Source organism: Oncorhynchus tshawytscha, linkage group LG13 (assembly GCF_018296145.1).
Source record: "Oncorhynchus tshawytscha isolate Ot180627B linkage group LG13, Otsh_v2.0, whole genome shotgun sequence".
NCBI classification, from domain to species: domain Eukaryota; kingdom Metazoa; phylum Chordata; class Actinopteri; order Salmoniformes; family Salmonidae; genus Oncorhynchus; species Oncorhynchus tshawytscha.
Window position 1 is genome coordinate 28132779 of NC_056441.1, and position 71383 is coordinate 28204161.

Below are 71383 nucleotides of genomic sequence, written 5' to 3' on the forward strand. Positions count from 1 at the left end.
AGCTATCTAACACTCTGTAGCTATCTAACACTCTCTAGCTATCTAACACTAACACTCTGTAGCTATCTAACACTCTCTAGCTATCTAACACTCTCTAGCTATCTAACACTCTCTAGCTATCTAACACTCTGTAGCTATCTAACACTCTCTAACACTCTGTAGCTATCTAACACTCTGTAGCTATCTAACACTCTGTAGCTATCTAACACTCTGTAGCTCTAACACTCTGTAGCTATCAACACTCTGTCTAACACTCTCTAGCTATCTAACACTCTCTAGCTATCTAACACTCTGTAGCTATCTAACACTCTCTAGCTATCTCTAAACACTCTCTAGCTATCTAACACTCTGTAGCTATCTAACACTCTGTAGCTATCTAACACTCTGTAGCTATCTAACACTACTCTAGCTATCTAACACTCTGTAGCTATCTAACACTCTCTAGCTATCTAACACTCTGTAGCTATCTAACACTCTGTAGCTATCTAACACTCTGTAGCTATCTAACACTCTGTAGCTATCTAACACTCTGTAGCTATCTAACACTCTGTAGCTATCTAACACTCTGTAGCCGTCTAACACTCTGTAGCTATTCAACTCTCTGTAGCTATCTAACACTCTGTAGCTATATAACACTGTAGCTATCTAGCACTCTGTAGCCATCTAACACTCTGTAGCTATCTAACACTCTCTAGCTATCTAACACTCTGTAGCTATCTAACACTCTCTCTAGCTATCTAACACTCTCTAGCTATCTAACACTCTCTAGCTATCTAACACTCTCTAGCTATCTAACACTCTGTAGCTATCTAACACTCTGTAGCTATCTAACACTCTGTAGCTATCTTAACACTCTCTAGCTATCTGACTCTCTAGCTATCTAACACTCTGTAGCTATCTAACACTCTCTGTAGCTATCTAACACTCTGTAGCTATCTAACACTCTGTAGCTATCTAACACTCTGTAGCTATCTAACACTCTGTAGCTATCTAACTCTGTAGCTATCTAACACTCTGTAGCTATCTAACACTCTCTAGCCATCTAACACTCTCTAGCCATCTAACACTCTCTAGCCATCTAACATTCTCTAGCCATCTAACACTCTGTAGCTATCTAACACGCTCTGTAGCTATCTAACTCTCTGTAGCTATCTAACACTCTGTAGCTATCTAACACTCTCTGTAGCTATCTAACACTCTCTGTAGATATCTAACACTCTGTAGCTATCTAACACTCTGTAGCTATCTAACACTCTCTGTAGCTATCTAACACTCTGCTAGCTATCTAACACTCTGTAGCTATCTAACACTCTCTGTAGCTATCTAACACTCTCTGTAGCTATCTAACACTCTGTAGCTATCTAACACTCTGTAGCTATCTAACACTCTGTAGCTATCTAACACTCTGTAGCTATCTAACACTCTCTGTAGCTATCTAACACTCTCTGTAGCTATCTAACACTCTCTCTAGCTATCTAACACTCTCTCTAGCTATCTAACACTCTCTGTAGCTATCTAACACTCTCTCTAGCTATCTAACACTCTCTCTAGCTATCTAACACTCTCTCTAGCTATCTAACACTCTCTCTAGCTATCTAACACTCTCTCTAGCTATCACACTCTCTCTGCTCTTCCTTCCCTGCCGTGACAACCTTGCAGCCCAACCTATTGAACTGACACCATGGATTTTTCAGACCTCATAAGTATGTTAATCGAATCAAGTCACAAGATCCACCCAATAATAACCTGAGGAGTAAGTAATGACCAGCAGTCACCAATCTCTTCAGTCCTTCTATCTTAGTCCCAAATTGCACCCTATTCGCTTTATAGTGCACTTACTAAATTAAACCTCATGTTCTGCTCTTGTCGTGACAAAAGGAAATAGGCCCACTTCTGATGGATTTCCTTCCCAGTGGCTGTTATTAAGAATGACGACACGTCACTGATAATGGCTGCTGCATCAGATTGACAAATTTAGTCAGTGTCCAAAATGGCACCCTATTCCCTATATAGTGCACTGTCCCTCGTCAAATGTAATGCACTATATAGGGAATAGGCGTCAAAAGTAGTGTACTGTAGGGAATAGGGTGCCACTTCAGACACACCCTTGTCATGATGAGGGGAGGAGCTAGCCACTATCACGTCACAAGGCATCTTAGCCTCTCTCTCTCTGTCTCGCTCTCTCTCTCTGGCCAGCAGAACAATGCAATTAGTGGTGGAGCTTTGCTCGTAGTTAGGTCTTCCTCTGTGACACGTCCTACATCACCACGGCCACATAGGGATTGAGTCAGCTTTTCTGCAAGAGGATAATGAGGAACAATACGGTGATGGGGGCCGGTTGAGTCAGAGTAATGAGAGAGTCAAACTCTGTTCAATTCAACCACAGCAGAGTAGAGCACCTTCCTGTTTTATGAAGTTATTGTGTCTGTTTGAAATGATACCCTAATCCCTACATAGTGCACTACATTTAACCAGGGCTATGGTCAAAAGTAGTACACTATATAGAAAATAGGGCGCATTTCAGACCAAGCCATTGAGTTTTGTTCTATTCTCTCTACCAGCAGCAAACCACCGCAAAACCAAGTTGACACATAGGCTTTTATTCAAATATATATATAAAAAAAGAGAAACCTCATTCAAATATGCTATTAGAATTTCAAGTTTGGTTGAAAGGATTCTACACAATGTCCAGGCTTTATATTCAACTAAAGAAACATGCAATAAAAAATGTAAACTTCAAATGGAGACATAAATAAGAAATGTGTTCTTTGTTGCCATGTTCTCCCTCTCTAGTTTTCACACACCAGACTAAGCATTAGCCTGGTACCAATTACCAAGGTTAGGTTTCTCACTGTGACTTTAGACATCATGACAGAAACATCACATATCAAAGAGAACCTCCTTCATATGTACTCCCAACACATCCCATTTAGGTCAACTATCACTTCACAAATTGGTAAAACAACAAACAGATAACAGCAGAGGAATGAATTATAATTTAAGTGTATAACAAATACTTTAACCTGGGTGGTTTGAGCCCTGAATTTTGATTGGCTGAAAGCCATGGTATATCAGACCGTATACCACGGGTATGACAAAACATTTTGTTTTACTGCTCTATTTATGTTGGTAACAAGTTTATAATAGCAATAAGGCTCCTTGGGGGTTTGTGCTATATGGCCAATATACCACAGCTAATTTATATTTGTTGCGTTGTGCCTAAGCTGTGGTATATTGGCCATATACCACACCTCCTCTGGCCTTATTGCATAAGTATATTTCTGTTGTAAGAAGGAAGGCAACAACAGTTCCTTCACTGCACTGGTTAATAAGAGCAGAGCAGGCCTCGGCGTCTGAATTAAACTGCTGCTGCCTGCTCTGTTGCTGGCATTCCAGGCTCATCTGTATCCTATCACTGAAAAGTCCCCTGAACAGAAACAGCTTCAGCTCCACCCAGGCTTTCCTTCCTTTAGGGAACGGCTGTTATCTTCGAGGAGGGATCGCTTTTGGCTCAGCCCCATGCACCCCCAGGCCCTTCTTCAGCCCCAGCCTCAGCTCTATAGCCTCAGTCCTATAGCCCCAGCCTTATAGCCTCAGCCCTAGCCTCAGTCCTATAGCCTCAGCCCTATAGCCCCAGCCTCAGCCCTATAGCCCCAGCATCAGCCCTATAGCCCCTGCCTCAGCCCTATAGCCCCTGCCTCAGTCCTATAGCCCCAGCACTATAGTCCCAGCCCCAGCACTATAGTCCCAGCACTATAGCCTCAGCCCTACAGCCCCAGACCTATATCCCCTGCTTCAGTCCTATAGCCCCAGCCCTATAGCCCTAGCACTATAGCCCCAGCCTCAGCCCTATAGCCTCAGCCCTATAGCCCCAGTCTCAGCCCTATAGCCTCCACCCTATAGCCCCAGCACTATAGCCTCAGCCCTATAACCTCAGCCTCATAGCCCCAGCCCCAGCCCCCTCAGCCCTATAGCCCCAGCCCTAGCCCCAGCCCTATAGCCCCAGCCCTATAGCCCCAGCCCTATAGCCTCAGTCCTATAGCCCCAGCACTAAAGCCCCAGCCCTATAGCCCCAGCCCTATAGCCTCAGCCCTATAGCCCCTGTCTCAGCCCCGGCCCTATAGCCCCAGTTCCAGCCCTATAGCTCCAGCCCTGCCCTATAGCCCCTGCCTCAGCCCTATAGCCCCAGCATCAGCCCTATAGCCCCTGCCTCAGCCCTATAGACCCAGCATCAGCCCTATAGCCCCTGCCTCAGTCCTATAGCCCCAGCACTATAGCCCCAGCCTCAGCCCTATAGCCCCAGCACTATAGTCCCAGCACTATAGCCTCAGCCCTATAGCCCCAGACCTATATCCCCTGCTTCAGTCCTATAGCCCCAGCCCTATATCCCTAGCACTATAGCCCCAGCCTCAGCCCTATAGCCTCAGCCCTATAGCCCCAGCCTCAGCCCTATAGCCCCAGCCTCAGCCCTATAGCATCAGCCCTATAGCCCCAGCACTATAGCCTCAGCCCTATAACCTCAGCCTCATAGCCCCAGCCCTATAGCCCCAGTCCTATAGCCCCAGCCCTATAGCCTCAGCCCTATAGCCCCAGCCCTATAGCCTCAGTCCTATAGCCCCAGCACTATAGCCCCAGTCCTATAGCCTCAGCCCTATAGCCCCAGCCCTATAGCCTCAGCCCTCAGCCCCTGTCTCAGCCCCGGCCCTATAGCCCCAGCCCTATATCCCCTGCCTCAGCCCTATAGCCCCAGTTCCAGCCCTATAGCTCCAGCCCTGCCCTATAGCCCCTGCCTCAGCCCTATAGCCCCTGCCTCAGCCCTATAGCCCCAGCATCAGCCCTATAGCCCCTGCCTCAGCCCTATAGCCCCAGCATCAGCCCTATAGCCCCTGCCTCAGCCCTATAGCCCCAGGCTCGTCCTGGTTGTCATCATCTTGAAAATAAAACTAGAGATCTTAAAACAAAGCACATTTTCATGAGAGGGTCTGGAGATTTCCGTTGCTGTGTGACTGTGGCTGTGCAGTGTGAACAATCCTCCTTTTTCCACTCATCTCCGTGAAGAGAGAGAGAGAGAGAGTTGATTTTAGGAGAGCTAGGAGGAGAGGTTCTCCTTCCTTTGGAATGCTATGGAGACTAATCTGCTGGGATTCCATTCAGGCACCCTGGGGCAGAGGGACAGAAGACCAAAGAACTGCTCCTCAGTCCTGGGGTGAGCTGGCCCTCAAAGCTCAATGAGAGATTGTCTGTGTCCCCATGGTACCCTATTCCTTTTACAAGTGCACTACTTTTGACCAGGGCCCATACAGGAAATATGGTGCAATTTCAGACACAGCCATTTTGCCCAAGTTTCACAGGGGTTTGTGTCGCACAACCTGCATCTTGTGGGCTGATTAACTTGGCTTTACTTGAGCTTGGTAGAGATAGTATATACATTTACAAGATCTCTCCTCAAAGAACAACATTCAAGTAAAGTCATAGCAGGTGAAATGTATAAGAACAGTCTTCAGTTGTATTACTTCAGCTTCATGAATTAAGTATATTCATCCATATCTGTTCTCAGTTCCAAGAATCAAAACATACATGAATGATATTGTCCAATTGTCGTTTCACTCCTTCACGTGACACTTCACTCGAGGACAGACAGAGAAGCACCTCTTTTAAGAGGGGAAAATCTATGTAGAAGAACAGTCAGTCCGTCCCCCATCCATACACCAGTTCTCTTTCACAGCCCATGCCCCTTTATCAGTTATCCAGGGGTTATCCCTAGTCTCAGACGATGTGTGGACTGGAAGGGTGGACTGGTTGAGAAGGACTATAGATCAGACAGACGGTGCATGCTTTCGTCATGGACCCAGCTACTGGGAAAACAATAGCAATGCCCAGTTATATACTTACTGTATGTTTATATTTACAGACAATTCATATGTACAGTTTCTACATTATTCTCTATAAATGCAATAGAAAAAAAGTCCAATGTTTTCAATTATGAAAGAAGGATCATGGAAGCCCCTTGAGTGTCTTGATATCATCAAATGTCTGCCGTGGTGGAGACCTGTGAGAGCCTGGGGTCGGCGTCATGCTCGTAGCGGTAGTGGTATCCCTCCAACACCTCTGTGCACGCTTCCCGCATGTCATTGATCCTCTTCTTGATGCCCTGCCGGTTGAGGTAGAGGACCAAGAGGAAGACGAGACCCACGAAGCCCAGGACGATCCCTAGGAACACGTAGGAAGTCTGGAGGGCCAGGTCCGCCCCCTCATCCATCCTGTGGCACCCCAGCGCCACCCTGTCCCCGCCCACCCCAGCCTGTCCAGCCGCCAACCTCAGCAGAGAGATGTTCCTCATGTCTGGGGGGAAGGCACACACCAGGCTCTCTGCGTCCCCCACATGTCCCTGGGAGGAGTTGAGCCAGGCAGCGAAGGGCTCCATGCCACAGATACAGGTCCAGGGGTTCTCCCCTAGAATGAGTCTCGCCCCGGGACACAGCGAGTCCAGCTCAGCCAGGCCCTCCTCCTGGACGGTCCGCAGAGCGTTGAAGGTCAGATCCAGCTGCTCCAGAGAGTCCAGCCCAGAGAAGGTGCCATTGTAGAGGGCCACCAGGGAGTTGTTGGCCAGGATGAGCCTCCGCAGGCCCCCCAGGTAGGAGAAGGTGTGAGAGGGCAGGTAGATCAGGCTGTTCCCTGACAGGTCCAGGGTCCGGATCTCCCCCAGGGTGGACCAGCGAAGAGACATAGCCAGGTCCATGACAGAGGAGTGGTTGTAGAGAGCTCGGCTGAGGTTGAGCTCCCTGAGGGTGTGGCCCGGGACAGTGAAGGCCTCTGGGTTGATGACAGTCAGCTGGTTGGAGCTCATGTCCAGAGAGCGGAGGGAACGCAGTCCGGAAAACGTCTGAGACTCTATCTCTGTTATCCTGAAGGGAGGGAGGGACAGTGGGAGCAGAGGATGTATAGTCATTACTGTTATAGACCATGAGTAACACAATAGTAGGCACATGGTTGATTCAAGACTACCCAACACAACAGGACACTACTCATCAAATGTTTCATGCTAAGACACATTCAAAAGTGTGAGAAAATATAAATATAAAAAAATATATATAGACAAACTCTATGACTTGTTTGCTATAATAACACATTGATATTTCAAATCATGAGGGAAATATACACTTGGGAAAGTGAGTCTAATAAAAGTAGGCCAAAAGTCTTATTTGGGGGGGGCAATGTTTATCTTACCTGTTGTTACTCAGTGACAACGTGGTTAAATTGTCCAGCCCTTTGAACGATTCTGGTCCAATTCTGCTGATCTGATTTCCCGTTATAAACAGATTCCTCGTGTACCCTGGTATCCCGGACGGGACACTCCGCAAGTATTTGGAAACACACTTGACGGTGTGCGCGGCTTCTGAGCATTCGCACCGGAGAGGGCATCCGGATGCGCGCCCAGAGATTGAACAGAGCAGCGCAAACAAAACAATTAGTGGGGCCAAATCCGGCATTTTTTACAAATATGCTATGCTAGTTTTTGTACATTCAAAACAAACAAAAAAAACTACTGAGCGACACTCACGGAAATTGACTTGATTGCCATTTCAAACGAAGAACAAACTCGCCCCTATTGCCTACTTTTCTAAGCGCGATAAAAGTTATGCAATATGCTTTAGGCTACAGAGCACTGTAGCTCACCAGCTATATACACACCAGCTATATACAAATATATGTATCCTACTGCCGATGAGAGTGAAACGTGGAGAGAGTCCTGTCGTACACTGTTCAGATTGTCCTCAGCATCTCCTTGATCCGTTCTGTATTACAAGTCCACGGCTGGATGTTCAACTTTTTATCATTTCGGAAGCCCACGTGTGACTGAGAGGCAGTGTCTGATTTCTATGACAAAAAGGGATCTCGCTGTCGGGGTTGTTTGATCCCAGCGGATGCAAGCGGGGCGCAGCTCCACTCAAACAATGACATTAAAGCACCATCGCGTCGTAGGCTACAATCACCAGGGAGGGGCTTTCCAGCTTTCCACTCAGCCTGTCCAGAGCCTTTCTGCTCTCCCACTCTAACAAGAAGGGTGAAATTACTACCCGCAATTGGGGCGTTCCTGCATATGGTCACTCCCCTCCACTCAAACAGGAGTAATACAGGCCTAGTTCACTAATTTTGTCGGGAAATAAAATATTCAAAAAATATAGTTATAATATGATTGTGATTTATCAGGGGGTGCTGAAGCACCAGTATTCCACCGGTATGTTATAATATGATTGTGATTTATCAGGGGTGCCGCAGCACCAGTATTCCACCAGTATGTTATAATATGATTGTGATTTATCAGGGGTGCCGCAGCACCAGTATTCCACCAGTATGTTATAATATGATTGTGATTTATCAGGGGTGCCGCAGCACCAGTATTCCACCGGTATGTTATAATATGATTGTGATTTATCAGGGGTGCCGCAGCACCAGTATTCCACCGGTATGTTATAATATGATTGTGATTTATCAGGGGTGCCGCAGCACCAGTATGTTATAATATGATTGTGATTTATCAGGGGGTGCTGCAGAACCAGTATGTTATAATATGATTGTGATTTATCAGGGGGTGCTGCAGAACCAGTATGTTATATGATTGTGATTTATCAGGGGTGCTGCAGAACCAGTATTCCACCGGTATGTTATAATATGATTGTGATTTATCAGGGGGTGCTGCAGATCCAGTATGTTATATGATTGTGATTTATCAGGGGGTGCCGCAGCACCAGTATGTTATGATTGTGATTTATCAGGGGGTGCTGCAGAACCAGTATGTTATAATATGATTGTGATTTATCAGGGGGTGCTGCAGAACCAGTATGTTATAATATGATTGTGATTTATCAGGGGTGCTGCAGAACCAGTATGTTATAATATGATTGTGATTTATCAGGGGGTGCTGCAGATCCAGTATGTTATATGATTGTGATTTATCAGGGGTGCCGCAGAACCAGTATGTTATATGATTGTGATTTATCAGGGGGTGCTGCAGAACCAGTATGTTATATGATTGTGATTTATCAGGGGGTGCTGCAGAACCAGTATGTTATATGATTGTGATTTATCAGGGGGTGCCGCAGAACCAGTATGTTATATGATTGTGATTTATCAGGGGGTGCTGCAGAACCAGTATTCCACCGGTATGTTATAATAACTGGATGCGCAAAGTGGCCAGAATTAGTCATACACACGAAGATGGAGAACTGACACATTCCCAGATCCTTGTGTCATGACACTTGATTTGAACTATTGTGGGGCACTGAATAAGCACTCATGGGGTCCACTTCAACAACATTTAAAAGTTAAAGTTCTTAATTTAATGTAGTGAGCCAGCAGGTTGAATACATCTCAATACTCACCAAAATCATTGATATTATAACAATGTTATAACAATGAAGAACACAGGCTGTGTCTATAAAAAAATTATAATTCACAAGCGAAAAGTTAATATATCCAAATCAATAAAGACGGACGCACCTTCAAGCATTTGCAGATCAAAATGTGTGCTACAGAAAATGCGGATAGAACGGTGTCAGGTAGAAGTGTCCTCCTCTCTCACTGTGATATTAGATCAACAATGCTTTTTAGACGGAGGGGGAGCGGAGCCTCTGTCTGCCCACCCCTCCTCCCCCAATGCTCTCCACAGAAAAAGAGAGAGAAAGAGCATCGAGGGAGTTTGCAGATTGATGACAAATGGCAATTGAATCCGAGGTTGTCCTTTTCACAGCCAAGTGTTTACTCAGAAATATGATACAGTGGTTGGATCAATTAGCCTTTTCTCCTTGACACAAATGAGACTAACTATAATGTTGAGCACATCTAGTACTAAACCTATGCTGTACGAGTAGGCATAAGTAATATGATCCAATACTAGCATAATGTATGCATTATTTCTTTAGAAATTAAATCACCAACAAATAGTTACAATAATAAATGTCTTTATTGGTATCATAGTTACATGTTATTTAAATACAATCATAGTTCACTCAGTCCCTTGCAGATTATTTAATGGGAAAACTGAACTCTAATCTTCAAGGGATTAAAGTAACAAAATAAGGGTATTGGTGTTTCTAACTTTATATGATTATTGGCCCTCAGTCATAATAGCATCCCAACTGTCTTTTGTTAGCAAGACAATGTGAGAAACCACAGGTGTCCACATTCCACAACCCAGCTTCTGGTTACAACCAGGGGGAAAGAACATCTAATATGAATTCAACTACTCTGAAGAGTGTTACTGATTCTAGAACATAACAGAATGAGAAAATGAGGAGTTCCATTGCCCAAAAACATGTCTGGTTCCTCTGTTTTCCATTAGTTAAAGGTTAAATCAAAATAAAATACAAATTATAGGAAAGGAGCAAGGTTTTCAAATGGAATCAAGGCTACAATTTATATCCAATCGTGCCTCTAAATTAAAAAAAAGACTATTGCTTCAGTCAACCTCTAGTGTTATGAGAATGATCATCTATCATAGACATTGTCCAAGGATGCTACTAATAATAAAAAAGGCCACCTAGCCTGGTCCCAGACCTGTTTGTTCTGGATAGACAACTCCTATGGCCATTGGCATGCCAGCACTAGTAGATCTGGGACCAGGCTTGGACATACCATACAAAATGGAGGATGTAGTACACACAAACAGAGCCACTTTAGGCCCTTTGCACCATTTTCAAAACTACTGACTGGAATTATACACAAGTTTGAGAGTGCATCTTTAACTACAAGCCCCACTGTTTGTTCACAAGAACCAGAGCGATTCTCCTGCATCTCAGATGATGTTCATCACTCACCGACAATCCCAGTCATCTTTGACTTCGGGAAGGAGGGACAACCCTTCTGCTGTTTAGTTTTAATCTACCTTTCTATTATATGGCACCTACACTCCTAGGGAAAAAACTAAAAGGGTTATTTGGCTGTCCCCATAAGAGAAGCCTTTGAAGAACCATTTTTGGTCCCAGGTAGAACCCATTTGAGTTCCATGTAAGACCCTTTTCACAGAGGGTTCTAAGTGGAACCAAAAAGAGTTCAGCCTGGGACCAAAACGGGTTCTACTACGGGGACAGCTGAAGAACCCGTTTACCACTCTTTCCCAAAAAAAGGGTTCCAAACAGAGTTAACTACGGATCATTTAAAAAGGTCTAAAAGTCTAGTGTATTATATACAATACTTACAGTTGAAGTCGGAAGTTTACATACGCTTAGGTTGGAGTCATTAAAACTCGCTTTTCAACCACTCCACAAATTTCTTGTTAACAAACTATAGTTTTGGCAAGTCGGTTAGGACATCCACTTAGTGCATGACAAGTAATTTCTCCAACGATTGTTTACAGACAGATTATTTAACTTATAATTCACTGTATCACAAGTCCAGTGGGTCAGAAGTATACATACACTAAGTTGACTGTGCCTTTAAACAGCTTGGAAAATTCCACAAAATGTCATGGCTTTAGAAGCTTCTGATAGGCTAATTGACATAAATTGAGTCAATTGGAGGTGTACCTGTGGATGTATTTTAAGGCCTACCTTCAAACTCAGTGCCTCTTTGCTTGACATCATGGGAAAATCAAAAGAAATCAGTCAAGACCTCAGAAAATAAATTGTAGACCTCCACAATTCTGGTTCATCCTTGGGAGCAATTTCCAAACGCCTGAAGGTACCACGTTCATCTGTACATACAATAGTATGCAAGTATAAACAACATGGGACCACGCAGCCATCATACCGCTCAGGAAGGAGACGCATTCTGTCACCTACAGATGAACGTACTTTGGTGTGAAATGTGCAAATCAATCCCAGAACAACAGTAAAGGACCTTGTGAAGATGCTGGAGGAAACGGGTACAAAAGTATCTATATCCACAGTAAAACGAGTCCTATATCGACATAACCTGAAAGGCCACTCAGCAAGGAAGAAAAAGCCAGACTACGGTTTGCAACTGCATATGGGGACCATACTTTTTGGATAAATGTCCTCTGGTCTGATGAAACAAAAATAGAACTGTTTGGCCATAATGACCATCGTTATGTTTGGAGGAAAAAGGGGGAGGCTTGCAAGCCGAAGAACAACATCGCAACCGTGAAGCACGGAGGTGGCAGCATCATGTTGTGGGGGTGCTTTGCTGCAGGAGAGACTGGTGAACTTCACAAAATAGATAGCATTATGAGGAGGGAAATTATGTGGATATATTGAAGCAACATCTCAAGACATCAGTCAGGAAGTTAAAGCTTGGTTGCAAATGGGTCTTTCAAATGGACAATGACCCCAAGCATACTTCCAAAATTGTGGCAAAATGGCTTAAGGACAACAAAGTCAAGGTATTGGAGTGGCCTTCACAAAAGCCCTGACCTCAATCCTATAGAAAATGTGTGGGCAGAACTGAAAAGGCGTGTGCGAGCGAGGAGGCCACAATTCACCCAACTTATTGTGGGAAGCTTGTGGAAGGCTACCCGAAACGTTTGACCCAAGTTAAACAATTTAAAGGCAATGCTACCAAATACTAATTGAGTGTATGTAAACTTCTGACCCACTGGGAATGTGATTAAAGAAATAAAAGCTGAAATAAATCCTTCTCTCTACTATTATTCTGACATTTCACATTCTTAAAATAAAGTGGTGATCCTAACTGACCTAAGACAGGGAATTCTTACTCAGATTAAATGTCAGAAATTGTGAACAACTGAGTTTACATGTATTTGGCTAAGGTGTATGTAAACTTCCCACTTCAACTGTATATCAAACATACTGTCATTGACAATTTACATCATTTTAGAAAAACCTTTGTGGTAATAAGTAAGTGTATCCAAATGTATTGTTATAGGTAGTCATCTGCTATGTTATTCAGTTATCAGCAATTCCCCAAAAAGCCACAGGATTCAAGAAAATATTTATGTCCACAGAGACATAGAACATGCAGCCAGGACATGCACACTCACACTGACAGACACACTCACTCATGCATTCAGGCACAAACTTGCTTCATAGCAGAACAGTGATGAGTTTTGATATAATATAGTATGGTATGGTATTGCATGTAGAAAATTAAGGAAACTAATCCAGGATAGTTCATTTACAATATAAATATAAATTAAAACAGGATATTTGAGATTATACAATGTTACTTAAGACAATATCACTTGGTCTAATATTTGCGCATGAACATGAAAGGAAAAATATGAGAACGAAGCCATGTTACCTCTAGGCATAAGCACACCAAAGGAGTGTAAATACCCTAGAAAGAATTGGTATCTTGGCATAAAATCAACCAAAAACAGCTACAGAAAGTGTAAAACTGCCTTGACTGTGAATGTCATGGAAAACAAAAGAAGGATCTTTAAAAACCTACACCAATATTTACGTTGTTTGTTTTTGTTTTTTTACATACAATGTGGGGTTATTGCAGTAGTAGATCAACATCGATCACATTTGCTGGAATTTTAAAGAATGAAGTCAGACAGGAGAGAAAGTAGGAATGTGAAAAGGGCTGCATGGCGATGCATTGACATTTCACAATGTCCTTCTAATCTCATCTGAGACAGCAGGAGTGGCACTCTGGCACAGGAGGAGAGGAGACCCCAGGATATTAAGCCAAAGACTTGACTGCTTTTCACACTATCGTGCCGACCCAAACCAAGCTGTGCTGGCTCAGACCTTTTTCCTTTCAGCGCGGTTACACATTATGCTGGATGCGTAACCAAGCCAGCTCAGTACATCGGTTCAGTCCAGCTCGGTAGTGTGACAAGGGTATTGGTGTGTTCAACCTGGAGGACCCAGCAGGCTACCTGCTGCTTCTGGCAGCTCCATGGCTAAAGAGAGAAAGCTCAAGGCTCAGCGCTTTGTGGTTTCACTCCAAACAATGAGGGGATTTGAACCTGCCACCGCAGAAGGAAGCCATGGCAATGGATTTTGTGTGCCAACCATCATCTAGGATTAGCCAGTGTTTGAAAGTAGGATACTACATACAAAATCAATATAGATGGTATAGTCTAAAAATGTAGTTTGATATAAATTGAGTCATTTATGTACATACACATTATCCAGGAAGACCCATGATAGAAGACCATTGTTTTTCAGGCACCAACTATATGAATTGATTTCATTTTTTCAAGAACCCAGTCAGAGCTAGGAGTCAGAGGTACTTATTTCTTCTAGGGCACATGTTGATGTTGGAGTTTGAGTGTTCAGGATCAGAAAGCGGTGATCCCTCTCCTGTAGGGACTGGGAAGATCTCCATTTAGCACACTCACATCCTAGAACACAGAACACAAATGAACTCTGCAGCATTCCAGAACATCATGCATTCCATTCCCATCTGCAGGTGGAGTCCAGAGTTATGAGTCCAGGGTTCCACAGAGGTTACCATGGCCACTGTACGAAGTATCCAAATAATCCAACACACTTAATGAGATTATCTGAAATCTATAATCCCGTTTTGAAAAGTGACACCATTAAAATGGGTCTAAACATACAAATGTCAATGAGTTAAGAAAAATACAAATATTTAAATAAGATGCAGACAGAAGCAGTTCAACTGTGCTCATTGATATCACACAAGATGAGGCATCACTTGCTAATAGCAGCGTTTTGAGAGTTGTTATCCTGGATACAGTCCACAGTAGTAGATAGGTAGAATTCATTGAAACAACAAACCACTCTTGGTGAATCACAGGTTATTAAAATTTGCAGTAATAGGAACTGTATCAAACCATGCGTACCATGCCAACGCAATAACACATTCCTTGAAAGGCATTAAAGTGAAATATCAAGATGGAGTATTTGATTTATCTCAGAGTATGGGAAGCACTGAGTCAGTGGATCATCATCATAGTCCCATGTCATTCAAATGGATGGTGGGTGTTGGTTTCAGCATGGCAGAGAGAGAAAGGCAAGGATGCTGCTGTCCCTGTGGGAGACAAGCCTACTACCCCTGAAAGAAAGAACAACCCCTACCCCCTCCACCACTACCATCGCTACTGTAATCTACAGAGCCGGCAACATCCTCCTCCACATTCCTAGGTAATGGATGGTTATGATGGTCTATAACCATATACTAGGCCTTCATTGAAAATCAAAACATTTGAAAATTGCATAAACATTTATGGACTTGGGATGTTTGTGGAGGGCATTAAAATATTTAAAAGTAAGCTACCGTCCATCAAGAACAATTACTCTCAACCCCAAAATAAACAAACAACTAAAAGTGCCATCCAAATGTATTCCAGCTTCAGTAGGACCACGCCACCAGTGAAAGCCAGGTTGCCTGGTCCTACAAACAAACAGGCTTTGTGCTTAGTTGAGTGGAGGATGTTTTTGGCCTTCTCTTCATTGTCCTCTCATTGGTTTGTATGTTGCTGGGGTGTCACAGTTCCATGTCTTTTTCCCTCTCCACCCTCACGATCAGAGTTGAGTAGGTGTGACACCTCCCACCTCAACAGTCACTTTCAACCTGCAGAGGGTTCCCATTCCCTCCCTCCCTGTTTGCCCTCCCCCCCCCCAAATCTCCATCGCCCACCTTCTGCAGGGAGTCCATCCCACTCCCCCTCTGCTCCTTGCCGCCTGTAAGCTGTGTCCTCCCACCTGGTTGGCTGGTCACTGCAGGTTAATAGTCAGAGCCACAGTTAGGATGATACCCAGCAACATGAGGAAGGGAAGCCAGGTCTTCAGGAACCCTGCACAGCTGGGAAGGGGATACAGAGATGGAGGGAGGGCAAAGAGAGAGAGAGGGAGGGCAAAGAGAGAGAGAGAGAGAGAGAGAGCGCAGAGACAGAGCGCAGAGAGAGAGAGCGCAGAGAGAGAGAGCGCAGAGAGAGAGAGCGAGAGAGAGAGAGAGCAAAGAGAGAGAGCAAAGAGAGAGAGCGCAGAGAGAGAGAGAGCGCAGAGAGAGAGAGGGCAGAGAGAGAGAGAGAGCAGAGAGAGAGAGAGCAAAGAGAGAGAGAGGGCAGAGGGCAGAGAGAGAGAGGGCAGAGAGAGAGAGAGAGAGAGAAAGAGAGAGAGAAGGAGGGCAGAGAGAGAAAGAGAGAGAGAGAGAGAGGGAGGGCAGAGAGAGAGAGAGCAAAGAGAGAGAGAGAGAGAGGGAGGGCAAAGAGAAAGACAGAGAGAGACAGATGCATTGGCTTTCTGGAACAACAAATATAGCAGAAGACGTAAGCGATCATGAGGTCTGAGGAGTGACTGAGTGAAAATCTAATTCTTCACCTAATTTCCCCCATAGTCTTGACAGCACACGCCTGAGATTGCACGCACATACATAATTAATTACAGAGGCTCAAGTGGTTGCCATGACAACCTCTTCAGATCCAGCCAGGCCAGGGTCATGTGACGCGTCTGTCCAACCAACCCACCCACATAGCTACGCTCCAATGTCCATGCTAGGATGAGTACCAATCTGATTGCCTGCATACATGGGTTCACTCTAGGTAGTATGCTAGTGGGAAGACTCCTGCCGCTACCACCCTCACAGGAAGGGGCATGGGGACGAGCTGTCACATTCCATCAACCAAAACATACCACTGTTTCATCAGACTCAATCCTAATATCTCCATAGAATCATCAGGAGGCCCTCTGTCTGTCTGTCCCTCAGATTTATTCTCTATTTTCAGAGGAAATTCAGTGACATATCTATCAGCCCCTGGGACCAAGAGTACAGAGCATACACATAACAATATCCAGCCCTACCTCACAGTTCTGGCCCTAAAAAAGTTAAGTCACAGTGCTGTAAATCTTAACAACATCAATGCAAATGCAGTCTGGAGGAGTTTCTTTGAACCTTTTCTGAGGCAGTATCTCAGTACCTGACATGTTTTCCGTGGACTAGAGAGAGCAGACAGACAGTATCTCAGTACCTGACATGTTTTCCGTGGACTAGAGAGAGCAGACAGACAGACAGTATCTCAGTACCTGACGCGTTTTCCGTGGACTAGAGAGAGCAGACAGACAGACAGTATCTCAGTACCTGACATGTTTTCCGTGGACTAGAGAGAGCAGACAGACAGACAGTATCTCAGTACCTGACATGTTTTCCGTGGACTAGAGAGAGCAGACAGACAGTATCTCAGTACCTGACGCGTTTTCCGTGGACTAGAGAGAGCAGACAGACAGACAGTATCTCAGTACCTGACGCGTTTTCCGTGGACTAGAAAGAGCAGACCGACAGACAGTATCTGAAGTGTTTTCCGTGGACTAGAGAGAGCAGTCAGACAGACAGTATCTCAGTACCTGACGTGTTTTCCGTGGACTAGAGAGAGCAGACAGACAGACAGTATCTCAGTACCTGACGTGTTTTCCGTGGACTAGAGAGAGCAGTCAGACAGACAGTATCTCAGTACCTGACGTGTTTTCCGTGGACTAGAGAGAGCAGTCAGACAGACAGTATCTCAGTACCTGACGTGTTTTCCGTGGACTAGAGAGCAGTCAGACAGACAGTATCTCAGTACCTGACGTGTTTTCCGTGGACTAGGGAGAGCAGACAGAGGTTGATCATGTTCCACGAGGTTTTGTTCTCATAGCGCATCAGGTTCAGAGCCATGGCCACATGGGAGTGACAGTTGTCACAGCAGAGGTTGTGCTGTGGAGGGGGGGAGAGGTACAATCAACATTTGCATGGTCAATGGTACACTATATATACAAATGTATGTGGACACTAATTAGTTGATTCGGCTATTTCAGCCACACCCGCTGCTGACATGTGTATAAAATCAAGCACACAGCCATGCAATCTCCATTGACAAACATTAGCAGTAGAATGGTCTTACTGAAGAGCTCATTGACTTTCAATATGGCACCGTCATAGGATGCCACCTTTCCAACAAGTCAGTTTGTCAAATTCCTACCGTGCAAGAGCTGCACCAGTCAACTGTAAGTACTGTTATTGTGAAGTGGAAATGTCTAGGAGCAACAACGGCTCAGCTGCAAAGTGGTAGGCCACACAAGCTCACAGAACAGGACCGCCAAGTCTAAGATCACCATGAGCAATGCCAAGCGTCGGCTGGAGTGGTGTAAAGCTCACCGCCACAAAGTTTAGAGCAGTGGAAACGTGTTCTCTGGAGTGATGAATCACGCTTCACCATCTGGAAGTCCGACGGACGAATTTGGGTTTGGCAGATGCAAGGAGAAAGCTAACTGCCCGTATGCATAGTGCCAACTGTAAAGTTTGGTGGAGGAGGAATAATGGTCTGGGGCTATTTTTTATGGTTTGGGCCCCTTAGTTCCAGTGAAGGGATATTTTAACGCTACAGCATACAATGACATTCTAGACGATTCTGTGCTTCCAACTTTGTGGCAACAGTTTGGGGAAGGCACTTTCCTGTTTCAGCATGACAATCCCCCAGTGCACAAAGCAAGGCCCATACAGAAATGGTTTGTCGAGATCGGTGTGGAAGAACTTGATTGGCCTGCAGAGAACTGACCTAAACTCCATCGAACACCTTTGGGATGAATTGGAATGACCGACTGCGAGCCAGGCCTAATCGCCCAACATCAGTCCCCACAGCAATTTTTCCAACATCTAGTGGAAAGCCTTCCCAGAAGAGTGGAGGCTGATATAGCAGCAGGGTGGGGGGATGTCCAACTCCATATCAATGCCCATGATTTTGGAATGAGATGTTCAACAAGCAGGTGTCCACATACTTTTGGTCATGTAGTGTACCTAGAATCCCAACAGATCCCCCTCATTTGGAATTTGGATTCAAACCGATGACCTTCCGGTTGGAAGCTACTGCCAACAATTCCTTACCATTCTGTTTTTGTATTCCTCTGAGGCGTCTTGCACTGCTGTGTCCCAGGCGTTGGAGCCACTAGCATACACCCTGGCTACATCCAGCATCCAGTATCTTCAAATACACAGAGAATCTATCAGAACCTGGAGCTACTACTACTCTGTAGCCTGGTTGGTCCCAGATCTGTTTGTGCTGTCTTGAGTTGGGTATACAGCACAAATAGATTTGGGACCAAGCTAACTGCTCTGCACAAGTGCTTTCATTCAAGATACAGTGGGGTACGAAATGATTCACACCCTTGATAAAGATGAGCAATAACGACTGCATAAAATAATGAAAATACTCATTTACATTGAATGCACAAACATTTTTTAATTTATATTACTTTATACGAATACAATTGCCCAGAGAAAGACATTTTGTTCAACAAGTAATATATTTTTTTTCCACACACAAAAAGGCAGGGGTCAAAATTATTGACACCCCTAAAGATTCTTATGAATAAAGTAGTCAACAAATCTAGAATGAATGAAATCCTAATTGTGAATAATGATTAGTGAGTAAGTTACAGAGGGTCAAAGATGATAACCCCAAGACATGCTAACCTCTCACCATCACCAATAACATGTTTTGGGGTGGCAAGTAGCCTAGTGGTTAGAGTGTTGGACTAGTAACCAAAAGGTTGATAGATCAAATCCCTGAGCAGACAAGGTACAAATCTGTCGTTCTGCCCCTGAACAAGGCAGTTAACCCACTGTTCCTAGGACGTCATTGTAAATAAGAATTTGTTCTTAACCGACTTGCCTAGTTAAATAAAAGGTTCAAATAAAATTAAAATAAATTGGGGCCCTCTGTAACTTGCTCACTCATCATTACTTATGATTCATTCAGGATTATCTGTAATCATGGAAGCATCCACATTAATATAGAAGTGTTTAGAAACATATATTCTCATTTACAATATAAGTGACTCTAAAAAAAAAATCACACAATACATTATTTACCAGTAATTTCTACTGGGCAAGAAATAATCAGAAACACAACCAAAATGAGCTGAAAATGCAGCCAAAAAGTTTGTAGAGTCACAAGCTTGATGTATTCATTGCATTCTAGGAATATGGGACTTTTAACTACTTTTTTCTAAGAATCTTTAGGGGTGTCAATCATTTTGACACCTACCTTTGAGGAAAAAGTGTATGTTTTACTTGTTAAACAAAATGTCTTTCTCTGAGAAATTGTACTAGCATAAAAAAAGTAGAATTTCACAGAATTCTTTATTTTATACAGTCATTATTGCTCATCTTTATCAAGGGTGTCAATAATTTGGGACCCGACTGCATGTTGAGAAAAGATGCTGAGATTTTAATATCCCTCTACTGATTAGACCATGAAGAAGACAAACATTTCAGTCATCAGGATAAGACTAAACACACCCCAGAACATTTTGTTTACTTACTTTGTTGGTCTCCCAAAGGCCATGTTGTCTTCCTGCAATAAATCACAAAGAAAATAACATGCAGTATAATTGGTAATGCATTCATAATATCAAACCTAATGAATGACAATGTTAAATCACCCTGAAGCTCACTTTTTGGAGTCTCTGAATTTTCAGAAATTCAGCAGATATCAACAACAAACCATATAAGGTGTTGAAGTGCTACAGGAAGCAGATAGATAAAGACTACCCAGCAGGTGTCAGCCTGGCACTGGTGTGTGTGTGTTAAGGTGTCAGCATGCTTCAGTTTTGTTTTAGAGTTCATTTCATGCAATTCTATACATTTTGCTATAGGGTGGAGAGAATTGTTTGCAATTTGTAATATGATACCGGAGTGAAAGTTACTAACAAAATCAATGCCCCCCCCCCGCGTAACTCGACCATGATTACTGCAAGTTTAGATAGCTGGCTAGACTAACTTACCAATCTAAAAATTGCTAGCTGACATGGCTAATTGAATGACTGTCAGTGACTGACATGGCAAGAGAAAAACTGCTGATTCACAATCAAATGTCCAAATTGCACCTTGTGTATTGTACTATTCTAACCACCCAAGCCGTAGACTGTTCTCTCTGCTTCAGCAAGGCAAATACATTTAAACAGTTTTTCACAATTCCTGACATTTAATCCAAGTAAAAATTCCCTGTCTAAGGTCAGTTAGGATCACCACTTGCTTTTAAGAATGTGAAATGTCAGAATAATAGGAGAGAATAATTTATGTCAGCTTTTATTTCTTTCATCACATTCCCAGTGGGTCAGAAGTTTACATACACTCAATTAGTATTTGGTACCATTGCCTTTAAATTGATTAACTTGGGTCAAACGTTTTGGGTAGCCTTCCACAAGCTTCCCACAATAAGTAGGGTGAATTATGGCCCATCCCTCCTGACAGAGCTGGTGTAACAGAGTCAGGTTTGTAGGCCTCCTTGCTCGCACACGCTTTTTCAGTTCTGCCCACAAATTTTCTATGGGATTGAGGTCAGGGCTTTGTGATGGCCACTCCAATACCTTGACTTTGTTGTCCTTAAGCCACTTTGCCACAACTTTGGAAGTATGCTTGGGGTCATTGTCCATTTGGAAGACCCATTTGAGACCAAGCTTTAACTTCCTGACTGACGTATTGAGATGTTTCTTCAATAAATCCACATAATTTTCCTCCCTCATGATGCCATTTATTTTGTGAAGTGCACCAGTCCCTCCTGCAGCAAAGCACCCCCACAACATGATGCTGCCACCCCCGTGCTACACGGTTGGGATGGTGTTCTTCGGCTTGCAAGCCTCCCCCTTTTTCCTCCAAACATAACAATGGTCATTATGGCCAAACAGTTCTATTTTTGTTTCATTAGACCAGAGGACATTTTCTTCAAAAAGTACAATCTTTGTGCATGTGCAGTTGCAAACCGTAGTCTAGCTTTTTTTAATGGAGGTTTTGGAGCAGTGGCTTCTTCCTTGCTGAGCGGCCTTTCAAGTTATGTCGATATAGGACTCGTTTTACTGTGGCTAGAGATACTTTTGTACCAGTTTCCTCCATCATCTTCACATTGTCCTTTGCTGTTGTTCTGGGATTGATTTGAACTTTTCACACCAAAGTATGTTCATCTCTAGGAGACAGAACGCGTCTCCGTCCTGAGCGGTATGATAGCTGCGTGGTCCCATGGTGTTTATACGTGCATACTATTGTTTGTACAGATGAACGTGGTACTTTCAGGCATTTGGAAATGGCTCCCAAGGATGAACCAGACTTGTGGAGGTCTACAATTTATTTTCTGAGGTCTTGACTGATTTCTTTAGATTTTCCCATGATGTCAAGCAAAATGACACTGAGTTTGAAGGTAGGCCTTGAGATACATGTACACCTCCGATTGACTCAAATTATGTCAATTAGCCTATCAGAAGCTTCCAAAGCCATGACATCATTTTCTGGAATTTTCCAAGCTGTTAAAAGGCACAGTCAACTTAGTGTATGTAAACTTCTGACCCACTGGATACAGTGATATAATTTGTCTGGAAACAATTGTTAGAAAAATTACTTGTGTCATGCACAAAGTAGATGTCCTAACCGACTTGCCAAAACTATAGTTTGTTAACAAGAAATTTGTGGAGTGGTTGAAAAATGAGTTTTAATGTAAACTTCAACTGTAGATGCTAAAATCACCACTACAAGAAAGGCATTTCATTGTACTTGTGCATGTGACATGAAATCTTGAAACTGAAACTATTCTAACTCTCAACAGTAAATTGAGACCCCGACTGAGTTTTGTTTAGGGAAATTGATCCCCTACAAAAGGGGGGACGCGGCCGCCAGTGGCTTTCCCTGAGCTAGAACAAACATTTAGTCTCTAGTTCTTACAGACCAGGGAAATCCTACTGTAGGGTGTATAGATAGGCTTTCTTATTCAATTTAGCAATCCCAAAGAATGGAGTTTATAGTTGGGGCCAACACAGGGTGCTTGTAGCAGTGTGCTAGTAGCAGTGTACTTGTTGGGGAGGTTCAGGGAGTTAACAGACCATATTGAATTCTTTATTGATCCCTGAGGGGACATGTATTTCCCTGACAAGTTCTTCCAGGAAGGCCAATGTAATAGTGAGCACACACACACACTGCTATTTAGACTCTTCTTCTCTTGAAACCTAGTCCCCAGTCCAGTCCCAAGGCAGCGCCAGGAGTAATAAGTATGATATATAGATTGATATATATATATATATATATATATATATATCAATCGCTGCAAGGAGCAGCACTTGACATATGACTTCAATATAAGGTTCTGCTTACAGATCTAGTTATATAGATCTATAGTTCACTACCTCTACAGGCAGCCAATAGGTATTTCAATGTGGTTTAAATCCAGCTCTTCCAATTTATATTTGCCTGTTCCCAAATCTGTTCGTGCTGACTTGGCAACTCTTATAACAATACTTATACAAGTATTACAGACAAAGCTTAATATCCTGGAACAGAGAACTCCGGTTTCCCCCCAATCAAGATTAATCTACAGGAGTAGGCTTAATCTGGGTCTGGGAAATGGGCCCTAAATCTATGTAAGTGTGTGTAGTGTGTCTAGGCCTATCAGGATTTCAGCTGAATGATGTAGGTCTATTTTCTTCTGCACTTGAGAGAAAGAACAGAAAAAGAGGGTAGTAAAAAAAACAGAAGAAAGGAGAGGAAGAACACAAGTACTCACAGAGACAAAATAGGGCCCAGCAAAGTCCCGGATAATACCAGAAGAGGTGCAGATTCCCATGTGTCCAATGAATGGTAGCAGCCATCTGCAAGGGTGCAACTTTGGTTTTAGTAGTGGTGGGGACATAACCTGGGGGGGGGGGTCTAAAAGCTCATTTCTACACAATCCAATATGACAGCCCTTCTAGCCGTCTCTATTTAGAACAACGATATTGTGTTGCACCTTTAACCACTAGCCTAACAAATAAACAACTCTTTAAAAAATTAAGTAAAAAGACTTGATTGTCTTTATTGAGACGTACTTTATATCAAATTTCAGCCAGACCGCCTAGCCAGCCTGAGCCGCCTGCACACCCAACCCCCACCAGTCTACTCAATAACTTAACTCTCCCAACACAATTTCCTTCCCACTTTTTTCCCCCCCAAGGTAAAGGCTTGGAAACAAAAGTAAACAAAAACATACAAAGAAAACATACACATTAACACACAGAAACAGCACATCCTCCTTATAATTAATCTCATAGGCCTAATAATATTGTAGAGCTCTTTTTACTTGCACACAATATAGCTGGGTAGCCCCGTCCTGCCCCTAGGGGTCTAAGGCCCTGCAGCACCCCAACCCAACACACCCCACTCAGCTTTAGGATCTAAGTGAAACATGAATTATTGGTTTCAGGTGTGTTAGACCAAGGCCAGGGTGACAACCCACAGTAAGGCAGACCCCTAGGGCCAGGACTGAGTAGCCCAGCAAGTAGGGATCGTCTAAATAGACATCTCCCCTGACATGGGGATGTTTTCAATAGAAAATCCTTTTGTCATGTAGTATTCCATATAAGGCATCCAGACAATTCTGAAAGTTGCCCAGTATACCGTTAATCTTGTAATAAATCAAATCTAGGGATACATAACTTGACATTTCTGCAATCCATTGTGACATTGTTGGAGGAAAACCAACCTTCCAAATAATAGCAATGCATTTATTAGCCACTATAAATCCTAGGTTACAGTTTCCTCTGATAACAGTCTCCAGTATCAACATTTCCAAGCAGACAAAAACAAGGAGAAGGGAGAATCTGTAGACATGCTGAGACAAAAGAACATACACTTTGCCAGAATTCAGCCAGCCTTCCCAAGACCATAGCATCTGCAACTATGTTCCCTTTTGTGTTTTAAAACTCCAGCAGAGGAACAACATTTCTGAGTGCATATAATTCAGTTTCACTGGCATGCAGTAATTCATGTCTGAGATTATATGAACATGACTTCGCATTCAAACATCTGTATCCATTAATCATCATCAATAGCGTCTACCAGGTCTTCCTCACATTTTTGCTGTACATGTTAATCTCGAAAACATAATTCCACTTTGACATTATGGGTTATTTTGTGTAGGCCAATGACCAAAACATCTTCATTTAATCAATTTTAAAATGCAGGCCGTAACACAACAAAATGTGGAAAAAGTAAAGGGGTGTGAATTCTTTCTGAAGGCACTGTAGCTTAACTGATCAAATGAACAGACAGACAGGGCAGTGTATTATTATCTTACACCTCGATCACACTGACAGTGTCATTGCATTTTGGTACACCAGAAGTACATTTATCTCCAATGGGACGCTGCGTTTGCCTTGCAGCATTGCGTTGCAGAGGCTGTTGCAGTGTATTCTGTGTGGTGCATGCATTGGATTTATCTAACATATGCATCAAATTGTATGCTTGACTTGACAGAAATAGTAGCAAAAGGTGAATGTTATCCACCAAAAATGTGAGATTACAAAGGTTTGACAGCAGAATTCATTACACAACATTGATGCAATGACGACGTCGGTCTGATCGCGGCATAACTGCATTGACTTACAGCGATTGCACTTATTTTGACCAGGGCCCAAAGTAATGCACTACATAGGGAAAAGTGTGCCATTTGGGATGCAAAAACAACATTCTTTCCTCATACATCTGGCAGCCCACTAGAGCATCTCGCTGATTCATCTTCATATAATTGGTTTATACTAGAGGTCGACCGATTAATCGGAATGGCCGATTAATGAATGGCCGATTCATAACAATCGTAAATCTGTATTTTTGGGCGTCAATTTCAGATTATTATTTTTTTTATTTTAAAAAAAATGCTTAATTTTTTTTATTTAACTAGGCAAGTCAGTTAAGAACACATTCTTATTTTCAATGACAGCCTATTAACTGTGGGTTAACTGCCTTGTTCAGGGGCAGAACGACAGAGTTTCACCTTGTCAGCTCAGGGGTTTCAATCTTGCAACCGCACAGTTAACTAGTCCAACGCTCTAACCATTGCACTCCACGAGTAGCCTGCCTGTTACACGAATGCAGTAGAAGCCAAGGTAAATTGCTAGCTGGCATTAAACTTATCTTACAAAAAAACAATCAATCATAATCACTAGTTATAACTACTAATCCAGTTTATCAGGCAATATTAACCAGGTGAAATTGTGTAATTTCTCTTGCATTCATTGCACACAGAGTCAGGGTATATGCAACAGTTTGGGCTGCCTGGCTCATTGCGAACTAATTTGCCAGAATTTTACATAATTATGACACACATTGAAGGTTGTGCAATGTAACAAGAATATTTAGACTTAGGGATGCCACCCGTTAGATAAAATACAGAACGGTTCCATTTTTCACTGAAATAATAAACGTTTTGTTTTCGAAATTTTCGTTTCCGGATTCGATCATATTAATGACCAAAGGCACTTATTTCTGTGTGTTATTATGTTATAATTAAGTCTGATTTGATAGAGTAGTCTGACTGAGAAGCAGCAGGCCCGTAATCATTCATTCAAACAGCACTTTTGTGCGTTTTGCAAGCAGCTCTTCGCAAGCACAGCGCTGTTTATGACTTCAAGCCTATAAGCCTAATGGCTGGTGTAACCAATGTGAAATGGCTAGCTAGTTAGCTGGGTGTGCGCTAATACTGTTTCAAACGTCACTCGCTTTTAGATTTGGAGTAGTTATTCTCCTTGCGCTGCAAGGGCCACGGCTTTTGTGGAGCGATGGGTAACGATGCTTCAAGTGTGGCTGTTGTCGATGTGTTCCTGGTTCGAGCCCAGGTAGGGGCGAGGAGGGGGACGGAAGCTATACTGTTACACTGGCAATACTATAGTGCCTATAAGAACATCCAATAGTCAAAGGTATATGAAATACAAATGGTATAGAGAGAAATAGTCCTATAAATACTATATTAACTACAACCTAAAACCTCTTACCTTGGAATATTGAAGTCTCATGTTAAAAGGAACCACCAACTTTCATATGTTCTCATGTTCTGAGCAAGGAACTTCAACGTTAGCTTTTTTACATGGCACATATTACTTTTCTCCAACACTTTGTTTTTGCATTATTTAAACCAAATTGAACATGTTTCATTATTTATTTGAGACTAAATTGATTTTATTTATGTTTTATATTAAGTTGAAATAAGTGTTAATTCAGTATTGTTGTAATTGTCATTATTACAAATAAAAATAAAAAATGTAAAAAATAAATAAAAAAAAACAAAAAAAACGTCCGATTAATCGGTATCGGCTTTTTCGGTCCTCCAATAATCGGTATCAGCGTTGAAAAATCATAATCGGTCGACCCCTAGTTTATACCAATGATACCATCATATTATGCATTCAAGAGATGCTCTTTTGCAATAGTGAAATGGTGCAGGAAAGAGGGGCAGGACACAGAGGAGGCATCCTAGATAATGTCTGGCCCAATAGAGAGTGCAGTGCAGTTGTGCCCACCTAAATACTAGGCAGAGAGATTTTATGTAGGGGCGAGTTGGTTGTTGGGGAGAAAGCGGGTGGTGAGGACTGTCTCAAATGGCTCCCTATTGTCATTCGTGCACTAATTTTGGCCAGAGACAAATGTAGTGCACTATAAAGGGAATAGTGTGCCATTAAGGACGCAACCTGTATCTGTCTCCTCCTTGATCCAAAAGACACTCCCTACAACACAATCAGATTTAAATATAGCTAATAAAGTACATTTCTGTTCTGAAACAGCCAAACCATAGACATGTGTTTTGGTAGTCTGATAAAAACGTCTAACATGCAAAATGCCGACAACCTGTCTGTGAGGATGATGTCACATTAAACTACTGTAACAGCTTGTGGCTTTGTTACTATGTAGCGAGTTGCCTCGTTGAAACTGATAGATTGCGTCAAGCCACTTTGATACAAAACCAGCTGGTTGGATTAATCATTAGGATACATTGCAGCCATTTCGCTAAAGTTATTGTAACCTAGCTTGCCTGTGTGCCTTTACGAAGCCAGCAAAGGCTAATTCGCCCCTGGGCTATGCTGTCAAGTGTCCCTGACTGTCAATGTCGGAAAAGAAAAGCCACCGTTTTAAATTTGACAAGCTTTGTCCTCGGAACATATCGGTATTAATAACCGACTGCGAGGGCTTAAACAGAGCTGATAAGCGAGCTGATAGCAACTGGCTAGCCAGCTAGCAAACGTTAGCCACGGAGCTGTCACCAATAACTCTCCCACACTGATTATGAATCACGCACTAAACACGACAAAGCAGACAAGCAAGTTTACTCCGGGAACTCACGATAGTACGGGGATAGGTGTCCACACGATACAGTAGGGGTAACGACTCGTATCGGGGTTTATTCTTTCAAAGGCTATGTGGTAATTCTTCATGGTGTCGATTTCGACATCCGCCATCACCAACTGTGAAAAATGAATTTCATTCGCCCAACTTCCTGGCAACCAGTTTCTCCACAGACAGAACAATGAGATTGGCCATCTAGCAATTATGACAAATTATGCCAGATGGACAATCTTTTAGTTGGGTGGGATGGTGGAAAAAAGGGAAACAGCCAGTGACCCATAGGCCTGTTAAGATTCTTTATTTTTTTATTAAGATTTTTGTTATCATTTTTGCAATTTCTCTGTTATCATCATAATATATTTGATATTTTCAGGGCTCCCGAGTGGAGCAGCGGTCTAATGCACTGCATCTCAGTCCCTGGTTCAAATCCAGGCTCTATCACATCTGGCCATGATTGGGAGTCCCATAGGTCCCATACAATTGGCTGGTCTTCCCTGGCTACCTGAACCTGCTGAGACCCCTGTCACCATCTGATCCTGCTCAGAATGACCTTACATTTATACATTATATTAGGGGCGACAGGTAGCCTAGTGGATAGAGCGATGGGCCAGTAACTGAAAGGCTGCTGTATTGAATCCCTAAGCTGACAAGTCTGTTGTTCTGCCCCTGAACACGTTCATAAATGGCAAAAAAGACTGGCAAAAAATACATCATAGGGAATAAGGTTTTGAAGTGTGTCCTATATCTAGGAGATAAACTCAGCAAAAAAGAAATGTCCTCTCACTGTCAACTGCATCTAATTTCAGCAAACTTAACATGTGTAAATATTTGTATGAACATAAGATTCAACAACTGAGACATAAACTGAACAAGTTCCACAGACATGTGACTAACAGAAATTGAATAATGTGTCCCTGAACAAAGGGGGAGTCAAAATCAAAGGTAACAGTCAGTATCTGGTGTGGCCACCAGCTGCATTAAGTACTGCAGTGCATCTCCTCCTCATGGACTGCACCAGATTTGCCAGTTCTTGCTGTGAGATGTTACCCCACTTTTCCACCAAGGCACCTGCATGTTCCCAGACTTTTCTGGGGGGAATGGCCCTAGCCCTCACTTGTGCGATCCAACAGGTCCCAGACGTGCTCAATGGGATTGAGATCCGGGCTCCTCGCTGGCCATGGCAGAACACTGACATTCCTGTCTTGCAGGAAATAATGCACAGAACAAGCAGTATGGCTGGTGGCATTGTCATGCTGGAGGGTCATGTCAGGATGAGCCTGAAGGAAGGGTACCACATGAGGGAGGAGGATGTCTTCCCTGTAACGCACAACGTTGAGATTGCCTGCTATGACAACAAGCTCAGTCCGATGATGCTGTGACACACCGCCCCAGACCATGACGGACCCTCCACCTCCAAATCGATCCCGCTCCAGAGTACAGGCCTCGGTGTAACCCTCATTCCTTTGACTATAAACGCAAATTCAACCACCCCTGATGAGACAAAACTGTGACTCCTTAGTGAAGAGCAGTTTTTGCCATTCCTGTCTGGTCCAGCGATGGCGACGTTGTTGCCAGTGATGTCTGGTGAGGACCTGCCTTACAACAGGCCTACAAGCCCTAAGTCCAACCTTTCTCAGCCTATTGCGAACAGTCTGAGCACTGATGGAGGGATTGTGCATTCCTGGTGTAACTCGGGCAGTTGTTGTTGCCATCCTGTACCTGTATGATGTTAGGATGTACCGATCCTGTGCAGGTGTTGTTACACGTGGTCTGCCACTGCGAGGACGATCAGCTGTCCGTCCTATCTCCCTGTAGCGCTGTCTTAGGCGTCTCACAGTACAGACATTGCAGTTTATTACCCTGGCCACATCTGCAGTCCTCATGCCTCCTTGCAGCGTGCCTAAGGCATGTTCACGCAGATGAGCAGGGACCCTGGGCATCTTTCTTTTGGTGTTTTTCAGAGTCAGTAGAAAGGCCTCTTTAGTGTCCTAAGTTTTCATAACTGTGACCTTAACCGTTCCACAGGTGCATGTTCATTAATTGTTTATGAGTCATTGAACAAGCATGGGAAACAGTGTTAAATGCCTTTGCAATGAAGATCTGTGAAGTTATTTCGATTTTTTTACAAATTATCTTTGAAAGACAGGGTCCTGAAAAAGGGACGTTTCTTTTTTTGCTGAGTTTCTAAGAAAGCTCAGGACATATTTTTGTTTTTTTTTGGGACACAAAACAACCTTGTATGGGTTACCTTTGGGCTCCTGAGAGGCGCAGCGGTCTAAGGCACTGCATCTCAGTGCTAGAGGTGTCACTACAGATCCTGGTTTGATTCCAGGCTGTCTCACAACCAGCCATGACTGGGAATCCCAATTGGCCCAGTGTCGTACAGGTTAGGGTTTGGTCGGGGTAGGCCTTCATTGTAAATATGAATTTGTTCTTAAGTCATAGCACAGATTCTCAATTGGATTGAGGTCTAGGCTTTGACTAGGCCATTCCAAGACATTTAAATGTTTTTCCTTAAAAACCTCTTAAGGATGAGACCCTTTTTTCCAATTTTCACCTAAAATGACATACCCAAATCTAACTGCCTGTAGCTCAGGACCTGAAGCAAGGATACAGTGCCTTGCAAAAGTATTCATCCCCCTTGGCGTTTTTCCTATTTTGTTGCATTACAACCTGCATTTTAAATTGATTTAATTTGGATTTCATGTAATGGACATACACAAAATAGTCCAAATTGGTGAAGTGAAATGAAAAAAATAACTTGTTTAAAAAAATTCTCAAAAATAAAAAACAGAAAAGTGGTGTGTGTATATATGTGTTCACCCCCTTTGCTATGAAGCCCCTAAATAAGATCTGGTGCAACCAATTACCTTCAGAAGTCACATAATTAAAGTCCACCTGTGTGCAATCTAAGTGTTACATGATCTGTCACATTATCTCAGTATGTATACACCTGTTCTGAGAGGCCCAGAGTCTGCAATACCACTAAGCAAGAGGCTATGCCAAGCAAGCGGCACCATGAAGACCAAGGAGCTCTCCAAACAGGTCAGGGACAAAGTTGTGGAGAAGTACAGATCAGGGTTGGGTTAAAAAAATATCCAAAACTTTGAACATCCCACGGCGTACCATTAAATCCATTATTAAAACATGGAAAGAATATGGCACCACAACAAACCTGCCAAGAGGAGGGCCGCACACCAAAACTCATGGACCAGACTAGGAGGGCATTAATCAGAGAGGCAACAAAGATAACTCTGAACGACCTGCAAAGCTCCACAGCGTAGATTTGAATATCTGTCCATAGGACCACTTTAAGCCGCACACTCCACAGAGCTGGGCTTTACGGAAGAGTGGCCAGAAAAAAAGCCATTGCTTAAAGAAAAAAATATGTTTGGTGTTTGCCAAAAGGCATGTGGGAGACTCCCCAAACATATGGAAGAAGGTACTCTGGTCAGATGAGACTAAAAAGGAGCTTTTTGACCAAACCCTATGTCTGGCACAAACCCAACACCTCTCATCACCCTGAGAACACCATCAGCAGGGACTGGGAAACTGGTCAGAATTGAAGGAATGATGGATGGCGCTAAATACAGGGAAATTCTTGAAGGAAATCTGTTTCAGTCTTCCAGAGATTTGATACTGGGACAGAGGTTCACCATCCAGCAGGACAATGACCCTAATTATACTACTAAAGCAACACTCAAGTGGTTTAATAAAGATTGCTGTACAGCAGTGGAACCCAACCAACATGAAGGAGCTGGAGCAGTTTTGCCTTGAAGAATGGGCAGAAATCCCAGTGGCTAGATGTGCCAAGCTTATAGAGACATACCCCAAGAGACTTGCAGCTGTAATTGCTGCAAAGGTGGCTCTACAAGATATTGACGCTCAAGTTTTTTTTTTAAATGTCTTATTTTTTTGTTTGTTTCACAATCAAAAATATTTAGCATCTTCAAAGGGGTGGCAGGGTAGCCTAGTGGGTAGAGCGTTGGACTAGTAACTGGCTGCAAGTTCAAACCCCCTAGCTGACAAGGTACAAATCTGTCGTTCTGCCCCTGAACAGGCAGTTAATCCACTGTTCCTAGGCTGTCATTGAAAATAAGAATTTGTTCTTAACTGATTGCCTGGTTAAATAAAGGTTACATTTTTTAATTTTTTTAAAGTGGTAGGCATGTTGTGTAAATCAAATGATACACCCCCCCCCCAAAAAAATCTATTTTAATTCCAGGTTGTAAGGCATCAAAATATGAAAAATGCCTTGGGGGGGAATACTTTCGCAAGCCACTGTATGCATATTCTTGATACCATTTGAAAGGGAACAGTTAGAAGTTTGTGGAAATGTGAATTGAATGTAGGAGACATATTAGATCTGGTGGATGATAATAGAAAGAAGAAAAAAACATTTTTTTGTACCCTCTTCTTTGAATTGCAAGCGTAAGGCCATAATGTATTATTCCAGCCCAGGCGGTGTATGTGCAAAGTTTTAGACTGATCCAATGAACCATTGCATTTCTTTTCAACATTTTGTATCAAGACTGCCCAAATGTGCCTAATTGGTTTATTAATGCATTTTCAAGTTCATAACTGCACTCTCCTCAAACAATAGCATGGTATTATTTCACTGTAATAGCTACTGTAAATTGGACAGTGCAGTTAGATTAATAAGATTTTAAGCTTTCTGCCAATATCAGATATGTCTATGTCCTGGGAAATGTTCTTGTTACTTACAACCTCAATTGCATTAGCCTACGTTAGCTCAACCTTCTTGCAGGGGAGGCGGGGGGCACCGTTAAAAGTCAATTTGGGAACTGTCTGTATTTTAATTGTTATAGCAATGTTTATTCACTCCTGAATCGCAGTCTCTTCAACCAGCGAATGGGTCTTAGTTCATGAGCTCTCTGGTGTCTGGTTACGTTACATAGCCAAATGCACAGGAGGTTGAAAAATCCTGTCTTTTTCCCGCCTATTTCATTCACTGAAATTCCGGTCACTTCTTGGCAGAAAGATATGCATACAGACAAAACATTACACAGCTCAGTGATGTGGGCTGATGTGGCAAAAATCTAGGGCTGAAATTTTGTCCCAATCCGCCCTATCACAATCAGACAGCCAGGAGAGAGAATGCTGAATGTTCAGCCTCTAAAACCCAATTTTCTCTTTGTAATTATACTGAACAAAAAATGTAATGCATTATGCAACAAATTCAAATATTTTACTAATTTATAGTTCACATTAGGAAAAGAGTCAATTGAAATAAATTCATTAGGCCCGATTCTATGGATTTCACATGACTGGGAATACAGATATGCATCTATTGGTCACAGATACCTTTTAAAAAAGCAAGTAGAGGCATGGATCAGAAAACCAGTCAGTATCTGGTGTGACCACTATTTGCCTCATGCAGCGCCACATCCCCTGCGCATAGAGTTGATCAGGCTGTTGATTGTGGCCTGTGGAATGTTGTCCAACTCCTCTTCAATGACTATGAGAAGTTGCTGGATATTGGCAGGAACTGGAACATGCTGTCGTACACGTCGATCAAGCGCATCCCAAACATGCTCAATGGGTGACATGTCTGGTGGGTATACAGACCATGGAAGAACTGGGACATTTTCAGCTTCCAGGAATTGTGTACAGATCCTTGTGACATGGGTCCGTGCATGATCATGCTGAAACATGAGGTGATGGTGGTGGATGAATGGAATGATCTCAGGATCTCATCAGTATCTCTGTGCATTCAAATTGTCATCGATAAAATGCAATTGTGTTAGTCGTCCGTACCTAATGCCTGCCAATATCATAACCCCACCATCACCATGGGCACTCTGTTCACCATGTTGACATCAGAAAACCACTCACCCACACGACGACATACACATGGTCTGCAGTTGTGAGGTCGGTTGGACCTACTGCCAAATTTTCTAAAATGAGGATGGAGGCGGCTTATGGTAGAGAAATTACCATTTAATTCTCTGGCACCCTCAATACTTGAAACATCTGTGGCATTGTGTTGTGTGACAAAACTGCACATTTTAGAGTGGTCTTTTATTGTCCCCAGCATAAGGTGGACATGTGTAATAATTATGGTGTTTAATCAGCTTCTTGACATGCCACACCTGTCAGGTGGATGGATTATTTTGGCAAAGGAGAAATGCTCACAACAGGGATGTAAACAAATTTGTGCAAATGGAACATTTTTGGGATCTAAACTTTGCATGTTGTGTTTATATTTTTACTCATTGCCGAAATCAAGTGCCAGTGATGCACTGACTAGCATTTCCCTAAAGTTCAGCTAAATCATGGCTTTCAGGTGGTTTAGTAGGACTTCAAATACATCAACATTTGCTCTTTCTATATTACACAAATAGTGTAGGCAAAGAGAGGAGAAGTACTCTGAGGTGGGGTGGGGGTGCAGGTTGAAGGCAGAAGCAGAGGCAGTCGCAGCTGTTAAAGAAGCTATCTATCTATATCTGTGGCGATGCAAAGGTGGAACTGGAAGCAGAGAGGAACCCATGGGACGTGGCTGGGTTCAGTGTACTCCATGCAGCCTTCTATTAGACATGACAGGTGATATACTGTGTGAAGGGCAAAACAAATTACTCAGCAAAAGCAGGCAGACGTTGAAAAATGAAGGAAGGAACAGCGGGCTGGTCCTAGCAGAACCAGGGGAATTCTCCAGCAAAATGCCACCTCAATATCCAGCGAGCACTGGTCCTCAACCACACTACCCAATTAGGCCCCATGATGTGGAGCCCAGCACCGGATGGAACTTTATGGCAGCTTGAGGTTCCTTTTCAAGTCAAAAGGTTTGAGATGTTTAATGTCAATGTGTGAACTTATCATCCTCCCAACCCTCCTATCTGTAATTACCTTTACATTTTTTTAAATTCACCTTCATTTTGACTGAGAGTCAATGCCGAGACCAAAGTCTATTTTCCAGATGAGCCCTGTTTAGCTGGTTGGAGAAATATGTTTGGTGAGGTTCTATTTTAATACACTGTACAGCTTTAAAGATTCCCCTGAAATGGCCTTAAAGTCTTTCAGAACAGGAGGAACAGGAAGGGATTATTAAAGAGAAGGCTAGGGGATGTGTTTTAAGCCAATAGAAGAAAGGCAACGATTTGAGGGAGAATGTAGAGAAGAATCATTAAGGCTTTGGTGTTTACTTCACAATAGCCTCTTCAGCAAGTGTGTGCGTCTGTATAATGTGTGTGTGTGTCTGTGCATCTGTGCAGGAGTGCATGTGGAGTTAACTTGTAAAAATTCTCCATAGGCAAAAAATCTCTCATCTCATCTGAAAACATCACTGTATTTTTTAAAAACTAGGCAAGTCAGTTATGAACAAATTCTTATTTATAGTGAGCCTAGGAACAGTGGGTCTACAGCCTTGTTCAGGGTCAGAACAACAGGTTTTTTACTTTGTCAGGGATTTGATCTGTCAACCTTTTGTTTACTGGCCCAACACTCTAACCACTAGGCTACCTGCCACCCCACTTACATCAGATCCTGCAATATGTGAGTCACTGCAACCAAATCTCATTCAACGTCCATAACTAAACCCACTCATCATTGGATTTGGTGTCTTTTGTCTCAGTTGGAGATATTGATTATGTGTTGGCCAATAAACGGCACATGGAGCTTTGAACCTTTATAAGACAGTGACTGAGGCAATCACAATGAATCATTCAGTGTGTATCAGACACAAAACCGCTGTTACCCAACCCCTAGTCTTGTCCACCAGCAAAGGCTTGTGGCGATTAACCTGGGGACGAGGTTACCTAGTTGACACCTATAGACATCACAAGGAAACCACAACCCATATTGTATATATCACACCGTGAAATAGGAAAATAGACAGTACAAAGCAATCCTTAGAGACCACAGTATCCTCACAGTTGGGTGAATGGAAGGTTCATTTCCTTCAGCTATTTGTTGTGTTTACACTGCAATTTGTATTTATTTATTTTATTTAACCTTTATTTAACTAGGCAAGTCAGTTAAGAACAAATTCTTATTTACAATGAATGCCTACTGGGGAACAGTGGGTTAACTGCCTTTTCAGGAGCAAAATGACAGATTTTGACTTTGTCAGCTCAGGGATTTTATCTAGCACCCTTTTGATTAACAGCTCAACACTCTAACCACTAGGCTACCTAAAGAGGTCATACAGTCTATGATGCATAACAACTGACAGACGTTTTGTGATGATGCTGTCAATACAGACCGGCTAAAACGGTTTTGAACATCATCAATAATGAGGAATATTGACTCACTCTGACTCAAACATCTTAGCTGACATTGTTGTTATTGATTGATTACCAGGTAAATAAATTGTTGACATGATATTCAAAAATAAGAAATAAGATGGCAAAACATTAAAAAAAGAAAAGATGAGTGTAAGAAATGAAAACAAATGCAACAACAACAACAAAAAAGGGGGGCATTAAAAGGGGTCTGATCAAATTGATTGGATAGTTTTTTAAATGTCCACAGGCTGCTCTATTTTACAACTCATGACAGCAAAGCACAACCCTGCAGAAGATGCTGGAAATATTGATGCTCAATAAAAGGTGAGTACATTGTGCACATCTGGATCATACATTTCTATAACATTGTATAGAGTCAAAGCTCCATTGTGATCTCACAACCAAGAAAATGAAGAGATACAAATTAGTGGGCTCTGCGCTCCCTACATTTCTGTACATAATCTACATCAATGTGAAAGGAAACAGTGCCACACAGTGGATATATTTTACATTATTTTACATTTGACACAAAATACATGCAGCAATCTATTCTGAGGAATGGTTTTCCACACATAGGTTAAGACAACTCCTGGATTAAAAAGCTCAATGGAGAATCTGAATCTAAAAGTTATGTAACTGTAGAATCAGTAGGGCAGGTTAGAGTTTGTGTCTGACCAGATGCAATTTCATTCTTTGGGTGTTTAAGATATTTTAACGCAATTCTTAAATAAAAGGCTGAAAAACAACTGAAAAGCCCTTAACAATTATGCGAACCAGAAAAGCTTGAATGTCGGCTAACAGTGACCTACACCTGTTTATTTTCTCGGTTGCTGACAGCTGACCATTAACAAATACCTTGAAAGCAGATGGAGGGTTAATTCAAGTAAAAACTCAGTCCACCTAACTTTATTAATAGGGTTTATCCACCTTTTACAGGATTTTTTGGAATGTTGTGATTTTTATATAACTAGGCAAGTCAGTTAAGAACAAATTCTTATTTACAATGACGGCCTTACCCCAGCCAAACCCGGACGGCGATGGGCCAATTGTGCATCTGCCCTTTGGGACTCTCAATCACAGCCAAATGTGATACAGCCTGGATACAAACCAGGAACTGTAGTGACGCCTATTGCACTGAGATGCAGCGCCTTAGACCGCTGCGTCACTCAGGAACCCAAGTAGGGGCATATTCACCCAAATTAGAAAAAATACATTTTGTTTAAGGCTATTGTGTTCAAAACATCTTTAAGTGACTTTTTTGAGTTTTACAATCATTTTTTAGACCCTTGCGGATGATTTGGACATGATTTACAAAAAATGCTAATATCGGTCCAATGATGTTGACAACTGTGCCATACAGGTTGCAAAATAGTTGGGAAGAGATTTTTGATGTACTGATTCCATGGCACATGGTGTATGAGTTGATATATAAATCAACGCAAGATTCAAGACTTCGTGCTTTTCAGCAAAACATATTTTGTAGAATTCTTGCCACCAACAAAATGTTGATTATTTGGGGCATAAGATCATCGAAGCTCTGCAGATTTTGTTGTGAGGATACAGAATCAATAGACCATTTATTTTGGTATTGTCCTCAGGTAGCCTGTTTCTGGTCTCAGGTTCAGGAATGGCTGAAAATGCAAAGCATTGATCTAAAATTGACCCTAGAAATAGTACTGTTAGGAGATCTGGAGAGACCGGGTCAGTCAATTACTAATATATTAAAACTCTTAGTAAAAGTATTTATCTTCAACTCGCAATCTGTGGATTCTATTCGATTAGATAGATTGAAATTGTACGTTAAACATCACAGCATAGTTGAAAGATATGTGTTGTGTAGAAATCCGAAGTGGGAGGCCAGCAGAGATAGATGGAATGGGCTGAGGGTTAGTATGTGGAATTGGAGACAAGTGGGAGTGGAGTTGCTGTGTGGGAGATAGAATGATGGTCAAAGATAAAAGTAAAATAAAATTAAAAATAGGGGAGGGCTGTGGGAGGGGTCTAGAATGCTTGAGGGACAGCTATAGGGGAACTGTGGGGGGATCTTGGAGGGTTCAGGTTCAGGTTTTTTGGCCTGGTGGTAGATCGGTCAATGTGCCCTTGAGCAGGGCATTGACCCTGGATGTTTCTGTGTGTCGCTCTGAATGGGAATCTGTTGTCATGTTCTGACCTTAGTTCTGTTATTTTATCTTTGTTTTAGTATGGTCAGGAAGTGAGTTGGGTGGGCAGTCTATGTTAGTTTTTCTATGTTGGTTTTTGAGTTTGGCCTAGTATGGTTCTCAATCAGAGGCAGCTGTCAATTGTTGTCCCTGATTGAGAATCATACTTAGGTAGCCTGGGTTTCACTTTTGGGTTATGGGTGTTTGTCTTCCGTGTCAGTCGCCACACGGGACTGTTTCGTTCATTTTCACGGTTATTGTTTTGTATTTCGTAGTGTTCAGTTTGTTTTAAAATAAACATTATGGACACTTACCACGCTGCGTTTTGGTCCTCCGATCCTTCTCGCTTCTCTTCCTCAGAAGAGGAGGATGAGATCCCTTACATCTGTTGGATGACTGGTATGATGTAGTTGTTGAGCAGCTTCACTGCAAATATATTGTATGTTTTGAATAAATATATATTTTTAATTAAAAAATAATATCAGTCCAATGACTTAGGATTTGTGCCACAAATGATTAATGTTAGCATGTGGAAACAGTGACTGGGAAACTAAACCAAAGACTGGATTGCTGTCATACCTTGTCCATAGACTGCTTACAGGGTCAGGAAACTCAGGTGTCATTTTTGAATTTGGGTGAACTATCCCTTCAATGCTATTTTGCATTTTCTGTTCTGCTAGATGAGTGTTTTGGGGTATACATACCTACAGAGTTTAGACTTCACCCACCCATGTTTTTACTACATCCCTCAAGTGATACCTCAGTATATTCTGGATACCATGAAGCAAAATAGTAAACCCTGTAACCCCAGGGAAAAAGGAAAACTCATCCAAATTCTAGGAACTCGCTTGGAGCTGCCAAAAACACTCCTTTTACCCTTTATCATAGATCAAAAATAGCTAATGTGGGTCTTTCATTAGAAGAGGAGAATACCCCCCTTCTCCACACCCAATGAGTAGGGTACTGCCAATGGGATACTGCCCAAATTGGCACTGTCAACATATTATATAATTGTCTGCACCCTTTGAAGGGAGCTTTAAAGCTACAAAGCAGACCTTTGTTGATCATCTGAAGCAGTTCATTCTTAGTTTGGTACATTGTATATGCTCTGGCATGGTTTCCAATCTGGTTTAATAGGCAGGCAATACTGAGTAATCAAATTAGACACAAATTGGATAGGGCAGTTTTTTAAAAACGGATTGTGTACATCAAATTTGCTCATAATGCTAGATTATGAAACATTTCTAATTTAAAAGGAACTGAGACCCACATATTGTATAAGCCCCTAACATTTGAATAATGATGTCAATGCTATGCCATTGACATAGCTTCTCCCTGTCTGAAACCGGTTAAACACACAGGAAGGAAAGTTTTCCAAAGGAGATTGAGATTGTGCAATGCTTCGTTCCTTGATACCACGTTCCGGACACATCCATGCAAAAGAATGTTCCTAAAGCCGCCCACGTTCTGTTTTGTCTTTGTAGCGTTTTATACCATTGGGACTTACATTACATTCTACATGATTTAGACCCCACGTATAAGCTTTTTAGCAGGCTAAAATCTAGAATACTTCGTTTTTGATGTATTGAAACTTCTTGGAGTTCTCACTTTTTTCATATCCCAGTTTAATAGGGTGCGGTTTTTCAATGAAATATCGTTATTTATTCTCTCAGTATTCATCCCTTTACTGTATCAACTCATTAATCAATTTCACCGTCATGTGAAACAACAGAGGGAAATCCAACGTTGACTAGAAACAGTTGCACGGTGACTAGTCCTAAAGGTATGAGGGACAGTTCGCAGTCGATCAGGCATCCACGCCAAAGTTTCCTGTAGCCAAGGTAAATACCACATTTCTACTCTCTCTCTCTCTCTCTCTCTCTCCTCTGCTTGGAACGACCGCCTACTTACTTTTCATTGGACACCTCATGTTCATTTAAGACGCTCATCTGTTGCACTCCAGTATCTGAGTGGTTGGCAAGGCTGTCACCGGTCGGAGAGGCGTGACCGACCGATTACTGTCGGAGGGGGACATGGACGGACACAGTCGGACGATCATCACATCTGAAGGTGAAAGATCCCGCGGAGGGTCCTGCTGCGCTGAGTGTTCCGGAGCTGTCTGATGTAGGCTAATAAAGTACGCCTACAGTAGTAGCCTTGAAGAGGAAGAAGAACGCCCACATGCATTGGTATTTCCTCTCTCGTCTTGTGCAATATTCTCTAACTTTTTACTTATCACGTGAAACAGTGTACGCAAAAAGAGCACAAGTATAGCCTATACAAAATTAAATTGAATGCATGTCAACATGTTAAATTATATTATTTGATGGGCGTGAAATAGGTTTTTCTGGTTTTTGGAAGAGCGCAATGTCAGAAATGAATTTCGCACTGATTGCTCTGCCTGCCTCTCTCCACAGCCTTTGTCACTCAAACACGGGAGAGGCTGGAGGGAGGGATTTATACTGTAGGTTTATGTGAGGTCTTGATTGAGTTATTATTGTGTCAACGATATTTAGTCAGTGGGTGCCACCGTGTAAATTCCTCAGTCACATTAGCCATAGGCAAACACTTGACAGGGTTGACAATAGGAAATAGGTGTTGCTGAGATTTAACTGAATTTGCCTTGTTATCATGTAAGGATCTTGTTTTGAAGGTGTTGGAGCTACATTTCTGTTCATTCGCAACTCTGTTTTATCAGATGTGGGCATGTGGCCAATATCTAATAACAAAGTTGAAGTTACTGTGTAAACATGTCTGACAGTATGTCTGCATCTGAAAATGCATTCTTTCACCAGTTCAGGAAAGGAACATTGTATTACTTGATAAAAAACGTGCTTGCATCTTATGATCAGAAGAACATGGAGAGAGAGAGGAGAGAACAACCTTTGAGTTTTCACCCTGAGGAAGGCGAGTGTATTATGAATTCAAACTTGCATTAGAAATGCATTTCAAGTGTGACTTGAATGTATACATTTGAATCAGATGTGTGTTTTGGTTATTAGACCCCCATTACATATTATTCATTTAGCAGACACTCTTATCCAGAGTGATTTACAGGAGCAATTAGGGTAAAGTTCATACACCACACTGCTTACAAAGATATCCTTATCTTTTCATCTTCAAGGTTGAAGTGTTCATGTTCTCCCTCCCCATCCCCAATAGCACCGCTCCTTTCCCTCCTAGCACTGTTTAGAGTGAAAACTACAGAGAGCGGGACTGGATCAGACACGGAGCATTAGAAGTTCCGGGCAAGGTCCATAGACAGTATAGTAGCCTAATCTGCAAGGTTAACTGCAGATTAAGGCTAACTACTGCTAATAAATTGTCAGGTCTGCTGCAGGAGTCAGAACAGGTCTGGTGTAATCTGGCCTGCTGTCCCTGGGGCCTTGGTGGCCCAGCCAGGTAGGGCCAGCATGAAGGATGTCCTCTGATTGCCTGGTTAAACCAGACTGAACACGCACTCACCAGGATAGTCCTCTCTTCTGAGGTGGCAGGAGTTTACAGGTAAACTGTGAAGGAGAGACATTCACTTGGACTACAGACTCATTCTGAAGTAATATGACTGCTGAAGCACGTAGTGTGATGTGTTTCTATTTATTGAAGGAACTTGTCTTTTTAACCTGTGTGTCAGATGTGTTTGGGGAGTCCTTCAACAAAGGTGATGTTTTTACTACAAATAGTTTTACTTGCTCTGCAGTTTTAAAATAAATGAAGTCATTTTAAACCTCTTATTATACCTAGTTATTGTTTTGAAGCCTTTTAGGTGTTAGGGTAGGCCAGCTCTGAATGCTAAATGTTTTCCTAATGGTGTCACTCTCCTTCTTTTTCAGTTGCCAGTCTCCTGAAACTATCCAGCCAGCAACAACAACGGTCCCACCATCCATCAGACCATCCCTCATGGCAACGATTGTCATGGATAGGATTGGGCGTCTGTTCATCAACCTCCAGCAGGTAAGGGCGGTGCCCCAGATGCTGACAGAGGTCGCCCCCTCCATGCCCGGCACGCTACGGGACACCGAAGTTCCCGGGTTCTTCAGAGAGCGCTACATCCACGCCGGCTACCGACCGCTCCACCAGGGCTGGAGGTACTGTAACAGGATGTACTACAATACCCACAATGCTATGTAGAACATCCGGTTTTATTATAATAAAAACATCTCTGAAGCTAACATAACGGTGTCCCGTCTCTGAAGCTAACATAACGGTGTCCCGTCTCTGAAGCTAACATAACGGTGTCCCGTCTCTGAAGCTAACATAACGGTGTCCCGTCTCTGAAGCTAACATAACGGTGTCCCGTCTCTGAAGCTAACATAACGGTGTCCCGTCTCTGAAGCTAACATAACGGTGTCCCGTCTCTGAAGCTAACATAACGGTGTCCCGTCTCTGAAGCTAACATAACGGTGTCCCGTCTCTGAAGCTAACATAACGGTGTCCCGTCGCTGAAGCTAACATAACGGTGTCCCGTCTCTGAAGCTAACATAACGGTGTCCCATCTCCTTATCGATACAGGTACTACTTCCTTTCGCTGTTCCAGCGTCACAACGAGACCATCAACGTGTGGACCCACCTGCTGGGGTCTCTCCTTGTCCTGGTCAAGTTCCTCCAGCTGGCTGAGACGGTAGACTTCATCCATGATGCCCACGCCTGGCCCCTCCTCATCCTCCTCCTGTCCTCCCTGGCCTACATGGCCTGCAGCACTGTAGCCCACCTCCTGGCTGCCAAATCAGAGTTCTACCACTACTGCTTCTTCTTCCTGGATTATGTAGGAGTGGCTCAGTATCAGTATGGCAGCGCCGTGGCTCACTTCTACTATGCTGTGGAACCAGATTACCACCAGTGGGTCTCCTCGGTCTTCATGCCCACTGCCACCTTCCTCTGCTGCCTGTCCTGCCTGGGCTGCTGCTATGGGAAGTATCGCAACCACAGCCTACGGGTCTGGGTCCGGAAGGTGGGGCAGGTGGTTCCCTCGGCTATGGCCTATGCCTGGGATACTAGCCCGGTGTTCCACCGCCTCCTCCTCTGGCCCACGTCGCACAGTGATGACATCACTGCCGCGGCCAGTGGCGTAGTCGGCGACTCGGCTATATCCTTCCATGGGGGCCAGGTAGCCTTCTTCCTGTCCAGTGCGTTCTTCTTCACCAACCCACTTCCAGAGCGTCTGTTCCCAGGCCACTGTGATTTCCTGGGGCAGGGCCACCAGCTGTTCCATGTCTTCCTGGTGATCTGTACCCTCTGTCAGATCCAGGCCTCTCACCTGGACTACCTGGGCCGACGGCCACTCTACACACAGCTACACGGAGAGAGAGGAGCAGCAGCCACTATCTATCTGGTTCAGTATGGAGTCACGCAGGTGGTCTGTGTCTGTATAGCAGTCTTCATGGCGAGGAAAGTAAAACGGTTGCTTGACTGCAGAGACAAGTCCAAATGAATTGGCTTGGAGACTATGTAAGAGGGTAGGAAAGTTAGAATCACTTCCCAGTGGGCAAAACCGGTTGAAATGGGTTGACGTTATTACAGCCAGAACCTTTTGCCCAGTTTTGCCCTCTGATTTGGTACCAAAGTGATCAATGTGGCCTTGGTTGACTCGACACACACTGCCTTCCTTTGTTTTTGAACTGTACATTTATATGATAATATTATGTTTCTCTACAGCACCTGTGTCCTTGAGAGAGTGTTGTTTACCTTTTACATAATGGAAGTTGAGGAAGCCTATCACTAGCATGGTCACAGATCTGTGACCATAAGAGTTGACAAGACTGCACAAACAGATCTGAAACCAGGCTAGCCTAGCACTGAACAAAACCTCAATGAGATGTAAGAATATTGATAGCTTGCATAGTACTTTCTATATTTGCTATGATTGCTCACTGTAATCCTAGAATAGATCTGCTTAGTAGTTCTCTGTATTTCAATTGGCATGGTGGTGTCAAATGATGTATGTAATGTACATTATCTTACACCTGTAAATTGTTGCGGAGATTATGTTCCATCGCTACATTTTCCTTTTGATTGACCATGAGGGGAAAAGGGAAACGTGTTACCTCTCTTACCATGGCCTACCACTGCCAGGACACACTCTTCACTCAGTTCTGTGACGTAAACCGGAATAGAGACAGGCTCTGATTGGCTCTTTCTGGAAGATCACCATGGTGACCTATAACAAAACATCAGTTCAGCCAATGGGATTGAGTAAAGGTGTGAGGACAACTCCCTTTATACATTGCAACACACATAGGCAATCCCAATTGGGTCCCCATGCCTTCCCCTTTGCCATATTAAACCTTATGTGTTTGCAGATCTGAAGGGTGATAGGTATTATGTGTAGTGTTGGAGCTTCCACCTGACAGACCTGCAATCGCAGGGATATCGCTAAGGAGAAGGGCTAGGGAGTGTATTGGGACCGGCTTTGTTCATGTTTACCCTTTGTCCATTACTCTCTGATTGTGCCATAGGGTGGTACCAGTGGAGGCTGCTGAGGGGAGGAGGGCTCATAATAATGGCGGGAGCAAATGGAATGGCATCAAACACATGGAAACCATGTGTTTGATGTATCTGATACCATTCCGCTCCAGCCATTACCACGAGCCCGTCCTCCCAATTAAAGTGCCACCAACCTCCTGTGGGAGGTATAGTTTCCCCCTGACTGATGCCCAAAAAATACCTTCACAACAATGCAGCGTTATTATGACATGTCAGGAATCATAACAATTTGCAGGGCCTTCACATTTCAGAACTTTTAACTTTATGGCATTTGTAGAACAGCAATAAAAACTACTTGAAGCCCACACCATTTTCCTTTCATTATTACTGCAACCTCAAACTTCCTTCCCCCCAGTGAAATATTAAAGACATGCTCAGGTACTTTGGTGACTAGTATTTTTTTCAACCTCCGGTTTTGTGCTGGATGTGTCAATGTGTAGTTCATACATGCATCTATCAGCAGAATTACTGTCTTACCTCAATTAGCCACAAAATCCCTAGTTTGAAAGTGATTGCTCGCAAGATGCGCACACAGTAGAGAGAGAGCAATGATGTGGTGTACATAGCTGCACATTTGTGATGTAGTAGTCAATTTTCTGAGACTTTTGGCTTGTGAGTGTTACTTTCAGAACTACTGGCTACACCTACACTACTGGCTACACCTACACTACTGGCTACACCTACACTACTGGCTACAAAAAGTGTATACAAAAGTACCAGAGAATCTCTTTAAAAAGGGGAATCAGCAGTTGCTACATACATTTTGGATGTCCCCATTAATTCTGTAAGAATATAACTTTATAAGTACCTAGTTTAGCAGGGTTGGGGTCAATTACATAAAAATTGCAGTCAATTCAGGAATTCCAATGACATTCCAGTTTGGTTTACTTTCTGAGTTGACTGGAATTGAAATGGAATGGACCCCAACCCTGGAGCTTAGTTCAACTGTTGTTCCCCATCACAACCCCAAATACAAGCTTGTTTTACTCCAATGTTTGTAAATGTAAATTAACACTGTAAAGCATCAAAACATGGTTAAAACTATCATTTTGATTCCATGGATGGTCAGTCCTTGCATCTGTAGAATTTAGACTGGTTACATTTCTCCAGCCCCATCTCTCAGCCTTTTAACGAAACAGTGGCGGGGAGCACGTTTTATTTTTGTTTCAACTACTGATTGGCCCTTTTATGGAGGATGTAACCATTACAATGCTGCCACAGTATATTGCATCGTTTCTGTCTCCAAGCATTTGACAATGTTAAGCAGAGGTGTTGAAATATAGGGAATTGCTGCCCCCTTGTGGACATTTCATCTGAAACAATATGTGTCGTTATGCCAAGAATCCATGGGAATAGCTCACATATCCATCCATTGTCTCCATATTGTATAGTGTATATAGCAGGTTGATTTGTTTTCTATTACATCACTATAACTAATGTAACATTTGGAGCCTACTTTAGTAACCCCAGGAGTAGGTTTGATTGATGTAACATGGACACATTACAGCCTACTGTTCTATGTCCCATCAGAGTGCTGAAATGATCACTGTTATTTGTCCTCTGGTTGTGCTCTTCATTAAAGAAAGACGGAAACTGATCCACAGCATCCTCCACACAGTCCCTGTTCCACTGACTGTCACTAAGCATCAAAGATCCAACCCCACCTAGGCTATTTATAGTAGGCAATCATTTTGTTTTTGTGATAATCACTGTCCAAGTCAATGGAATAATCTCAGGTGCAGTAATGGAATATATGGTAAGACCGGTGGAAATATGTCCTTTGGTGTGATGAGTCCAAATGAGATATCTTCAGTTCCAATCGCCATGTCTAAAGGCACTGTACAAACCAGGAATAGGCCCAAAACTGGAATCAGACACCCAGACTGTATCCCGGCAGGCCTGATCAATCAGCATCATTGGAACTGAAAGTAAATAACAGTTCTTTGTAAATCTGAATCAAGACTACTTTGGTCTCTGTGTAACCGATGTAATTGTGAACAGTATGCTAATGAAACTAGTTGAGCTTGGCATGGTGATGTAGACATTCATCACTGGCAGAGCAGCAGAGGGAAACAGGCCTGTTCCCTTCCATTGTGAGCCAGGCAGCAGGAGAATGTGGACAAAGTCCAAGTGTAGGTTTAGCTCCAGCTTTGTCTGCTGATTCAGGTTTTTCCGTCATGGGATAAAGAGGAGCTGAGCTGGGTGGCTTGGCTGGCTGCAGCTAAAGGCACTAAGCAAAGAATATCGGAACTTACCAAAGGGCGTTAAGGGCGCAAATTATAGTATTGACATCAGTATACCAAAAGTATCTTTGGTTTAGATTCTGTATACTTGTGTCAGCCTCTCTGTACACAATGAGATCTGTTTGTCCGAGCACAGTTTCACCTCTCCTTATTCTTTGACTTTGACATTGAGGTCACATAGCTTTCCTTTAGTGAACACAGGCATTTCCCTGCCAGTCCCAGCCTGAACTTGACACTGATCAATAAATGGTGTTGAATGATGCTGATTGATCAGGCCTGCCGGGATACAGTCTGGGTGTCTGATTCCAGTTTTGGGCCTATTCCTGGTTTGTACAGTGCCTTTAGACATGGCGATTGGAACTGAAGATATCTCATTTGGACTCATCACACCAAAGGACATATTTCCACCGGTCCTTTGGCCATTGCTCGTGTTTCTTGGCCCAAGCAAGTCTCTTCTTCTTATTGGTGTCCGTTGGTAGTGGTTTCTTTGCAGCAATTCGACCACTAAGGCCTGAATCCTCTGAACAGTTGATGTTGAGATGTGTCTGTTACTTGAACTCTGTGAAGCATTTATTTGGGCTGCAATCTGAGGTGCAGTTAACTCTAATGAACTTATCCTCTGCAGCGGAGGTAACTCTGGGTCTTCCTTTCCTGTTGCGGTCCTCATTGGAGCCAGTTTCGTCATAGCGCTTGATGGTTTTTGTGACTTAACTTGAAGAAACTTTCTAAGTTCTTGAAATTTTCCACATTGACTGACTGTCATTTCTCTTTACTTATTCAAGCTGTTCTTGCCATAATATGGACTTGATCTTTTACCAAATAGGGATACCTTCTGTATACCACCCCTACCTTGTCACAACACAATTGATTGGCTCAAACTCATTAAGAAGGAAAAAAAAATCCACAAATGAACTTTTAAGAAGGCACACCCATTAATTTAAATGCATTCCAGGTGACTACCTCATGAATGCCAAGACTGTGCAAAGCTGTCATCAAGGCAAAGAATCTCAAATATAACATATATTTAGATTTGTTCAACACTTTTTTGGTTACTACATGATTCCATGTAATTTTATCATTTGGGTGTCTTCATTATTATTCTACAATGTAGAAAATAGTAAATAAAATAAAAATATTGAATGAGTAGCTGTGTCCAAACGTTTGACTGGTACTGTACATGTCACAGTCACATCAAATAGCCAACTAGTAGAACTGCAATCTACACACAGGACTAAAGGGTTGCACTGGCCCTTTAAACCACACAGCAAATATAGGCTTTTCAGTCGCAGGAAGGAGAGGCGATTGATTGTAGGCTACGACAAGAGAGCTCCTCTTGTGACCAACACACAAAGGGATATCGAAAATCGCAACTATGGGCGTCAAATTATATTATACCACCGTCACTGCATCCAGAGAGGTGAGATGAAACGGAGATTATTGATGCATTGTATTCTTGCAGGTGGATACATTTCTTATAGAGACCCATTATGGACAAGTCTGACAGACACACCCAACGAAAGCCCTGTCAACGATCCATCTCAGGATCTGATCAGCATACAATGCGAATTAGGTCAATATTGTAATTGTTTGAATATGTTATTGATAATTCAGTTATTGATAATTCAGTCCACCATACAGTCGATCGCAAGGTTTTTGAAGAACGGGTTTATTTGGAGATGAACAAAAACGCACCAGGAAATGCAAACTCAACCCGAAAATGTGGACGGAAGTCATATTGTTCAGTTTCTCAGTTTTATTTCCTTTATCCGTCTGCTTTAGGCGGTAGATCTCACGGGCCTATTAGAATAATGGGGACATATAGTTTTCGCATTCTGCAACCTACCTGGTATAATCGATGCTGGTCTAGACACATGCAACTGGGATACTTGTCAACGATTGCGATCGTATACATGCCTACCTACCTGTACGGTGGACGTGAACTATTTATGCTGTCTAAAAGCATTATAAACACACACGCGTTTCGCTTTTAATGGAATTAGTAAAATTGATACAAATCTTGCAGCGTACTTCCCGAGAGTTTACATTCGTGTAAGCGTGGATACAATCAATGTATGCAAATAATCGCGTTGAAACATCTGGTGTCGATTATAGGGGGATTCGTTTTTCGGTGGGCTCTGCGTTATACTGCCAAGTTAGCCATCGGGTCATATAATTAAGGATATTTTTTGAATTGAAGACTTTGAAAATGTTTAGCCATGGGCTATGTAATTTCACCTCTACTACAAAGCAAGGGATTGAGTCATTCGGTTTATCCCTAGACTTCCTGTTTTCTAGAGTACATTTGAATCTGCTGTAAGTAGTGCGCGTTGGTGTGTCTTGCTCATTGAATGCTAGGCTGCAGTTGGTTTGTGACCTAGGCGTGGTTACACATAGCAAACACACCCTCCCAACTTCCACAACCAGACCCAACAAGATAGCGTTGCACAATTTAATAATCAACTACACATTAGATAAGCTCTCTAGCTTTCATAGGCAAAGTAGACTATATCTACTAGGCCGTTTTGTCTCAAGTGGTAATGCTACCCATCTATCTCTCTTTAACCACAGACTGTAAACAAAACAGATCTGACTGTTTGGTCCCTGGTACTACTAGTAAAGCTTGAAACCTTTTCACACTATCGAACCAACCAAAACTTTCATGTTGTACTTTTCAGCACTATGTGGAATATACACTGCTCAAAAAAATAAAGGGAACACTTAAACAACACAATGTAACTCCAAGTCAATCACACTTCTGTGAAATCAAACTGTCCACTTAGGAAGCAACACTGACAATTGACAATACATTTCACATGCTGTTGTGCAAATGGAATAGACAACTGGTGGAAATTATAGGCAATTAGCAAGACACCCCCAATAAAGGAGTGGTTCTGCAGGTGGTGACCACAGACCACTTCTCAGTTCCTATGCTTCCTGGCTGATGTTTTGGTCACTTTTGAATGCTGGGGGTAATTTCACTCTAGTGGTAGCATGAGACGGAGTCTACTACAACCCACACAAGTGGCTCAGGTAGTGCAGCTCATCCAGGATGGCACATCAATGCAAGCTGTGGCAAGAAGGTTTGCTGTGTCTGTCAGCGTAGTGTCCAGAGCATGGAGGCGCTACCAGGAATCAGTACATCAGGAGACATGGAGGAGGCCGTAGGAGGGCAACAACCCAGCAGCAGGACCGCTACCTCCGCCTTTGTGCAAGGAGGAGCAGGAGGAGCACTGCCAGAGCCCTGCAAAATGACCTCCAGCAGGCCACAAATGTGCATGTGTCTGCTCAAACGGTCAGACACAGACTCTATGAGGGCCCGACGTCCACAGGTGGGGGTTGTGCTTACAGCCCAACACCGTGCAGGATATTTGACATTTGCCAGAGAACACCAAGATTGGCAAATTCGCCACTGGTGCCCTGTGCTCTTCACAGATGAAAGCAGGTTCACACTGAGCACATGTGACAGACATGACAGAGTCTGGAGTTGCCGTGGAGAACTTTCTTCTGCCTGCAACATCCTCCAGCATGACCGGTTTGGCGGTGGGTCAGTCATGGTGTGGGGTGGCATTTCTTGGGGGGCCGCACAGCCCTCCATGTGCTCACCAGAGGTAGCCTGACTGCCATTAGGTACCGAGATGAGATCCTCAGACCCCTTGTGAGACTATATGCTGGTGCGGTTGGCCCTGGGTTCCTCCTAATGCAAGACAATGCTAGACCTCATGTGGCTGGAGTGTGTCTGCAGTTCCTGCAAGAGGAAGGCATTGATGCTATGGACTTGCCTGCCCGTTCCCCAGACGTGAATCCAATTGAGCACATCTGGGACATCATGTCTCGCTCCATCCATCAACGCCACGTTGCACCACAGACTGTCCAGGAGTTGGCGGATGCTTTAGTCCAGGTCTGGGAGGAGATCCCTCAGGAGACCCTCTGCCACCTCATCAGGAGCATGCCCAGGCATTGTAGGGAGGTCATACAGGCACGTGGAGGCCACACACACTACTGAGCCTCATTTGGACTTGTTTTAAGGACATTACATCAAAGTTGGATCAGCCTGTAGTGTGGTTTTCCACTTTAATTTTGAGTGTGACTCCAAATCCAGATAAATTGATAAATTTGATTTCCATTGATCATTTTTGTGTGATTTTGTTGTCAGCACATTCAACTATGTAAAGAAAAAAGTATTCAATAAGAATATTTCATTCATTCAGATCTAGGATGTGTTATTTTAGTGTTCCCTTTATTTTTTTGAGCAGTGTATAATGAGGCCAGTGCAGTACCGCTAGGCTCAGTTAAGCCAGGCTCGGCTCAGTAGTGTGAAAACGGTAATGGATCCCTGACCCTGAACTGACCCTTTCCTCTCCCCCTCCAGGTGAAATCTCAGCAAGCGGAGGTGATGAGGATCCTGGAGAGTAAGAGTATCCAGTACGAGCTGATTGACATCTCAGTGGGCGGAGAGGTCAGGGATGAGATGAGAAGCAAGGCGGGGAACCCCACGGCTGTCCCGCCACAGATCTTCAATGAGGACCAGTACTGTGGGGTAAGGATTTGTGAGATCAGACAAACACACAACCACAACACTGTCAAACGGTATGAAGATGGTGAGTATAGACAAAGATTTTAACTTAAAGATGACATAAGCATGTTATGACCCCTTTTTTATATAATATCTTCTACTCTGTTTGGTCTCTTTCCTCCAGAACTATGACATGTTTTCAGACGCAGTGGAGGAGGACAAAGTGGAACAATTTCTGAAGATGGCGTGATGAGGAAGAGTTGTGTGTCGTCCCCGTCCCCCCCCAAGGCAGGCCCGTTGACTAACCCCCTGCCCCGCTGGCGGTGCTCACCCTCTTGTGTCAATGCAGTGATGAATGCCAAATACAACCAACCAATCAAGACACACACACCTGTTCCCACCCCACTGGACTCTTACCTAACCACTGTTAATTGAATTGTTTGTTTTATACGGGCACCTATTATGCCCCCTCTGCTTTCTTCATCATTGTTTCCCTTTGTGGTCCTTCCTGGTCAGGACCTGGGTTCAAATACTTTAAAATAATTTCAAGTACTAAAGACGTGTTTGATTTAAGCTTTCCTTTTGCAATTAAACCAATAGAAAAGGCTAAAAAGGCCAAACCCCACCCACCTGGCACTCCATGCAGACTAAAGCAAATGCTCAAAGATTGGGAATGGTATTTGAACCCAGGTCTGCCTTGTCCGACGTGTTCATGTCACTAATCAGTCTTAGTCTGCTCTGTGGGATCAGTGGAACTGCCCATTCTAGATGAGTGGTAATTAGGTCAGGTAATCTGGGCTGCCAACACGTGATTAATGAAGATCCACTAATCCAGAGGCTAACGTTTACCAGGAATCTATGTTCATGATCGTTCCCTTGCCCAAGAGGAGAATTGTACTTTTTTTTTTTTTCTTCACCGATTGGTCTTTAAAACCGTCACCGCAGATCTAATTGGTCTAAATGCAGCCCATGTCGAAAATAGGGGGGCCATTTCAGACCAAACAATGATTGGTTATTATCACTTAATCTTATTAACAGTGTTTGTCTTTTTTTTTCTTTTCTTATCTGGCCTTCTTGACTCGCATGATGTTCATTTCGACAGACTGAAGCCATTTTGATACATACTTGGGCCTACTGTAGGTGACGGTAGTCTGGAGAATGAGGAAGCCAACAATCACAGAACCTTAAAGAAATGTGAATTGTGGTAGAGACAGAATAAGTTAATTGGATTCTACTTTGGTCCAAAACATTTCAATGCTTAGCAGACTAATGGTGTCTATGGTCCATGCTGGAAAAGTGACTCCACTGTGGAAAGTTATACAGAAGATGGTTAAAACAGACAGCATTCCATAGTGTTGAACTTGGTGCCAATAAATGTGTTTTCCCGATGGATACAGTCAGCTTTGACCTCCCAATATAGTCTTATTTAACTCTGTTAATGCATTCCAAAGAGAATGGCCTGATCCTCAATCACTGCTCTTCCAGAAATAGACATTTTATGGGACATTGTTGCAAAACTACGTTACACTGTTACTGGCACTACAACTGTACATCCTTACTATAAGAGAGCTGAGCTTGAGTACTAGAACCCCTGAATTTACAATCTGTTGACTGTTTTGGACCTTAAGTCCTGATCTAGCTGTGAAGTCCCATCTCGATCCAGCTTGAAGATGCAATAGATAACTATGCACTTAACTCTGCCTCATACTCCCACTGTTGTACTGACTCTTGGCTACTGAGTGGGAAAACAAATTGTTTCAGACTGAACTGACTCATTCTCAGCCTTCGATAAAACTCACTCACCACATGAGGATGTTGAAGGCCTTACTTTTAGTGCTTCAAGTGTCTACTACTCTGCTGGGTTTTCTTCCATGGGATGTTGTGAAAAATGTATGTGCCGTTTCATGTGTAGAGTCTCACATCTTGTTCATCCTTGTAAAAATATATGTGTAAAAAAAAGTTTTAGAAAAATATTGCCCCACCCAATGTAATCCCTGCACTTGAGTATACCTACTATTTGGGTATGTAGGTGTGGGACCTCTACTTTGCAATGGCAACATTAACAGACCATGTTTGTGCACTGTTTTGTCAGTTGACGGTGGTAGATGTCTTATTGGTTCACTATCAACTAAATGTTCAACATTTCATGTCTTTCTCTTTGAGCTCCTGCTTTGCGTTTTGGGCCAAAATAAAGAAAAAATGTAATATACAGAATGAGATGTCTTCCAAGAAGGTTGTGGAAAAAGGGTCAAATAAAATGGAATGTCTAAGTCGATTTGTGTTTTGCTGAATTACAAGTCTGATGGTTTAAAAAGTGAATCAAGTGACTCAGTTCAAGTTGATTCATTTGGACGTGTGTGTTATGAACAATATTGTACAATAGTATTACAAATACAGTTGCAAAGCTCTCAAAACAAAGGAAAACAGTACATCTACAGTATATACATCAGTATATTGATTCAGGGGCACTGTTCTTCCAGATCACATATCTTGATTGAGACATCGCCTTTCCATGTGCAGTTCTCTCCATCTCATTGAGGAATGTTACAGGGCCTTGTTCATCCTGCTGCTGCCCACTCTACACAGTGCCAGTCTGTAATTGACAAATACTAATCTGCCCAACTAAACTCCACCCCCAATAACATGGAGACTGAATATTTTGATTCTTGGTGAACAGTGAGTACAAATGGGGATCAATGTGCCATGCTGTGCAGGTTTACAGATAAAAAAGCTCAACATATACAGTATAGAATACTAGCTTATTAGTTCCAAACCTTTATTCAGGTTTTGCCCATGACCAAAAACATGACATACAGTTGAAGTCAGAAGCTTACATACACCTTAGCCTCCCCCGTTTTCCTCCAAACATAATGATGGTAATTACGGCCAAACAGTACTATTTTTGTTTCATCAGACCAGAGGCCATTTCTCCAAAAAGTATGATCTTTATCCCCATGTTCAGTTGCAAACTGTAGTCTGGCTTTTTAATGGCGGTTTTGGAGCAGTGGCTTCCTCCTTGCTGAGCGGCCTTTCAGATTATGTCGATATAAATCTCGTTTTACTGTGGATATAGATACTTTTGTACCTGTTTCCTCCAGCATCTTCACAAGTTCCTTTGCTGTTGTTCTGGGATTGATTTTCAGTTTTCGCACCAAAAGTGCATTCATCTCTAGGAGACGGGACACGTCTCCTTCCTGAGCGGTATGATGGCTGCGTGGTCCCATGGTGTTTATACTTGCATACTATTGTTTGTACAGATGAGCGTGGTACCTTCAGGCGTTTGGAAATTTCTCCCAAGGACGAACCAGACTTGTGGAGGTCTACAACTTTTTTTTCTGAGGTCTTGGCTTTCCCATGATGTCAAGCAAAGAGGCACTGAGTTTGAAGGTAGGCCTTGAAATTCATCCACAGGTACACATCCAATTGAATCAAAGGATGTCAATTAGCCTATCGGAAGCTTCTAAAGCCATGACATCATTTTCTGGCATTTTTCAAGCTGGTTAAAGGCACAGTCAATTTAGTGTATGTAAATTTCTGACCCACTGGAATTGTGACACAGTCAATTATAAGTGAAATAATCGGTCTGTAAACAATTGTTGGAACAATGACTTGTGTCATGCACAAAGTAGATGTCCTAACCGACTTGCCAAAACTATAGTTTGTTAGCAAGCAATTTGTGGAGTGGGTGAAAAACAAGTTTAAATGACTCCCGACTTCAACTGTACAATCAGACTGCTAAGAAAACGCATGTTGACTAAGCAACAGGTACAGTGGCTTGCAAAAGTATTCACCCCCCTTGGAATTTTTCCTATTTTGTTGCCTTACAACTTGGAATTTAAATAGATTTTTTTAGGGGTTTGTATCATTGGATTCATACAACATGCATACCACTTTGAAGATGCAAAATATGTTTTATTGAGAAACAAACAAGAAATAAGACAAAAAAACAGAAAACGTGAGTGTTCATAACTATTCATCCCCCAAAGTCAATACTTTGTAGAGCCACCTTTTGAAGCAATTGCAGCTGCAAGTCTCTTGGGGATTGTCTCTTTAAGCTTGGCACATCTAGCCACTGGGATTTTTGCCCATTCTTAAAGGCAAAACTGCTCCAGCTCCTTCAAGTCAGATGGGTTCCACTGGTGTACAGCAATCTTTAAGTCATACCACAGATTCTCAGTTGGATTGAGGTCTGGGCTTTGATTAGGTCATTCCAAGACATTTAAATGTTTCCCCTTAAACCACTCAAGTGTTGCTTTAGCAGTATGCTTAGGTTCATTGTCCTGCTGGATGGTGAACCTCTGTCCCAGTGTCAAATCTCTGGAAGACTAAAACAGGTTTCCTTCAAGAATTTCCCTGTATTTAGCACCATCCATCATTCCTTCAATTTTGACCAGTTTCCCAGTCCCTGCCAATGCGAAATATCCCCACAGCATGATGCTGCCACCAACATGCTTCACTGTGTGGATGTTATTCTCAGGGTGATGAGAGGTATTGGGTTTGCGCAAGACAGTGTTTTCCTTGATGGCCAAAAAGCAACATTTTAGTCTCATCTGACCAGAGTACCTTCTACCATATGTTTGGGGAGTCTCCCACATGCCTTTTGGTGAACACCAAACGTGTTTGCTTAATTCTTTCTTTATTAAGCAATGGCTTTTTTTCTGGCCACTCTTCCGTAAAGCCCAGCTCTGTGGAGTGTACAGCTTAAAGTGGTACTATGGACAGATACTCCAATCTACGCTGTGGAGCTTTGCAGCCCATCTCTTGGCAGGTTTGTTGTGGTGCAATATTCTTTCAATTTTTTAATAATGGATTTAATGGCGCTCCGTGGGATGTTCAAAGTTTCGGATATATATAAAAAAAATCACAACCCTGATCTGTACTTCTCCACAACTTTGTCCCTGACCTGTTTGAAGAGCTCATTTATTTAACTAAATACATTACTTCTGAAGACAATTGGTTGCACCAGATCTTATTTAGGGGCTTCATAGCAAAGGGGGTGAATACATATGCACGCACCACTTTCTGTTTTTTATTTTTTTGAATTTTTTGAAACAAGTAATTTTTACTATTACTTTGGACTATGTTGTGTATGTCCATTACATGAAATCCAAATAAAAATAATTTAAATGACAGGTTGTAATGCAACAAAATAGGAAAAACGCCAAGGGGGTGAATACATTTGCAAGGCACTGTAGGTGTAGGAAAAGCAAAAATACTCTTTATCAACACATCCATCTCACGGGGGAAGAGCAGGAAATGAATTTGCTCACACTATAAAAGTTGTTTTCTCACGTGTGTTGTGATCAGTGGCATTTTAACATGTAAATCTTGGTGGGGAAAACTCCAAACTATTTTTTTTAAATACATGCCAGCAAAGTCACAACACAACACATTAATTGCACTTTAACGGTGACAAAAAGTGTTACTGTTACGGCCTACATAAAGCTGCCCAACAGCAGAGCTTTCTTTTCAGCACCATGAAGTGAATCCTTACCACTGCTACACCTGGCTATCAGCGAAGCTCAGTGCTTTCTGTGGTGGTGGGGCAGCCAGTAGAAAATACGTAGCGTTGGGGTTGGCAATGTTCTTTAGTTGCGCCGTGATTGGCTCAGTGTTCTGTCACCCAAGGGGCATGAATAATCGCGCTCTCCCCGTACATTTTGCGGCGACGTAGTGTCCTCATGAATGACAGAGCACTGAGCCAATCACAGCGCAACTAAAGAACATTTACCAACCCCAACACTACGTATTTACCACTGGCTGCCCCACCACAGAAAACACCGAGCTAGGCTGAAACACCTGCATTTTGGAGATGCCTTATTGAAGAAAGCAAAAAAGAAACCATGTTTGTATGCGGCTGTATTAACAACATTTTTTTTTTTTTGCACATTGTTTGCAAACTGATATGTGAGACATATTAATGCCAAAATAACATGCAAACAGGCATCAACAAAACATGTTTCGTTTTTATTTTAGGTAAACAGGTGGGGCTCAAAAGAGCATGACGAGTTGTCCCTGGTTGTGATGGGAACACGGGTGTGACATGAGAATAAAGGAAGTAAGAACAACATTACACTCCTGGCTACTTGTAATCGTTCAGTGTACAGGGCCTGACATTGACACATGATCGGGCACAGGAAGTTAATAATTAAAGCCCACTCAGCGTTTTCATTTCAGGCTGTCCTCTATGTTGACAGGAACAGAGCCGTGGGTATACATATACAGCATGGCTCTGGATGGGAACTGGCTGTAAACCTTAACTGATGCTGCACATGTGTCCATCTAGTGGTGGAATGACTACAGTACAAATATCCAAGACTTATCCGTGTTTGTGAAATTGTTCATTGATTGATCTGCTATTTAAGTATTAATCCTACCACCTGGTAGGTCAAATAAGATTAAGACTCATACTGAACAAAAATATAAACGCAACAGACATGAAGAAGGTGAAGAAGCCGGATGTGGAGGTCCTGGGCCGGCGTGGTTACACGTGGTCTGTGGTTGTGAGGCCGGTTGGACGTACTGCCAAATTCTCTAAAACGGCGTTGGAGGCTTATGGTGGAGAAATGAACATTCCATTCTCTGGTGGACTTTCCTGCAGTCTGCATGCAGATTGCACGTTCCCTCAAAACTTGAGACATTGTGCATTGAGTTGCATTGTGTTGTGTGACAAAACTGCACAATTTAAAGTGGTCATTTATTGTCCCCAGCACAAGGTGCACCTGTGTAATGATCATGCTGTTTAATCATCTTCTTGATATGCCTCACCTGTCAGGTGGGATGGATTATATTGGCAAAGGAGAAATGCTCACTCATAGGGATGTACTTAGAAATGTGTGCACAAAAGATGAAAAATACATTTTCTGTGCGTATAAAAATGTCTGGGATATTTTATTTCAGCTCGTGAAACATGGAACCAACACTTTACACAGTGGTAGAAAAAGTACCCAATTGTCATACTTGAGTAAAAGTAAAGATACCTTAATAGAAAGTAACTCAAGTAAAAGTGAGTCACTCAGAAAAATACTACTTGAGTGAAAGGATAAAAGTATTTGGTTTTAAATATACTTAAGTATCAAAAGTAAATGTATAAATAATTTCAAATTCCTTATATTAAGCAAACCAGATGACACCATAAAAAATATAAAAAATGTACGGATAGCAAGGGGCACACTCCAACACTCAGACATTATTTGCAAAAGATGCCTCTGTGTTTAGTGAGTCCAAAAGTTGTCAAAAATATAAATAGTAAAGTAAAGCACAGACACCCCAAAAAATGACCTAAGTAGTACTTTGAAATATTTTTTACTTACAGTTGAAGTCGGAAGTTTACATACGCTTTGGTTGGAGTCATTAGAACTCGTTTTAAAACCACTCCACAAATTTCTTGTTAACAAACTATAGTTTTGGCAAGTCGGTTAGGAAATCTACTTTGTGCATGACACATGTCATTTTTCCAACAATTGTTTACAGACCGATTATTTCACTCATATTTCACTGTATCACAATTCCACTGGGTCAGAAGTTTACATACACTAAGTTGACTGTGCCTTTAGACAGCTTGGAAAATTCCAGGAAATTATGTCATGGCTTTAGAAGCTTCTGATAGGCTAATTGACATCATTTGAGTCAATTGAAGGTGTACCTGTGGATGTATTTCAAGGCCTACTCAAACTCAGTGCCTCGTTGCTTGACATCATGGGAAAATCAAAAGAAATCAGCCAAGACCTCAGAAAATAAATTGTAGACCTCCACAAGTCTGGTTCATCCTTGGGAACAATTTCCAAACGCCTGAAGGTACCACGTTCATCTGTACAAACAATAGTATGCAAGTATAAACACCATGGGACCACGCAGCCGTCACACCGCTCAGGAAGGAGACGCGTTCTGTCTCCTAGAGATGAACTTACTTTTGGTGCGAAAACTGAAAATCAATCCCAGAACAACAGCAAAGGACCCTGTGAAGATGCTGGAGGAAACCGGAACAAAAGTATCTATATCCACAGTAAAACGAGTCCTATATCGACATAATCTGAAAGGCCGCTCAGCAAGGAAGAAGCCACTGCTCCAAAACCGCCATAAAAAGCCAGACTACGGTTTGCAACTGCACATGAGGACAAAGATCGGACTTTTTGGAGAAATGGCCTCTGGTCTGATGAAGGAAAAATAGAACTGTTTGGCCATAATGACCATCGTTATGTTTGGAGGAAAAAAGGGGAGGCTTGCAAGCCAAAGAACACCATCCCAACTGTGAAGCACGGGGGTGGCAGCATCATGTTGTAGGGGTGCTTTGCTGCAGGAGGGACAGGCGCACTTCACAAAAGAGATGGCTTCATGAGGGAGGAAAATTATGTGGATATATTGAAGCAACATCTGAAGACATCAGTCAGGAAGTTAAAGCTTGGTCGCTAATGGGTCTTCCAAATGGACCCCAAACATACTTCCAAAGTTGTGGCAAAATGGCTTAAGGACAATAAAGTCAAAGTATTGGAGTGGCCATCACAAAGCACTGACCTCAATCCTATAGAAAATGTGTTGGCAGAACTGAAAAAGCGTGTGCGAGCAAAGCCTACAAACCTGACTCAGTTACACCAGCTGTCAGGAGGAATGGGCCAAAATTCACCCAACTTATTGTGGGAAGCTTGTGGAAGGCTACCCGAAATGTTTGACCCAAGTTAAACAATTTAAAGGCAATACTACCAAATACTAATTGAGTGCATGTAAACTTCTGACCCACTGTCAATGTGATGAAAGAAATAAACGCAGAAATAAATCATTCTCTCTACTATTATTCTGACATTCTTAAAATAAAGTGGTGATCCTAACTGACCTAAAACAGGGGATTTTTACTCGGATTCAATGTCAGGAATTGTGAAAAACTGAGTTTAAATGTATTTGTCTAAGGTGTATGTAAACTTCCCACTTCAACTGTAAGTCCTTTACACCACTGACTTTACATGTTGCATTTACAGTTTTGTTCTGTGTATTACAACCAGGTATAAGTCAATAAAAAAACGACTGATTTAGAAGCTGAGTGGAATTGACCTCATCAAGCCATGCAGCAAATACATTTCACTGCTGTGTGATTCTGTTCACACACAAGCACTTCCTCAATTTGTATTGGTTTCAAGTAGGCCTAGCCTGTGTTTTACGAGAGCAAAAACAAACAGTTGAGTAAGAGTCTTTAGTACGAAACTCATCAAGGTATTCAGAAAGAATACTCTTCAAAATCCAATGGTAAATCTTACAGCCTGGATTTAAAGTATTCACATAAAAATACCAGGTATCCAACTAAGAATACAAATGTAATTATTATGTGAAGGAGGATTTGATATATTTAAAAATGGTCTCCTATGGGTCCAGGGGCCAATAACAATGGGAATACAACAGAATTAGTTGCAAAAATCGGACCGATAGGAGGCGGGTTTGAAATGTGTGAAAGCCTCCCTTTATTCAGTCTGTAAGAATAACAATCTGTAAAACAGCAACGAAATCTAAGGGCAGAAACGCGTTGGTTTTACGTTTAACATAAAATAAGCATTTGTATCATTGTACCGTTCTCTAAGAGTTGCTGAATTTCATTTTCATGGGTGAGATAATACAATGTATACGAAACGCAAATTTAACAACTTTGCAAATATATTTTTGCCATTCAATGTAATATCCAGGTTTATGTTTTTTGTTGTTGCCAGTAGTGCAACCAAATCTAAATTCCAGGTTGCACAGCAACATATTGGGAGTATGGGAGCCCACAGTACCAGCAGTGGACATAGGAGGGCAGTGATGCACGCTATTCATAGTATTTGTCAATGTAACTGATAGAGAAGAAGAGTTCATTCGGGAAGCTGTCTATTTTTACTAACGAGAATTGGACTGTCAAACGTTTCTGTCACAATATATATCAAGGTAACGTCAATTCTTGGCATGTTTTGATAAATAAATGTGCCAGTTTGTGGCTGAGGAGGCAACAAGCCTGACGATAGTTTAACAACCAGGTATCATACCAACATTGGCTAACTAGAGACAGTCAGTGTCGCTAGCTAGGTAAACTTGTCATTCTTCTGTAAATATTGATGGCAGAAATAATCCCATTCCTGAAAATAAATGGGGACGGTAGAATGAAAGTAAACTGGACATGTAGGTCTTCCTAATTCACATTGCTGAAGTTTAGTGTCTTTTACTGTAACAAAAGTATCTTAGCCATGTGGCTAGCTGACTGGGTTGGCTAGCACAGTATACTAGTATCTTTGTTTTTAGCTAGCTAGATAGATCCTTTATACTCCAGCTTGAAACTGTCTTTATGGTCGGTGTTGTTAAGAATGGACTACACGTCACGCAAGCGACGTATGTAATTTCCAATTCCTTCGAACGACTGTCTTGTCAATAGTAACGTAAAATAACCTTAGTGAGAGAGTTGAGATATTGGGTGGGTGCAGGCTTTTGCTCCAACCAAGCAGTGACCTGGTTATTTATTTTTTAATTTTTAATTTCACCTTTATTTAACCAGGTAGGCAAGTTGAGAACAAGTTCTCATTTACAATTGCGACCTGGACAAGATAAAGCAAAGCAGTTCGACAGATACAACGACACAGAGTTACACATGGAGTAAAACAAACATACAGTCAATAATACAGTATAAACAAGTCTATATACGATGTGAGCAAATGAGGTGAGAAGGGAGGTAAAGGCAAAAAAGGCCGTGGTGGCAAAGTAAATACAATATAGCAAGTAAAACACTGGAATGGTAGTTTTGCAATGGAAGAATGTGCAAAGTAGAAATAAAAATAATGGGGTGCAAAGGAGCAAAATAAATTAAATACAGTTGGGAAAGAGGTAGTTGTTTGGGCTAAATTATAGGTGGGCTATGTACAGGTGCAGTAATCTGTGAGCTGTTCTGACAGTTGGTGCTTAAAGCTAGTGAGGGAGATAAGTGTTTCCAGTTTCAGAGATTTTTGTAGTTCGTTCCAGTCATTGGCAGCAGAGAACTGGAAGGAGAGGCGGCCAAAGAAAGAATTGGTTTTGGGGGTGACTAGAGAGATATACCTGCTGGAGCGTGTGCTACAGGTGGGAGATGCTATGGTGACCAGCGAGCTGAGATAAGGGGGGACTTTACCTAGCAGGGTAGATGACATGGATCCAGTGGGTTTGGCGACGAGTATGAAGCGAGGGCCAGCCAACGAGAGCGTACAGGTCGCAATGGTGGGTAGTATATGGGGCTTTGGTGACAAAACAGATTGCACTGTGATAGACTGCATCCAATTTGTTGAGCAGGGTATTGGAGGCTATTTTGTAAATGACATCGCCAAAGTCGAGGATTGGTAGGATGGTCAGTTTTACAAGGGTATGTTTGGCAGCATGAGTGAAGGATGCTTTGTTGCGAAATAGGAAGCCAATTCTAGATTTAACTTTGGATTGGTCCGAATGCTTTTGAATCAAGTGTGCTACTAACTCTGTCAGTGATGTCACATCTTGACTGTGGTATATGTGGATGGAATTTAGCTAGATGTTGAGGAATTAAGATCATACTGTAGCCAGACTGGGACCCGAACCCCGGTCCAGCGACTGTCAAGCAAACCTTAACCAGCGACTGTCAAGCAAACCTTAACAGCTAAGCAAGGAGGTCAGAAAAATTGACGAGGTCTTTAGGTATTGGTTAAAGGTCGCTGCATTACCCCCTTCCTTCAGGAGAACGTGTCCCCACTCTTCTCTATACCAAGTCCCTCACATGTGTACACACCTCTCCGATGGCCATCCCACTTTGGACACCAATGTAGCAAATTCAGGGGGTCACCCCGACCAGGACTCTAATGCGGGTCCAGCGACTGTCAAGCCAATACCTTGACTGCTACGCCATGAGGTGCGAACCTGTTGACGAAGTTGCTAGGTATTAAAGGCCGCTACAATACGTTTCTGTCTGTTTCACTTGCTCCTCAGAGCCCATGAGAAGGAGATGAGTGTCCCAGACTACATGCAGTGTGCTGAGGACCATCAGACGGTCCTGGTGGTGGTCCAGCCTGTGGGCATCGTCCCTGAGGACCAGTTCTTCAGGATCTACAAACGCATTGCCTCTGTGGCCCAGGTCAGCGTCCATGTGAACTAGCTATAAGTCTGTCCTAAATTACACCCTGTTCCAGGGCCCGCTCTGGTCAAAAGTAGTGCACTATATAGGGTAGCATTTGGGACACACATAGGCCTATGTGTTATTATTTATTGAAATATGTAACCCCCGGCAAACTTATTTGTTTTTTATGTAAATGTTTTATTGTTGGATGCTGATTATCAAATGATCCCTATTTTGTTGTGTGTTTTGCCTTTTCGTGCCATTGAAACAAAGGTGTCCATCCGGGACTCCCAGCGGAACCTCTATATCCGTTACCGCCACCACTACCTCCCGGAGAACAACGAGTGGGGAGACTTCCAGACACACCGCAAGGTTTGTGGCTTTTATTGTTCCTATTTTTCTGCCGTCTTTGGGTTTCAGAAATGCGCTTAGTTTTTTTCTGTGTCCTGCACAGCAGCCTTTCGCAAACCTTTCCTTGGGGATCCGCAGCTGTTCCATGTATTTGAACTATTTCAGAGTTCGCACACCTGATTCAACTAATCAACAAGCACTTGACTACATGAATTACAGTAGTTGTGTTAGTTTAGAGCTACAACAAAACGGTGAAATGTCTGGAGGTCCCAGAGGAAAGTTTTAAGAATCTCTGCTCTACAGTATCTGTGTCTTTTTGTCCTGTGCAAGAATTTCCTCTCAGGAATAATAAAGACCTGTCTGTTTAGGTGGTGGGCCTCATCTCCGTGACGACCTGTGGTTCGGCTAAAGAGTGGCCCCAGACGTTGGACCGTTTCCACAGCCAGAAGGAGGTGTTCGGAGCCACACTGTACGACTCACGGCTCCTGGTGTTCGGGCTGCAGGGGGAGATAGCAGAGCAGCAGAGGACGGATGTGGCCTTCTACTCTAGCTATGAGGACTGTCCCAATGTGGAGAAAAGGGTGGAGGACTTTGTGGAGTCCATCTTCATTGTGCTGGAGTCCAAGAGGCTGGATAGAGCCACGGACAAGTCTGGGGATAAGATACCACTGCTCTGTGTTCCCTTTGAGAAGAAAGACTTTGTGGGGCTGGACACTGATAGCAGGTGAGTTGTCTTTTCTTCTGCACTCTATTTGGCTTTTAAGAGGTTTGGAATCATCCACATTTTTTGCTGCCTATGTAATATTTCAGCTGTTGAATGGATTTGGAACCAACAAGATAATTGGTTATTAAACACTTTCTATGTGCCTGTACTGTGACTGCAGAATGTATAAACAGAGTATTAGTTTTACAGTTGATAAAATGCCTGAATACTATATTTGACAAGTGTAGCCTAACATGCTGACCACACCGCTCGCGTTACGTGCGCGAGCGTGGCAAAATAAATGTACACACACATGTTATTCAATCATTGGGCCCACAGAACTTGGTTCTATTTGTGACGCTTGACATGCTGCAAGTCCCGCCTCTCGTCTTCTCATTGGTTTTTAGGGGCATACACCAACGTAGGTAATTAAAATATGAAATGATGTCCACACAACAGCCCAGTTGGTGGCGGTAATGCACCTTAAAGTTGGTTGCCAACCTCTATATAAAGTCTGAAGAAGAAGCCTGAAGGAGGAGAGATTAATAGAAACTAACTCGGTGTACCCCTTTATCTGTGGATTAATTGTCGGAGTATAGGACCTTGTGCATTTAATGTAAAATAACAACCCAATGTTTATATCCCAGGACAAATTAGCTATCAACAGCAAGCTAGCTAGCTAAATTGCCATAAGTGTTTAATGCTTTTTGACCTGTCCCCAAATGAATATAGTTGGTTCAGAGTTAATTTTGACATTTCAACCTGCTGTGTCCTGATCACGTCTGGAAGGACAAAGTGAATAAGCGGACGATGGCGCATGCGCTGTCCTCCGCATGTAATGCTTGTTAGATGGTTGTTTCATGATTGTTACAAGGTGATGGTAATTACACTAACAACATTATTGTGCTAATGTTTGTTATGTGGTGTTGGAAAAATCCTGACCTCAGTGTTTCTGATGTCCATTGTCAAGATAGCGTTGTCATTACATTAATGTTGCTAAGGACAACAGTCTGAACCTTGCGTGTTTATTTCCTTGTTTATTTTTGTTTAAAAAAAAAAGTTGCTTCTTTCCTTTTTTTCTTTGTGTATCTTGGTTACTTTATTTGTCTTTCTCATTTTCTTTCCTTTCATACTGTCCTGTGAGTTTATTGTTGGGTGTGAAAAGGTGAGACGCTGTTAGACAAATCGCTTTAGTTATTAAGTCCATCCCAGTTCCATCAGCTTAAGCCCCGGCCCTAAAGGAGACACTGCCCAGGCCCTACCTCAGTGTTCTTGTGCATGGGTTCATAGCTTAGATCCAAACTCATCGCTCCGCTCAACTCTGTATGAAATAGAACCATAAGAGTTCAGAGGGAGCTGATAGTTTGGACGTGCAGAATACATGACACTATCGGTGACTGAGGCTTGTGAAGGTTTGTCCAGCCTTTCAGGAACTTGATGATTGGGAAGGTTGTGTCACGTGACCCGAGCATGACTGGGTGAATAAGGTCTACTCTGATTCTTCACACATTCTATAACATGGATCTCACGTCTTCTTCTATATTCTGCTGCTACTACACTTTAACATGGATCTCGTATATCCGTGATTCATGGAGGGATGCTTCAACTTTCGCTAGTATTATTATTGCACCTACTTATTGAAGCATGACTTTCAATATGGTGTCAACGTCCTTCTCAGCAGACCATACAAAATGTATTGTCATCATTTAATTTCACAAACTAAGCTAACAAATGGTTACAGGCCTACTTTTATTCAACTGAAAAGTTTGGGCCCAACTCATTATACTGAATTAGAACAGTATGAGCTATTGTACCATTAATTCACTAATAGTATGGAAATCAACCCCATTTAGCCCCATTGACACAGCATCATGCTCTCTAGGTTAAACAATGTTAGGTGGGTTTGACCCTTGACCTTCCCAGTATCTCAGGCTCCAGTAAAGAGTTAGACAGAGGTCTTGCACTCGTATTAAACTGGCCCCTGTTTTTCTTTTGTTAGAATGACAAACTGTGGTGATGTCTGCCCCCTCTTCAATCCTTGTGTGTTTAATGTGCAAGACTTCAGGATCAGGGTGGTTCTGGTTATTTCTCTCTATTGGGTTCTCCCCTCCCAAAACCCTGTCTCCCTTGCTTGTGCTGTCCCACCCCACACGCACCCCCTGTAACTGATGAGATTCATTCAACAGCGAGTCTCCTCTGCTAGCACCCAATGGTACCTGGGTAAGAAAATACATTATGCTAAAATGAAGACTTATGTTTGGGAGACCGTACGAATGAGAGAAGACAACGAAAGAGGGTTTTTGTAAAAATGACTTAAAAAGTAAACCCTACTTGGATAATTGTTCGCTGTAACGTGGACAAAGTTGTATTGTCTATGGATATCTCTACGACATCTGACACAGTAGTTGATGTTTCCCTCCTCCTCATTTAGGCACTATAAGAAGCGTTGCCAGGGCCGTATGAGGAAGCACGTTGGGGACCTGTGTTTGCAGGCAGGCATGTTGCAGGATGCCCTGGTCCACTATCACATGGCTGTGGAGCTGCTCCGCTCCGTCAATGACTTCCTGTGGCTGGGGGGTAAGACATGGCTCCTCCTCTTCCTGCTCTTTTCTCAGATCCCAAAAAGCAGGGTTGGAGACTCTGCAGGTTTTTGCTCTGACTCTTCTATAACACACCAGGTTCTGTTAATCACCTGCTCACCATAACCTTGAACCAGATGAGGATCGGAGTCAGGTGTGCTACAACAGGGTAGTAGCAAAAACCTGCCAAGCCCAGTAGTTCTCCAGGAGGACGGTTCGCCACCCTTGCCGTACATACAGAATGCCCTTTAGAAATACTTGTTATGATACTCTGTTTCATTGACACATCTCCCTTGTGTTTTGGTTCTCCAGCTGCGTTAGAGGGCCTGTGTTCAGCCTCTGTTATCTTCCACTACCCTGGAGGAACAGCAGGGAAGGCTTCTGGACGCAAACCCAGCCTGGCACAGGGCCAGGGACAGGCAGCCGACGCAGGGAAGAGACACCGGCCAGGTAAGCAGCACTCCCCTCTCTGTGTGTGAGGTTGGGGGTGGTCTTCTCTGTGGGGATGTTTGTGATGGGGCCTGAGGTGTACAAGCAGTGAAGGGGTAAAATGTGTGTTTTGTTGAACCTTTTGTTTGGCCAAGCCAAGGAGGAACCGGGTCCGGGGGGGGGCAGACCCGGTGTTATTATTGAAAGGGATGGTCGCTGCATGCCTTAGGTTTGAAGTTTCTTATAAAATGAAGAGTGTGGAGATGTTTCAGGAGGTGTGGTGGCTCAGGGGGCTGTCTGTACGGTTGGAGAGGGGGGGTTGGACGTACGGTTGTAATGTGGTTCTGGAGGGTGGATTGTGGATTGTGTTGTTGTGGTGGCATGCAATGTGTTTTTAATCTGGAGGCGGGGGGAGGGGGGCTCATTTAATTAAGACAAAAAGTTGTGGAAGATGTCCGGAGGTTTCTGAATGAGCTGTGATTTTATGACCGTTGGAAGGAAGAGATCTGTGTGGCCCAAGCAACTGCAGCTACTATGGCAACCCAAGCTTTGCTTTTCTCAGCCCAGCTGCTTCTGTTCTGTGCCCTGGACAACATTACCTGAGACATCCGGTGGCCCCCACATCCTAACCCATTTGTTCTGAACCTTATTTACTATCATATTTCCATTCACCCATATCTTTACTTAATATGATTAACTAGTCACTTACTTTAACCCTTAAATAACAACACATATTTAGCTTTTACTTGTACAAGTAATTAGCATTAGCCTACTATAGCGCAGGGAGATTTGGGAAAGTCTCAAGGAACCGGCTAAAAAGTGGCTTGTTTGGGGACTAACATTGCTTTCAATAACTAACTGCACTGTGTGAACCTTCATTCTCTCTCTGTGTGTCTGTCTGTTACCGTAGGGGCACAGGAGGTACTCATTGACCCAGGTATGGTATGACACTAACCGGCCAGCACTGCGTAGCTCTACTTCTACCTAGACATCTCACCTGTGTGTGTTTTCCTGCTGTCTGTCTGTGTGTTTGCTTTCATTCAACGTCCCATGCTTATTGTGACGACAACTTCACTAGCTTGTTCTCAGATCTGTTAGCGGTGTCTCTCCGACTAAGGCCAGACAATACAAACAGATCTGGGACCAGGCTAACAACCCATTGCACTACATCTGATTCCAACTTTGATTGTTTCCACCACTGGTAAATCAAAACGGATGTTTTTTTTTCCCCTCTTAAGGCAGGGATTGTATTCCTGTTATTCTTGTCAATGTTGTTTGGCGTTCATGCTTGATCACGCCATTGACCTCTTCTTCTAATCAATGAATAATAACCATTTTAAAATCATGTTCAAGGACATTATATCCAACACTATGTAGAACAAGAACCACGTAACGTCCTATTAGATTTCAAAAGGAAGTGATTGAGTCATTTGGATTGATCTATTATTTCAAAGAAATGTAGACATGCACCAGGAGGTGGCGATGTTGCTATTGAAATCCCAACACTGCTGATTGAGGCATCCAAACTATTTTTATTTAATTTTATTGAACCCTTATTTTACCAGGTAAATTGACTGAGAACACATTCTCATTTACAGCATTGACCTGGGGAGTAGTTACAGGGGAGAGGAGAGGGGATGAATGAGACAATTGTAAACTGGGGATTATTAGGTGACCGTGATGGTTTGATGGCCAGATTGGGAATTTAGTCAGGACACTGGGGTTAACACCCCTACTCTTACGATAAGTGCCATGGGCTCTTTTAGTGACCACAGAGGGTCAGGACACCCGTTTAACGTCCCATCGAAGACCGCACCCTACACAGAGCAATGTCCCCAATCACTGCCCTGGGGGATTGGGGTATTCTGGCCCTCCAACACCATTTCCAGTGGCATCTGGTCTCCCATCCAGGACCAACCCTGCTTAGCTTTAGAAGCAAGCCAGCAGTGGGATGCAGGGTGGTATGCTGCTGGCGAGTTTGAGTGCATTTCCTGTAGCCTCAAGTTCAAATGTAGAAGTGTTCGGTGTGAGACATTTCGGGCCAACCTATCAGTAAGAAATAGTGCAGAAAGCTCTTATGTTTCCTTTTTTAGGAACTATTGTCGGTTTTACTTAACCATTCAACCCAAGGGCTCTGTGTAAAGTGTTGTAGCTCCGACTGTAACAAGTTGTCTAACACTTACTATATCAAAAATATAATATATGCCCTACAGCAGACGCTTCTATCCAAAGCAGCTTAGTCATGCATCCGTACATGTTTTACGATGGGGTGGTCCTGGGAATCGAGCCCACTTTCCTGGCGTTGCAAAGCGCGTCGCTCGACCAACTGAGCTACAGAGAAGTATTTAGCAGGAGCTTTGATCCGAAACAGCTTACAGGACAGTGAGCTCATACATTTATAGTACCTGCATGTGTTCCCAGTCTTGTGATTCACATGTACCGCTGTGTCATAGTGACATTGCCGCGACGCCGTTGCTACGGAGCCAGCTAGAGCCGTTGCTAGGCAATGTTCTATCAATACTACATTTGTATTCAAATCAGATCGGTAGAGGAGAGATTCTCCTTGCACATATTCATTTTTGAACCATTTCAATTGAAACATTCCAAGCTACTGAGCACATGAAGTCAGCGTCATTTTGATCACATAACCGCACAGTGACCCTCAAAGGCCTTTTATTTAGAGATAGATTGTTGTGTACAATGCATGGCAATCATGGCGTGTTGTCTTTATTTTGGCGTCTGAAACTCCTGTTCGAGGCTGCGTTAAATGTGTATGCTCAGATAGGCTATACACAGTTTACCAGTGAGTATGTCATTGTTGATTGTTGTGACTTTGGCCATATGCATCACAGGAGGTTGGTGGCACCCTAATTGGGGAGGATGCGCTCGTGGTAATGGCCGGAGTGGAATCAGTGGAATGGTATCAAACGCATGGTTTCCATGGTTTCCATCTGTTTGATGCCATTCCATTTGCTCCGTTCTGGCCTCCCCTCAGCAGCCTCCACTGATATGCTGATATGGATGTGAAGAACCAAGTGGTGGATGGGTCTGAACATTGACAATCATCCCGGTCATTAATGTCATTTTTCCTTGTCTCTCGTGCCTCCTCTCTCGCGCTCTCTCTCCCCCGTCCCTCCAGGTGCCCTCACAGCCAATGGGATCAGTGCAGACACCAGCAGTGAGATCGGTCGGGCCAAGAACTGCCTGGGCCCTGAGGACATCATAGAGAAATACAAGGAGGCCATCTCCTACTATGGCAAGGTATTGGAACAAGAATCATTCAAAAGCAATATGTACAGCTATCTGTTTTTCAGGTGCAGGGTACAAAAAGTATCCATCACAGGAAAGAAGCAGACACCCGCGCTCTGAATGCTCCTACATACTTTATTACATACGATGTTTCAGCAACGTTCAGTGTTTGCACTTTGAAGAGCAATGCTCTTTGCAGACTGTTCCATTATCCACAATCCAGTTTGCAGTTCTCAATATCTCCACCAGGGGACAGTAGCGCACTAGGTATCAGTGATGGTTGGGCGTCTTACTGTAAACAAACTACATGCTGACTACAGGAGAAACCGTCTGAGTGCACTCAGAGAGTCAACGGTGGAAGGCTTAGCTAG

General features: G+C 42.8%; 5 protein-coding genes across 7 annotated transcripts in view; 3 read left to right on the forward strand and 2 right to left on the reverse strand.

Annotated features, from left to right (window-relative positions):
• Positions 1-4831: 4831 nt before the first annotated feature.
• On the reverse strand, positions 4832-8030 carry LOC112264635 (trophoblast glycoprotein-like). Its single transcript, XM_024441372.2, has 2 exons — positions 7228-8030; positions 4832-6905 (listed from the first exon to the last, which is right to left on the reverse strand). The coding sequence occupies exons 1-2, from the start codon at positions 7488-7490 to the stop codon at positions 6026-6028; spliced, it is 1143 nt and encodes a 380-aa protein (XP_024297140.1). The 5' UTR covers positions 7491-8030; the 3' UTR covers positions 4832-6025.
• Positions 8031-14015: 5985 nt separating this feature from the next.
• On the reverse strand, positions 14016-28178 carry LOC112266000 (transmembrane protein 222-like). The gene is made up of 6 exons (XM_042295497.1): positions 28000-28178; positions 23417-23501; positions 20193-20224; positions 18754-18850; positions 17456-17586; positions 14016-15699 (listed from the first exon to the last, which is right to left on the reverse strand). The coding sequence occupies exons 1-6, from the start codon at positions 28113-28115 to the stop codon at positions 15612-15614; spliced, it is 549 nt and encodes a 182-aa protein (XP_042151431.1). The 5' UTR covers positions 28116-28178; the 3' UTR covers positions 14016-15611.
• Positions 28179-40399: 12221 nt separating this feature from the next.
• On the forward strand, positions 40400-45189 carry LOC112264634 (membrane progestin receptor alpha-B). Of its 2 annotated transcripts, XM_042295498.1 has the most exons (4): positions 40400-40593; positions 41734-41908; positions 42235-42489; positions 42914-45189. In XM_042295498.1, the coding sequence occupies exons 3-4, from the start codon at positions 42302-42304 to the stop codon at positions 43830-43832; spliced, it is 1107 nt and encodes a 368-aa protein (XP_042151432.1). In that variant the 5' UTR covers positions 40400-40593; positions 41734-41908; positions 42235-42301; the 3' UTR covers positions 43833-45189. The 2 variants fall into 2 exon arrangements, with proteins under 2 accessions (XP_042151432.1, XP_024297138.1); XM_024441370.2 differs by lacking the exon at positions 41734-41908 and having other exon boundaries at positions 40403-40593.
• Positions 45190-48390: 3201 nt separating this feature from the next.
• Positions 48391-53915, forward strand: LOC112264636 (SH3 domain-binding glutamic acid-rich-like protein 3). Its single transcript, XM_024441373.2, has 3 exons — positions 48391-48544; positions 51497-51664; positions 51825-53915. Exons 1-3 carry the CDS (start codon positions 48500-48502, stop codon positions 51888-51890), a joined length of 279 nt encoding a protein of 92 aa, XP_024297141.1. The 5' UTR covers positions 48391-48499; the 3' UTR covers positions 51891-53915.
• A 7519-nt stretch (positions 53916-61434) lies between these two features.
• The window catches only part of LOC112264633 (trafficking protein particle complex subunit 9-like), a 322924-nt gene continuing 312975 nt past the window's right edge, over positions 61435-71383 (forward strand). The window contains exons 1-8 of one of the 2 annotated variants that reach the window (XM_024441368.2): positions 61435-61546; positions 63575-63719; positions 63975-64073; positions 64421-64776; positions 67187-67332; positions 67647-67784; positions 68674-68700; positions 70903-71024. In XM_024441368.2, the coding sequence (XP_024297136.2) occupies positions 63591-63719; positions 63975-64073; positions 64421-64776; positions 67187-67332; positions 67647-67784; positions 68674-68700; positions 70903-71024 (1017 nt within the window). In that variant the 5' untranslated portion in view covers positions 61435-61546; positions 63575-63590. The remainder of the gene's footprint in view (positions 61547-63574; positions 63720-63974; positions 64074-64420; positions 64777-67186; positions 67333-67646; positions 67785-68673; positions 68701-70902; positions 71025-71383) is intronic. The other variant, XM_042295499.1, reaches the window with a different exon arrangement.

Excerpts from the sequence above, each read along its gene's own strand:
- LOC112264636 (XM_024441373.2), top strand. The coding sequence starts at position 48,500 with ATGGGCGTCAAATTATATTATACCACCGTCACTGCATCCAGAGAG. Across the intron at positions 48,545-51,496 it reads CCGTCACTGCATCCAGAGAG|GTGAAATCTCAGCAAGCGGA; the intron begins GTGAGATGAAAC and ends CTCCCCCTCCAG. Across the intron at positions 51,665-51,824 it reads ATGAGGACCAGTACTGTGGG|AACTATGACATGTTTTCAGA; the intron begins GTAAGGATTTGT and ends TCTTTCCTCCAG.
- LOC112264635 (XM_024441372.2), bottom strand. The coding sequence starts at position 7,490 with ATGCCGGATTTGGCCCCACTAATTGTTTTGTTTGCGCTGCTCTGTTCA. Across the intron at positions 6,906-7,227 it reads TTGTCACTGAGTAACAACAG|GATAACAGAGATAGAGTCTC; the intron begins GTAAGATAAACA and ends CCCTCCCTTCAG.
- LOC112266000 (XM_042295497.1), bottom strand. The coding sequence starts at position 28,115 with ATGGCGGATGTCGAAATCGACACCATGAAGAATTACCACATAGCCTTT. Across the intron at positions 18,851-20,192 it reads GCCTTTGGGAGACCAACAAA|ATACTGGATGCTGGATGTAG; the intron begins GTAAGTAAACAA and ends GTGTATTTGAAG. Across the intron at positions 15,700-17,455 it reads GTCCACGGAAAACACGTCAG|CTGTGCAGGGTTCCTGAAGA; the intron begins GTACTGAGATAC and ends TCCCCTTCCCAG.
- LOC112264634 (XM_024441370.2), top strand. Across the intron at positions 42,490-42,913 it reads CCGCTCCACCAGGGCTGGAG|GTACTACTTCCTTTCGCTGT; the intron begins GTACTGTAACAG and ends TTATCGATACAG.